Source organism: Zea mays, chromosome 7 (assembly GCF_902167145.1).
Source record: "Zea mays cultivar B73 chromosome 7, Zm-B73-REFERENCE-NAM-5.0, whole genome shotgun sequence".
In the NCBI taxonomy this organism is placed as follows: domain Eukaryota; kingdom Viridiplantae; phylum Streptophyta; class Magnoliopsida; order Poales; family Poaceae; genus Zea; species Zea mays.
In genome coordinates this window covers 137,962,054-138,034,142 of record NC_050102.1, presented here as the reverse complement: position 1 = coordinate 138,034,142, position 72,089 = coordinate 137,962,054, and the positions used below count along the sequence as shown (strand labels likewise).

The window sequence follows — 72,089 nt, the reverse complement described above, 5'->3', positions numbered from 1 at the left end:
CTCGGACTCGGGCTCGGCCCCGAAAGACGACGAACTCCGCCTCGCCCGACCTAGGGTTCGGACTCGGGCTCGGCCCCGGAAGACGACGAACTCCGCCTCGCCCGACCCAGAGCTCGGACTCGGGCTCGGCCCCGGAAGACGACGAACTCCGCCTCGCCCGACCCAGGGCTCGGACTTGGCCTCGGCCCCGAAAGACGACGAACTCCGCCTCGCCCGACCCAGGGCTCGGACTCGGCCTCGGCCCCGGAAGACGACGAACTCCACCTCGCCCGACCCAGGGCTCGGACTCGACCTCGGCCTCAGCCGACGGTCTCCGTCTCGCCCGACCCAAGGGCTCGGACTCGACCTCGACCTCGGAAGACAGACTCGACCTCGACCTCGGAGGAGCCTCCGCCTCGCCCAACCCAGGGCTCGAACCGACCACGTCACAGGAGGGGCCATCATTACCCTACCCCTAGCTAGCTCAGGCTACGGGGAACAAGACCGGCGTCCCATCTGGCTCGCCCTGGTAAACAAGTAATGATGGCGCCCCGCATGCTCCATGACGACGGCGGCTCTCAGCCCTCTTACGGAAGCAAGGAGACGTCAGCAAGGACTCGACAGCCCTGACAACTGTCCTTCCGCTAGGCTCCAGCGCTCCTCCGATGGCCACGACATCACACGAACAGGGTGCCAAAACCTCTCCGGCTGCCACGACGGCATGTACTTAGGGCACTAGCTCCTCTTTGCTAGACACGTTAGCACACTGCTACATCTCCCAATTGTACACCTGGACCCCCTGCTTACGCCTATAAAAGGAAGGTCTAGGGCCCTCTTACAGAGGGTTGGCCACGCGGGGAAGGACGGGACGGCGCGCATAAGCCTCTCGCTCTCTCCCACGCGGACGCTTGTAACCCCCTACTGCAAGCGCACCCGACCTAGGCGCGGGACAAACACGAAGGCCACGGGTTTCCCCTTTTACGCCTGTCTCCCTCTGGCTTTTTCCCCCCTTCGCGCTCTGTCTCGCGCCGACCCATCTGGGCTGGGGCACGCGGCGACAATTTACTCGTCGGTCCAGGGACCCCCCGGGGTCGAAACGCCGACAATATTGTTCTAAATCATACGAGAGAGATGATTATATACTATATTTATGTTATAGCGAAGCAAGTAAAATAGTGTGTTATAAGTTTGACGGCGTTTCGGACCCCGGGGGACCCTCAACCGAGCTGACCAGTGAATTTTGTCGCTGCGTGCCCCTGCCCAGATGGGTTGGCGCAAAATGGAACACAAGAGGGAAACACAACTCGTGTTATCTCGCACCAGGGGGTGCTTGTAGTAGGGGTTACAAGTGTTCGCGAGAGAGAGAGTGAGCCTGTTCGTTTGCTCGTCCCTCCGCGCGACCCCCTCGCGGGAAGGCCCTGGACCTCCCTTTTATAGATGCAAGGAGAGGGTCCAGGTGTACAACGGGGGGTGTAGCTATACGCTAACGTGTCTGGCAGAGAAGTGCCTGAGCCCTGTGTACATGCCAATGTGGCTGTCGGAGAGGTGCTAGAGCCCTGCGTACGCGATAACGTGGCCGTCGGAGAAGTGCTTGAGCCATGCGTACACGATAACGTGGCTGTCGGAGAAGTGTATGAGCCCTGTAGAAGCACAGCTTGCGGTGCTGCTGGGATCCTGCTGACGTCTCCTTGCTTCCGTAGGGGGCTGAGAACCACCGTCGTCATGGACGCACGCGGGGAACCATCATTACCTGTTACCGGGGCGAGCCAGATGGGACGCCGGTCTTGTTCCCTCGTAGCCTAAGCTAGCTAGGGGTAGGGTAATGATGTACCCCCTATGGCGCGGTCGGTCCGAGCCCAAGGTCGAGCGAGACGGAGACTTCTCCTGAGGCCGAGGCCAGGGTCGGGCGAGGACGCGATTCCTCCCGAGGCCGAGGCCGAGGCTGAGGCCGAGTCTTGGGGTCGGGCGAGGCGGAGACCTCCTCCCGAGGTCGAGGCCTAAGGTCGGGCGAGGCGGAGCTTCCTGTTGCGCCCGAGGCTGAACTCGGCTGTTGCCAGCCTTACCCAGGTGGCTGGCACAGCAGTCGGAGCGGGGTGAGCGACACTGTTTTCATGTCAGATCGGTCAGTGACAGGGCGAAGTGACTGCGGTCACTTCGACCTTGTCGACTGAGGTGCGCGTGTCAGGGTAAGGTGTCAGGCGATCCTCGCATTGAATGCGCCTGCGATACGGTCGGTTGGTGAGGCGATTTGGCCAAGGTTGCTTCTCGACGAAGCATGCCCGAGCTAGGCCTCGGGCGAGCCGAGGGTGCGCCCACTGCCTGAGGAGGCCCTCGGGCGAGGCATGAATTCATCCGAGACTACTGTTCACGCCCGAGGCCGGGCTCGGGCGAGGCGAGATTGTGTCCCTTGGTAGACGAGGCCTTGACCTAAACTGTGCCCATCAGTCTTTGCAGTTTGTGCTGAGGGTGCTTACCAGCCGTGTTTAGGAGTGTTGGGGGTACCCCTAATTACGGTACCTGACAGTAGCCCCCGAGCCTCGAAGGGAGTGTTGGTACTCGCTTGGAGGCTTTGCCGCATTTTTTGCGAGGGAACCAGCCTTTCTCGGTTATACTTTGTTTCGGTGGGTGCGCGCGAGCGCACCCGCCGGGTGTAGCCCCTGAGGCCTCGGAGGAGTGGTTTGACTCCTCTGAGGTCTTAATGTTTTTCGTGATGCCTCGGCCGGTCTTGTTGTTCCCTTATGCGGCCTAGCCGTAGCCCGGGTGCATGGTCAGGTTCCGAGTTTTTAGGCTGGTTTGTTGACGCTGTCAACAGTTTGGCCGTAGCCGGGTTGCGAGAGCAGCCCCCGAGCCTCTGCACGGAGCGAGAGGACGATCAAGGACCGTCTCGACTTTTGTTATACGCCCCTTTGTCGCCTTTCCGCAAGGAGGAAGGGGGGAAGCGCCATGTTGCCCTCGGAGGGCGACGAACATGGTGTTTCCGGTGAGTTGCTAACAGGTGATCCGAGTGGACGCCCGTGCCCCGTTCGATAAGCGTCGGCTAGTGGCCCAGAGGCGCGCTCCAAAAGTACCTGCAGGTGATTTGCCGGACTCGGACCCATTCGATAGGGTCCGAGGGCTCGATGCCTCCCTCCGGTGGGATTCCGTTACAAAATCGCTCCTGCTAGTCTCGGAAATGTCCTAGGGTACCTCGGGAGCGTAGCCCGAGCCTCGGCCATGTTGTAAGGAAAATGGACCCCGGGCCATTTGGCTAAGTAAGTTTTGGTGTTTGATGATTAACACAATCTGTGGACTAACAAGTTTCCTAGTGTTTATGTTTGTAGTTCACAGGATGCAAGAACTACTTGGACTAAGGAATTGAGGAAAGCAACACCTCAAAAAGAAGACATTAAGAAGATCAAGAAAAGTCCAAGAAAGGAGGCGTGTGCTGCCTGCGGACTGTCTGTGCGTGGAGCACCGGACTGTCCGGTGGCACACCGGACTGTCCGGTGCCCACACACCAGACTGTCCGGTGCACCTGAGAACTGCAGCCCAACGGCTAGTTCCAGGTGGCACCTGGAGCCTGCGGCGCCAACGGTCACCTGCTCTGACAGGAGTCGGACAGGCAACGGCTAGGCGCACCGGACAGGCTACAGTGCGCTGTCCGGTGCACCACCGGACTGTCCGGTGCACACCGGACTGTCCGGTGTGCCGCAGAGAGCAGCAGCTTTTCTCCAACGGCTACAATTGTGTTGGGGGCTATAAATACACCCCCAACCGGCCATTCTCAAGTGTGGGAGCCCAAGCAACATACCAAGCAATATTGTAGACATTCCCAAGTGCTCTTACACCCAAGTGCTTAATAGAATCACTCGGTGATTAGCGTAGGTGCTTTGCGAAGCGCTTAAGTTAGTTAGACCGCTCTAGCACTTGCTCTAGGTGAACCCTAGTTAGTTGAGTGAGTTTAGACAAACCACACAACCCCTCGGCTCTTGCGTGAGTCGTTGTAATTGTACCGAGTGGGGCGAGAGTCTTGCGAGACCGTGACAACCGTGTTTGTGTCACGGCCGCCACCGTGTACAGAGGGAACGAGGCCCGCGGCGTTTCGGCCGGAAGCTCGATAGTGGAGACGGCGGGGAGCGTCCGAGAGGAGCCGGAAGCGGAGCACCACTTGCGTGTGGAGAAGGCCCGTGGCTCTCTACGGAGTTACTTGACCGAAGGTGCTTGGCCCTCGCGTGGGCTTCCCTTTGCGTAGGGGCACCAACGAGGATTAGTCGGAACCTTGCGTGGTTCCGGATACCTCGGTAAAAATACCGGCGTCTTCCACGAGAGTTTGCATCTCTACTTTGCTCTTTAATATTCCGCATTTATATTAAGCATTTAAGTTTCAATCTTGTATTCATTCTTATATAGTGTAGATTGAAACTTAGCCTTTGCGGTAGAGATAGCAACACTTAGACAAAACCTAGTTTGCACATTTTAGTTTGTTTATTTGCATAGGTTTTGCTCTAGGGATTTAATTGTGGCCTAGTTTAGTGAAAGTTTTAGAAGTCCTAATTCACCCCCCTCTTAGGCGTCACGCGTTTCCTACAAGTGGTATCGGAGCCTGGTTTGGCTCATTTGAAACGTTTTTAGCTTCACCGCTAAAAGAGCCGACGCTTTTTAGAGGAAGGGATGGATACCCATAGGCCACCACACTTCGACGGCACTAACTTCCCATATTATAGTGCTAGAATGGCTTGCTACCTAGAGGCCGTTGATCTAGGTGTTTGGAGAGTCACTCGTGACGGGATGAAACCCCTCAAGAATCCCGAGAAACCAACCACGAGTGAGGAAAAAGAAATTCACTTAAATGCTAGAGCCAAAAATTGCTTGTATGAATCTCTTAGCATGGATATTTTCAATCAAGTATTTACCTTGAAAACTGCTAATGAGATTTGGCTAAAATTGCATGAGCTCCATGACGGCACATCCAATGTCCGTGAGCAAAAACATTGCCTAGTCTTAAATGAGTATAATTCTTTTGCTATGAAAGATGATGAGCTTGTTAGAGACATGTATTCTCGTTTGAATCTAATTATCAATGAGCTCAATTCTATCGGCATTAATAAGCTAGGTGATGCGGACATTGTGAGGAAGATTATCTCCCTACTACCACAACGAAGATATGGGAGCATCATCACTATCCTTCACAACATGGAGGACTTGAGTAACATGACCCCAACCATTGTAATTGGAAAAATCGCGGCTTTTGAGATGTCGCGAAAAATGTGTCGGGGAGAGGAGCCAACTTCCTCAAGGCCATATGCTTTTGCATGTGATGAAAGGAAGGGAAAAAAGAAGGCTCCCACTCCAAGTTCCTCAAGTGAAGAAGAGGAAGAAGAAGAAATTGATGATGATGAAGATAATCAACCATGCACATCATCCTCCGAGGACGAAGAAACAATCCGACATGTCGGAAAAGTAATGGGGATGATCCGCAAGATTAATCTAATGGGTGTGCCCCTGCAGGTCGAAGATCTTCTCTTTAACATTGACAGGAAAAAGCAAAGGAAGAGAGGATGCTTCGCATGTGGGGAGAAGGGCCACTTCAGGGACAACTGTCCAACTATGGCCGAACCCAAAAAGGAGAGGAGCAAAGGCAAGGCACTAACAAGTGTTAGAACTTGGGATGACTCTTCAAGTGAAGATGAACCTCCAAGGACGCGCAGCCACCGATCCTCATCACGCTCATCACGGTCATCACACAAATGCCTTATGGCAAGAGGTAACAAAAGCATTCCTTCCTCTAGTGATGAAAGTAGTAGTGATGAAGGTGAGGGAAAGCCTTCTCTAGATGAGCTTGCGGAAGCCGTAGAATTTTTCCAGGATGTTTGCACTAAGCAAAAAGCTCAACTTAAAACTTTGAAAAATAAGTTGATTAGCTCTCAAAATGATTACAGAGGTTTGCTAGAAAAATTTGAAACTTTTGCAAACTTAAATAGTGAGCTATCAACTAAAATTGAGCTATTAGAATCTAGTGCTCCATCCACTGCTACCGATGATAGCCTTATTAAAAAGAATGAAAAACTTAAGGCTAAGTTAGTTAGCTCCCAAGAAGCTATTGAAAATTTGCTAGAAAAAATGGAAATTCTTAGTATACACAATAATGAGCTAATTACTAAGCTAGAAAACATTGGTAGCACCCCAGCAGCATCTTTAATTGAAGTGCCTGAAATGTTTATGAAAGATGCTTCTACTTCCTGCTTTGATTTAATTAATGATTCTAACCCCTGCAACCAAGTCGTTGTTGAGAACATTGTTGTAGAGACATGTTCGGATGAGGTTGCAAAGGAAAATGAACAATTAAAGCAAGAAGTGGCTCGCCTTGGCAAGGCTTTGTATGACAAGAAAGGCAAAGCCAAACAAATCCGACCTCCACAGGATAACACCACTGAGGGAGTGAACAAGCCTGTAGAGGGAGAAACTGTGATTTGTAGGCTATGCCACATGGAAGGCCACAAGTCTTTCCAATGCAAGGCGATGACCGGGGATAAACAAAGGCAAAAGCTCAAGCAAAAGCCATCAAGCAAAATCTCCAACACCTACATCAAAAAGGTGGATAAAAAGACTGCTACACCGTACTTAATCAAAAAGAAGACGAATGGAAAGGTGATAGCAATCAAGGCCAACAAGCAAGCCAACAAAGGAAAGGGGGTCAAACGCATCTGGGTGCCAAAGGAAATAATTTCAACCATGAAAAGCACCAAGAAGGTTTGGATCCCAAGAGGGAAGTGAGTGGACCAAAGGTCGTCGGGAAATTTGGAGACTTGGCAAAGATGGGATGTATATCAGGGGATACATCATAATGGATAGAGTTTATTGCCAAGTGGATTAGTAAAAGACTTTGGACCCAAATTTCCCCACCCATGACTGAGGTAACTAGATTTATTGTATTTACTATTCTTAGATATGCGTATCTATTTTCTTGGATCTAGCTCTACCTTTCATGCCTAGTATTACATTTGATGTTTACTTTTATGTATGCATACTAGGTAAATCATATGGTAGGATTGCTTGCTTTCAATTTATATCCTAAGCAAACCTACACGGCTTAAAACGTTTATTTAAGCACGGCACATAGCTTCTACGTCACTTCATAGTAAATGATACATCATTTGATAATTATGAATTCTAGTAGTGGTAAAACACTCATATCCTACATTTGGTATCATTTAACTTATATGTGCCAAAGCTCGGATTATGGATAACCTGCCCCTCTTGATATCAAATCAAAGTGCATGTCTCCTACAAGTATTCAAAAAACTTGTATGCACATCTTTTGGGGGAGATTACTCTATAATCTAAGACTTTGAGACTAACACTCCTTTCAAGTCTATTTTCTTGTGACAGTCTCATTGTAAGGAAAATGAAGTCCCCGGAGAAAGACAACAATCTTCCACTGCATATCTCCAAGAACTGTAATTTTACATCATTTTCACGTCTTCTCCGACATTTGGTTAGACTACGGTTTCATATCTTATACTTCCTTGTTGCTAAATGCATAAGTGGTTCAATCATATTTTGTTACCTATGCATAAGGGAAGTCAGTCTATTCAAATCATGACTTGCACCTCTAATTTTCACATGCTTTTTCCTAAGTAGATGATCTCTGTCAGGGGGAGTATTTCTTCGTCTCTAAAAAGGGGGAGAAATTTCTTTCTAAAAGAGAACACTCATTTAGGGGGAGTTTTCATATGTTTTTCTTCAAGAGTTTCAATTCCTTGAGGGCAAGTTTTATTTACTTCCTACACGCTTTTAATGTCTTCCTTTTCGGTGGTTGATGCCAAAGGGGGAGAATTTTAGGGACCAAAGCAATGAAAAATGTATCAAACACCAAACACCACCAATTTAAAATTTTCAAATTTTGCAAGTGCCTTGTCAAGTGGTTTTGGTTATTTGGTCCAAAATAGGAAGTAAGTGAATTATGGAGTTAGGGGGAGGCTTAAGTCCATAATATCACATTAAGGGGACAATCATGCATCCTAGCAAGTAGATTGCATTTTTATATTCAAATACTTGTATTATTTGCTTGCTTTGGTTGTGTTGTCATCAATCACCAAAAAGGGGGAGATTGTAAGGAAAATGGACCCCGGGCCATTTGGCTAAGTAAGTTTTGGTGTTTGATGATTAACACAATCTGTGGACTAACAAGTTTCCTAGTGTTTATGTTTGTAGTTCACAGGATGCAAGAACTACTTGGACTAAGGAATTGAGGAAAGCAACACCTCAAAAAGAAGACATTAAGAAGATCAAGAAAAGTCCAAGAAAGGAGGCGTGTGCTGCCTGCGGACTGTCTGTGCGTGGAGCACCGGACTGTCCGGTGGCACACCGGACTGTCCGGTGCCCACACACCAGACTGTCCGGTGCACCTGAGAACTGCAGCCCAACGGCTAGTTCCAGGTGGCACCTGGAGCCTGCGGCGCCAACGGTCACCTGCTCTGACAGGAGTCGGACAGGCAACGGCTAGGCGCACCGGACAGGCTACAGTGCGCTGTCCGGTGCACCACCGGACTGTCCGGTGTGCCGCAGAGAGCAGCAGCTTTTCTCCAACGGCTACAATTGTGTTGGGGGCTATAAATACACCCCCAACCGGCCATTCTCAAGTGTGGGAGCCCAAGCAACATACCAAGCAATATTGTAGACATTCCCAAGTGCTCTTACACCCAAGTGCTTAATAGAATCACTCGGTGATTAGCGTAGGTGCTTTGCGAAGCGCTTAAGTTAGTTAGACCGCTCTAGCACTTGCTCTAGGTGAACCCTAGTTAGTTGAGTGAGTTTAGACAAACCACACAACCCCTCGGCTCTTGCGTGAGTCGTTGTAATTGTACCGAGTGGGGCGAGAGTCTTGCGAGACCGTGACAACCGTGTTTGTGTCACGGCCGCCACCGTGTACAGAGGGAACGAGGCCCGCGGCGTTTCGGCCGGAAGCTCGATAGTGGAGACGGCGGGGAGTGTCCGAGAGGAGCCGGAAGCGGAGCACCACTTGCGTGTGGAGAAGGCCCGTGGCTCTCTACGGAGTTACTTGACCGAAGGTGCTTGGCCCTCGCGTGGGCTTCCCTTTGCGTAGGGGCACCAACGAGGATTAGTCGGAACCTTGCGTGGTTCCGGATACCTCGGTAAAAATACCGGCGTCTTCCACGAGAGTTTGCATCTCTACTTTGCTCTTTAATATTCCGCATTTATATTAAGCATTTAAGTTTCAATCTTGTATTCATTCTTATATAGTGTAGATTGAAACTTAGCCTTTGCAGTAGAGATAGCAACACTTAGACAAAACCTAGTTTGCACATTTTAGTTTGTTTATTTGCATAGGTTTTGCTCTAGGGATTTAATTGTGGCCTAGTTTAGTGAAAGTTTTAGAAGTCCTAATTCACCCCCCCTCTTAGGCGTCACCCGTTTCCTACACATGTAACGGACATACCCAGAGTCATCCCTCACTCTGCGTGCTCTGGGGCGGCTGTCGAACCCTTCCGAGGGGCCAGCCTTCGAACCCCTGATCAGTAAAGGGCGTGGAGCCCGAGTGCTCTGGGGCAGCTGTCGAACCCTTCCGAGGGGCCAGCCTTCGAACCCCTGATCAGTAGGAGGGCTCGGGGGCCCGTTTCCTTCGCTAAGAAGGGTCCTTTCTCGAAATACCCCCTTTCTCGATCCCTGTGGTAAGAGAGAGAGAGAGGGAAAGAGAAAGGAAATGAATTTAAATAAGGCGGCGCACCTTTTTGACGCGGTCATCATGGCGGAGGTGAAGCGATGCCCGCTTCACCTGCCAAAGGTGTCGCTTGCCCTGCCGAGGAGTTAATGCGACGGGACGGGCGATTCGCGGGGCGATCGTTGCGCGTGCTCGAGTCGTTCGAGGAATGGAACACGGACGCGTCGTATTCATGCCGTGGGAGAGGGCTCTCCTGCCGCTTCAGGAGGGGACGCGAGCCTGCAGGAGATTGGACCGACGTGATCGTTGCACTCCATTGGCACTGTTGGGTCACGCGCAGGGCTGCCTCGAGTCGCGGCACTAGTTCCGCAGTCGAGAAGATGCGGCTTTGGCGCGAGTGGCGGTGCGGTTTCCTTGCACGCAGTAACCGTCGCGTCGGTTGCATGACGTGTGGGCCCGGGCCTCCATGCTGGTCCACCGGATACGACGAAGCCGAAAGGGTGCACAACCGTGGTGCGGTTGCACGCCTCCTGCATGGCGGTCCGCCCTTTCGCCCGTTGGTTTCGGCGAGGATGGGGGAACGCTTATAACCACGGGGCGGTTACCTACTTCGCGTGCAGCAGTTTGGCTTCTTCTATTTCCGGTCCGCTCGCATGACATGTGGGACCCAGCCCCCGCGTCGGAGGGTGGGAACCCTGGAGCTCGTCGGTGGAGACTTTGCTCGCGTCGCTTGGGGATGCGAGTGGGGAGAGCCGCCTTTAAAAAGGGATCGATCCCCTGGGCAGTGGACACGCCTCCGCACTCCCCTCATGCATTGCTCCCTTCCACCTTCCGATCCCCTGGATGGGGAGCACCTGTATTGCCTTCGTCTTGCTGCTGTTGGAGGAGCGCGACCCCGCGGGGGTTGGCGCTCTTCAGACATCGCTCGGCTTCAAGGATTTTCATCATGCAGCCCGGCTGCAGTCCCTCACCAATGGTCATCCGTAGGGATGATCACCATCCTTGTGGTGGGGAGAAGCAAGCTGGGCTGCGGCCTCTGCCCCACCCTCAGCTTCAAGGATGTTCATCATCCGGGCTGGGGAGGGGGCGCACCGAGTTGGGGCCTGCCTCTGCGTGGGCTGGCGACCCGCTTCTTCCTCCGGCGTTCGGGGAGAAGGGCATCCTCCAGCTCTGCGGAGGAGGCGTCCTCCAGCCATGCGGGGGAAGGCAAACTGCTGCTGCCAGGACATGGTGCAGCTGTCCGTCTTCCACCCGGGCGATGGTGGCCGGCTGCACCGGGGGGTCGCACAACACGTCGTACGCCGCGAGGGCGGTACTCGTGTTCTGGGACGGTCCCGTTCTCGTTCTTGTGGCGAGAGCGGGAGTGAGGACATGCCGGTGCACTTTGGGGCGGCTACCGCTCGCTGGTGCGATGTTGGTGGGCAGGTGGCCGCTGTCGTCGGTGCTGAGGTGGTGGTCGCCATAGGTGAGGCTACCTCTGCCGAAGCGGTTGCTTCCGCCAATGAGACCATCCGTGCCACCTGCGCTCCGGACCTCCGGCTCTTTGGCTTTAATGGCTGGTTCTCGTCCCCCGTGAGGGGACGTGAACGAGGGCCTTTCAGCAGCAGCGTTTGCCTTGCCCTGAGGCCATCGCTGCAGCTGTCTTGCCGCCCGAGACAGAGGTCGTTGTCGCGCTGTTGGTGCGGTGGTCGCCGGTGATCCACCTGGAGTTTGTTATCCCGCAGGCCCTCTGGTGTGGAGGTTGTTCATAACCGCGGGAGTGTAACCGGAGTCCCGTTTGTAATGGTACCCTGAGTATGGGTGTTTGTTCATTGTGGCCGCTGAGGCCTGAAGATTTGGGCATTTGAGCGTAATGTCGTGTTTCTTACTTGTTTCGAGCACTAAGACTCGCCTGTCGGCTAGCTGAACCACTTAACCGAGCGTAAGTTGCCTTGCGCGGAAGGTGACGAGTGAGGTATCCGTATCCCAGAGGCGTAGGAGTCCCTCGGCTCGGTCGGCCTTGCCGCTTAAGGCTTCTCTTGCTTAGTTTTAGAGCCTTTGGCCGCTCTACGATGAGCTAAAGCCGGAGGCAGCGATGTCGGCGTGGATAGAGGTGAAGTCGGCTCGAAAAGAGGCTTCGTCGGCCCGGGAGCATGTGGCTTCCCAGGCCGAGGAGGTGCAGCAGCGGCGGCTGGAGCTTGGTCAGGTCGTCCGCGAGCGGGACCAACCCCGGAGTCACGCTGCCGAGGCCATGAGCCGGGCTGAGGTCCTCCGGGGACAGCTGGCTGAGGCTACGGAGTGGCCAGTCGAGGCATCCGCTCGGGCCAGAACTCTTGTGGAGAACCTGGCCGTGAGGGCCCAAACGCGGTTCCGGCGTCCTCCTTCGAGGTGGAGATCCTTCCGCCCTTGTTGCTGTCTGAGGCCGGGCCAGATTCCGCCGAGGGTGCTGCTCCTCCCCCTGCCGATGTCTGAACCTGCAGGAACAGTTTGTCTGAAGCATGCGTATGTTTTTCGCGGCCGCTGAGGCCTAAACATATTAACGCCGGATTATAAAGATGCGTTTTCTTTCCTCTCGTTTCGTGTGTTAGGACTTGTTTGGTAGCAGAATCCCTCGTCCGAGCGTGAGTTACTTTTCGCGGAAGGTGATGAGTGAGGTATCCGTATCCCGGAGGCGTAGGAGTCCCTCGGCTCGATCGGCCTTGCCGCTTACGTGTACTCTCGTCGTTTTTAGGGTTCTGCTATCGAAGTAGTCGAAACGGCACGAAAGTCGTTCTGGCAGAAAAGTTTTCAAGCTTTAGGACTTGTTCGGTAGCAGAATCGCCTATCCGAGCGTGAGTTACTTTTCGCGGAAGGTGATGAGTGAGGTATCCGTATCCCAGAGGCGTAGGAGTCCCTCGGCTCGGTCGGCCTTGCCGCTTACGTGCACTCTCGTTGTTTTTAGGACCCCACTATCGAAGCAGTCGAAAAGCACGAAAGACGTTCTGGCAAAAGACTTTTCTGAGGAAAATTTTGACGCAGAGGGGGTTCCCCCCTTCTAGCCCCCGAGGGAGGGTCGGGCTTTGCCGAGGCAAGGCTGATCCTTCCTTGACGGTTAGACTTTATTTATGTATGTAAAGAAAGCAAGGTATATGAACGACTTGAAACATCTTAAGGGTAGAAGCGATGTAGCTGTTGGATGTTCCAAGCGTTGTTGTAGACCTCCCCTTGATCGTTGGCTAGCTTGTATGTTCCGGGCTTCAAAATCTTGGCGATGATGAACGACCCTTCCCAGGGAAGAGTAAGCTTGTGGCGCCCTCGGGCGTCTTGTCGCAGCCGAAGTACCAAGTCTCCCACCTGGAAGCCTTGGGGCCGAACCCTTCGGGCGTGGAAGCGTCTCAGAGACTGCTGATACCGCGCTGAGTGTAGTAAGGCCACATCCCAAGCATCTTCCAGCTGGTCCAATGAATCTTCTCGGCTGGTCTGGTTGCTTCGGTCATCGTACGCCTTTGTCCTCGGGGAACCATATTCTAAGTCTATGGTAAGATAGCCTCGGCCCCATAGACTAGAAAGAACGACGAGAAACCCGTGGCTCGGCTTGGCGTCGTCCTCAGACTCCAGACCACCGCGGGTAACTCTTTCATCCATCGCTTGCCAAACTTGTTGAGGTCGTTGTAGATCCTCGGTTTTAGTCCCTACAAAATCATACCGTTGGCACGCTCCACCTGCCCATTCGTCATGGGGTGAGCTACGACGGCCCAGTCCACATGGATGTGGTGGTCCTCGCAGAAGTCCAGGAACTTCTTCCCAGTGAACTGCGTGCCATTGTCGGTGATGATGGAGTTCGGGACCCAAAGCGATGGATGATGTTTGTGAAGAACGCCACCGCCTGCTCGGACCTGATGCTGGTTAAGGGTCGGACGTCGATCCACTTGGAGAATTTGTCGATGGCGACCAGCAGGTGCGAGAAGCCCCCGGGTGCCTTCTGCAAGGGACCGACGAGGTCCAGACCCCACACGGCAAACGGCCAGGTGATGGGTATTGTCTGTAGAGCCTGAGCAGGCAGGTGCGTCTGTCTTGCGTAGAATTAAAACCCTTGGCAGGAGAGTACAATCCTAGTGGCGTCGACCACCGCGGTCGGCCAGTAGAAACCTTGTCGGGAGGCGTTTCCGACGAGGGCTCGAGGTGCTGCATGGTGACTGCAAGCCTCCGAGTGTATCTCTTGCAACAGCTCTTGTCCTTCGGCGACAGATATGCATCGTTTGAGAATGCCCGAGGGGCTGCGGTGCTAGAGCTCCTTTTCATCACCCAGTAAGACGAACGACTTGGCGTGCCGAGCCAGTCACCGAACTTAGGCCTTGTCGAGGGGTAGCTCTCCTCGGTGGAGATATTGTAGGTACGGGGTCTGCCAGTTCGGGTTTGGCGTGACCCCATTCCGCTCCCCCTCGACGCGCAGGGCCTCACCCTCGGCGGCCGAGGGTACCTCGGGCTGGGCCGAGGCCTCCTCGGGCTCGGGCGTGTCGTCGATCTTGACAGAGGGTTGATGTATGTCTCTGCAGAAGACGTTCGGGGGAACCGTCGTCCACCCCGAGGCTATTTTAGCCAGCTCATCCGCAGTCTCGTTGTACCGTTGAGCGATGTGGTTGAGCTCCATCCCGTAGAACTTGTCTTCCAGGCGCCGAACTTCGTCGCAATAGGCCTCTATCTTCCGGTCGCGGCAGTGGGAGTTCTTCATGACTTGGTCAATGACAAGCTGCGAGTTGCCACGAGCGTCGAGGCGCCGAACCCCTAGCTCGACGGTGATGCGCAGCCCGTTAACCAAAGCCTTGTACTCGGCCACGTTGTTTGATGCCGGAAAATGGAGGCGCGGCACGTAGCGCACATGTTTCCCGTGGGGTGAGATGAAGAGCAGGCCCACACCTGCTCCTGTTTTCATCAGCGACCCATCGAAGTGCATGGTCCAAAGTTTAGGTTGGATCGAAGCTGTTGGTAATTGGGTGTCGACCCATTCAGCCAGGAAGTCCGCCAAGGCTTGAGATTTTATGGCCTTCCGAGGAGCGAATGAAATTGTCTCGCCCATGAGTTCCACCGCCCACTTTGCTATCCTACCCGAGGCCTCTCGGCACTGGATGATCTCCCCTAGGGGGAAGGATGACACCACAGTCACTGGATGAGACTCGAAGTAGTGTCGCAATTTTCGCCGCGTCAGAATTACTGCGTACAGTAGCTTCTGGATTTGTGGGTAGCGGATCTTGGTCTCGGATAACACCTCGCTGATGAAGTAGACTGGCCTCTGGACGAGCAGTGCATGCCCTTCTTCTCGTCTCTCGACTACGATCGCGACGCTGACCACCTGAGTGGTTGCGGCTATGTAGATCAAGAGGGCTTCTCCCGCAGCGGGGGGCACCAAGATGGGCGCGTTTGTAAGGAGCGCCTTTAAATTTCCGAGGGCTTCCTCGGCCTCGGGGGTCCAAGTGAAGCGCTCAGCCTTCCTTAAGAGGCGGTACAAGGGTAGGCCTTTTTCGCTGAGGCGCGAGATGAAGCGGCTCAGAGCCGCAAGGCATCCCATGACCCTTTGTAGTCCTTTCAAATCTTTGATAGGCCCCATGTTGGTGATGGCCGCGATTTTCTCTGGGTTGGCCTCGATGCCCCGCTCGGAGATGATGAACCCCAGGAGCATGCCTCGGGGAACTCCGAAGACACACTTCTCGGGATTGAGTTTCACGCCTTTCGCTCTCAGACACTTGAATGTCGTTTCAAGGTCGGAGAGGAGGTCGGAGGCTTTCCTCGTCTTGACAACGATGTCATCGACGTAAGCCTCGACCGTTCGGCCGATGTGCTCTCCGAACACGTGGTTCATGCACCTTTGGTATGTTGCACCTGCATTCCTCAAGCCAAATGGCATGGTAGTATAATAGTACTTGCCAAAAGGTGTGATGAAAGAAGTCGCGAGCTGGTCGGACTCTTTCATCTTGATTTGGTGATAACCTGAATAGGCGTCGAGGAATGACAGGGTTTCGCACCCAGCAGTGGAGTCCACAATTTGATCGATGCAAGGCAGAGGGTAGGGAACCTTCGGACATGCTTTGTTTAGACTAGTGTAGTCTACGCACATCCTCCACTTCCCACCTTTTTCTTTACAAGCACAGGGTTAGCTAACCATTCGGGATGGAATACCTCTTTGATGAACCCTGCAGCCATCAGCTTGTGGATCTCCTCGTCTATGGCTCTGTGCTTTTCTTCGTCGAAATGGCGCAGAGGCTGCTTCACGGGTCGGGCACCGGCTCGATTATCCAGTGAGTGCTCGACGACATCCCTCGGTATGCCGGGCATGTCCGAGGGACTCCACGCAAAAACTTCAGCGTTTGCACGGAGAAAGTCGACGAGCACTGCTTCCTATTTGGGGTCGAGCTCAGAGCCGATCCGGACTTGCTTGCAGGCGTCGTTGCTGGGGTCGAGGGCGACGGACTTAACCGCCTCAGCCGGTTCGAAGTTGCCGGTGTGGCGCTTCACATCAGGCACCTCCTTGGAGAGGCACTCCAGGTCGGCGATGAGGGCCTCAGACTTGGCGAGGGCCTCAGCGTACTCCACGCACGCCACGTCGCATTCGTACGCGTGTCAGTACGTGGATCCGACGGTGATGACCCCGTTGGGGCCTGACATCTTGAGCTTGAGGTACGTGTAGTTGGGGACGACCATAAACTTGGCGTAGCACGGTCTCCCCAGCACCACGTGGTAGGTCCCTCGGAACCCGACCACCTCGAACATGAGGGTTTCCCTGCGGAAGTTGGAGGGAGTTCCGAAGCAGATGGGCAAATCGAGTTGTCCAAGGGGCAGGACGCGCTTTCCGAGGACGATCCCATGAAAGGGCGCCGCTCCGGCCCGGATCGTGGACAGATCGATCCCCAAGAGCCCGAGGGTCTCGGCGTAGATGATGTTGAGGCTGCTGCCTCTGTCCATGAGGACCTTGGTGAGCCTGGCGTTGCCGATGACAGGGTCGACAACAAGCGGGTACCTTCCTGGGCTCGGCACGTAGTCGGGGTGGTCGCCTTAGTCAAAGGTGATGGGCTTGTCAGACCAGTCTAGGTAGACTGGCACCACCACCTTCACCGAGCAGACCTCCCGATGCTCCTGCTTGTGGTGCCGAGCTGAGGCGTTCACCACTTGCCCACCGTAGATCATGAAGCAGCCGTGGACCTTGGGGAACTCCTCTGCCTTATTGCCCTCCTTCTTGTTGCCTTGGTCCTTGCCACCTTCCGCCGGGGGCCCAGCCTTATGGAAGTAGCGCCGAAGCATGACGCATTCCTCAAGGGTGTGCTTGACGGGACCCTGGTGATAGGGGCACGACTCCTTGAGCATCTTGTCGAACAGGTTGGCCCCTTCGGGAGGCTTCCGGGGGTTCCTGTGCTCGGCAGCAGCGACAAGATCCACGTCAGTGGCATCGCGCTTTGCTTGCGCCTTCTTCTTGGCCTTCTTCTTTGTGCTCCGCTGGGCGGATGCCTCGGGGACGTCTTCCTGCTGCCTTCCCTGAGGCTGCTTGTCCTTCCGGAAGATGGCTTCGACCGCCTCCTGACCAGAGGCGAACTTGGTGGCGATGTCCATCAATTCGCTCGCCTTGGTGGGAGTCTTGCGCCCCAGTTTGCTCACCAGGTCTCGGCACGTGGTGCCGGCGAGGAACGCGTCGATGACATCCGAGTCGGTGATGTTAGGCAGCTCAGTGCGTTGCTTTGAAAATCGTCGGATGTATTCTCGCAGGGATTCCCCTGGCTGCTGGCGGCAACTTCGGAGATCCCAGGAGTTCCCAGGGCGCACGTACGTACCTTGGAAGTTTCCAGCGAAGGCCTTGACCAGGTCGTCCCAGTTGGAGATCTGCGCAGGTGGCAGATGCTCCAGCCAGGCCCGGGCAGCGTCAGAGAGGAATAGGGGGAGGTTGCAGATGATGAGGTTGTCGTCGTCCGTCCCTCCTAGCTGGCATGTCAGCTGGTAGTCCGCAAGCCACAACTCCGGCCTTGTCTCCCCCGAGTACTTGGTGATGGTAGTCGGGGCCCGGAACCGAGCCGGGAACGGCGCCCGTCGTATGGCCCGACTGAAGGCTTGCAGACCTGGTGGTTCGGGCGAGGGACTCCGATCCTCCTCACTGTCGTAGCGTCCTCCGCGCCTGGGGTGGTAGCCTCGTCGCACCCTCTCGTCGAGGCAGGCTCGACGGTTGCGATGGTGTGGCTCATCGCCGAGGTGACCCAGGGCTGCAGGCGTCCCATCCCACGTGCGCCCGGTGTGGACCGAGGCCTCCCGCATGAGTCGGGAAGTCGTTGCGCGATGCTCCGGGGGGCACCCTTGCCTTCGGGGGGCAGAGATTTGGGCCCGCCGGACTGCAGCATCCTCCACGAGATTCTTGAGTTCTCCCTGGATACGCCGCCCCTCGGTGGTGGATGGCTCCGGCATTGCTCGGAGCAGTATTGTCGTTGCAGCTAGATTCTGGCCGACCCCGCTAGAGGCCAGAGACAGCCTTGCCCTGGCATCGTCAACGATACGGCGTTGGACGTCCCAAGCCCGATGACGTGCTTCTCTGGCGAGTGTTCGGCCTGCCCACTCCTGCTCGATGTTTTGCCAGAGCTGCACAAGTTGCCCTACTTCCTCGTCGAGCTTGGCCTGTATCTCGCGGATTTGCTCGAGCTGTGTGTCCTGACCCCCCGCAGGGACTGGGACCACAGCTAGCTCCCGCGGGATGTCAACGCGAGAAGTAGGCACAGGGGGATCGTCATCCTCCGGCATACCAAGGTGGTTGCCTTCGTCGTGATCCCCCAAATCGACGTGGAAACATTCGCGACTTGGGCCACAATCCTCGTCGCCAAGGCTGTGGCCATCATTAGAGCAACCGGAGAGGCAGTAGTCACATGCGGTCATGAAGTCTCGCATGGCACTAAGATCATGGAGCCCGGAGAAATCCCAACCAGAGTCAGGGTCGTCTTCTTCCTCGGAACCCGGGGGGCCCATAGGTTGAGACAGCCGTCAGTCGGTCCCAGGATGACCACATATGGTACCCCGGAAGGTTAGGGTATGCCTTTACGAAAATGCTCACCGAAGCGGGGTCTCTTGGTGGATCGAAGCTGAATCTAAAAGGCACAGGGTGGAAAACGGACGGTACCTCTTGGTCGATGGACGGTGGGGAAAGCGCGTCGGGGACAGACTACACCGTTATCTCAGGTACGAGGCTAACGCCCAGCAAGTCCTTCACGAGAGTGCTGGCGTCATCAGTCCGCTTGGGGTTGGCACGTTGCGGGGAAACGACATCCGTCGTTGTCTCAGGTGCGAGGACAACGCCCGACATGTTCCCCGCTGGGGTGCCGGTGTCGTCGACTCGCTCGACAGCCGACGAGGTGCCGCCTCCTGCCTGGCCACGGTTGCCCCGTCTCCTCCTCCCGCGGCAAGGAGGGTGGCAGGGCAAACCCGGATGCTGCTCTTCCGCCACGGGAGGAAGACGTCGTTGAGTTCGCCGCAACCGGGCGAGCTGACGACCGTCGTTGTTGCTGTCGCGCTGCGGGGGGAGGAGTACCATGTTGTGGCTGCCGTCGAGGGACATGAACTAGAGACTCCCGAAGCGGAGCACCGTCTCGGGCTGAAGAGGTTGCTGAAGACTACCCATTTGGAACTCAACGAGAAGTTGTTCGTTAACACGCAGTAGGCCCTTACCTGGCGCGCCAACTGTCGACGTTTCGGACCCCGGGGGACCCTCAACTGGGCCGACCAGTGAATTTTGTCGCTGTGTGCCCCTGCCCAGATGGGTTGGCGCAAGATGGAACACAAGAGGGAAACACGGCTCGTGTTATCTCGCACCAGGTGGTGCTCGTAGTAGGGGTTACAAGCGTTCGCGCGCGCGCGCGAGAGAGAGAGAGAGAGAGAGTGAGCCTGTTCGTTTGCTCGTCCCTCCGCCCGACCCCCCCCCCCCCCCCCGCGGGAAGGCCCTGGACCTCCCTTTTATAGATGCAAGGAGAGGGTCCAGGTGTACAACGGGGGGTGTAGCTATGCGCTAACGTGTCTGGCAGAGAAGTGCCTGAGCCCTGTGTACATGCCAACGTGGCTGTCGGAGAGGTGCTAGATCCCTGCGTACGCGATAACGTGGCCGTCGGAGAAGTGCTTGAGCCATGCGTACGCGATAACGTGGTCGTCGGAAAAGTGTCTGAGCCCTGTAGAAGCACAGCTGGCGGTGCTGCTGGGATCCTGCTGACGTCTCCTTGCTTCCGTAGGGGGCTGAGAACCACCATCGTCATGGACGCACGCGGGGAACCATCATTACCTGTTACCGGGGCGAGCTAGATGGGACGCCGGTCTTGTTCCCTCGTAGCCTGAGCTAGCTAGGGGTAGGGTAATGATGTACCCCCTGTGGCGCGGTCGGTCCGAGCCCAAGGTCGGGCGAGGCGGAGACTTCTCCTAAGGCCGAGGCCGGGGTCGAGCGAGGACGCGATTCCTCCCGAGGCCTAAGGTCGAGCGAGGCGGAGCTTCCTGTTGCGCCCGAGGCTAAACTCGGCTGTTGCCAGCCTTACCCGGGTGGCTGGCACAGCAGTCGGAGCGGGGTGAGCGACACTGTTTTCCTGTCAGATCGGTCAGTGACAGGGCGAAGTGATTGCGGTCACTTCGACCTTGCCGACTGAGGCGCGCGTGTTAGGATAAGGTGTCAGGCGATCCTCGCATTGAATGCGCCTGCGATACGGTCGGTTGGTGAGGAGATTTGGCCAAGGTTGCTTCTCGATGAAGCCTGCCCGAGCTGGGCCTCGGGCGAGCCGAGGGTGCGCCCACCGCCTGAGGAGGCCCTCGGGCGAGGCGTGAATTCGTCCGGGACTACTGTTCCCACCCGAGGCCGGGCTCGGGCGAGGCGAGATTGCGTCCCTTGGTAGATGAGGCCTTGACCTGAACCGTGCCCATCAGTCTTTGCAGTTTGTGCTGAGGGTGCTTACCAGCCGTGTTTAGGAGTGTTGGGGGTACCCCTAATTATGGTACCCGACAAAGTTGTACATTGTAAAAATAGCATGTAAATTTATAGAATCAATTTACATCTTTCACCTCATTTATTTGAGATAGGGTTATATGATAACTTTGGAAAGTGGTGGAATGTCACATTTAAAAAAATAGCTTATTCTAATAGTAAGATTCTAATTCCTCAAAATGAAAGGAAACAAACGAGGCCTAAGAAAAACTGCACTATTGCAGCACCGAGCGGAGGCGAGAGTAGAGGTGAAAGTTGGGACGTACGACCCAAATTCATGGTTTCAGGCTAACTTTTTTCTATCAGTATGGTACTAAATAATTTCGGACATGGCCGTATCATGCTTAGATACTAAAAGATAATGTTGGACTTGACTCGAACCACGGCGGACCGATCGTGTCGTGCTCGCTCAAGCACGACACCGACCAAAAACTTATCTCTCTAAATTTATATATATAGATATAGATATAGTATTTAGAGCCCTGGGCTCTCTCTAACTAATGGAAGCCCCAACCAGAAACCGACCAGGTGCGCTGACCAGCGCGCATGCTGTTTTGGCTGACTGTACTACCTAGTTACGTCAATTATAACTACGCGTTATGCTCAATCTTGTTACGATTTACATTCTTTTGGTGTGCGCATGTTTTGCGGCATCCGGGCCCACGAAAAGATCGTGTCCCCGCAATCTGGGCAGCTTACGCCTATCGGGCCCACGAATCAAGGAACCGAGCACTCATTTTTTCAGCTCATCTCTCCCGTAACTCTCGCGGCGGCCGAACCCTAGCCAAATCCGCCGCCGTATGCTGCTTCTCCTCCGCGCCCGTCGAACCCTAGACTAATCGCCGCCGTGAGCTTCTTGTCCACCGCGCCCGCCAAATACACAGAGATTCTCCCCCCGTCGTTCCACCGCCGTCGCATTCTCCTTCACCACCGCAGAGACCCGGACTCGCCTTCTCCGCCGCATACACGCCGTGGCCTTGTTCTTCGTCTCCGGGAAGGGACCCGGAATCGGGGAGGCGGTTGTGCCGCCCCTTCGTTCTTCTACTCCGCAGAGACCGAGACCTCGATCTTCTCCACCGCGGCGGCCGAACGCCGAGTCCCCTACGCCGTCGCAAGCTCCGTCCCCAACGTCGAGTCCCCTACGCATTTGACACAGCCGCGCGTCGCCTTGGGTTGTCCCCTGCAGAGGTGTCTTGAATTCAGCCGCCCTCCAGGCCCATCCACACTCCGGTAAGTCATCAACCTTTAACTCTTACAATCTGAATCGTAAATAGATTTCACCTTATTATTTTGCCAATTGCTTGATTTATCAAAAACCAATTCATTATAAATTTATAGTTAAACGGAGACACAAATGTACACTATGCAATATCTCACACGTTTATGCAGTTTACAATACTCTGTTTATGCTGCTTTGTTGACATAAGTATGATACATACATCAATATGTTATGCCATAAACATCTTGTTGTTCAATTTGGGTCAGCACACACGAAATAACCAGGTTATACATTAATTGGATGTCGCATATGAGCAGATTTTTTTGATCCATTTAGTCTCACACGTTTATGCAATTTACAATACTGTGTTATGCTGCTTTGTTGATAGAATTATGCAATTTACAATTTAGTAGTGATGTTGCATGATTTGTTGGGATCTAATGGAATGCATGGTCATGAACTGAACTGAATTGACTTGCGCTTATCTTTTTTTTTGATCCTTCACGTATTTTATGTATATGTGTTGTTTCATTAGGCAGGAACATCAGACATGAAGAACGTAGACCGACCTCCTTCTAATCCAAAACGGATTATAATCCAGTCTACTCAAGAGTGCTTCAGCGTTGACATACCCCGTGTTCCGGCGGAGACTGTTAGACCCGAAACAAGGCAGGCTGCTGATGAGGATGATGACTTTATGCCATTATCCAAGAAGCGTAACTTGGACGACAGTCCTGGGAAAGTCTTGAAGAAGGTAGTCACAAAGCAGAGGAAAGTAGTGCCCCCCCCGACAGGTTAGAGATTTATGGTCTATGGCAATATATCATTTTATGCGTGAAATCATGTTGTGTTGATGTTTGAGTTAAACATTGAGTTGCGATTATGCAGATGTAAATGTTTACGATATTCATTGTATACTTTTTTCAGCAGAGGCTTAACGTGAGATGCAACCCCCAAGATGTATTAGTAAGCATCCAGATATTAAATGACAGACAGCGCCAAACAATTGCACGGAGGGGATTTTCCAGTATTCTTGATATGAGACTGGACGCACTCGGCAGTAGATCACATTTAGCTTGCTGATGGAAAAGCTCGACCACAATGACATGACAATTCGAGCCGGCCCAGGGAAGGAGTTGAAAATTACAAAGGATACAGTGCACCTAATTTTGGGGTTACCGAATGCTGGTGGAGGAACTGCATTGGGCATCGATGAAGCTGTTGCTGCCAACAATTTAAGAGCTGAACTTGGTTTATCGAAAGAAGATTTTGGGGTTACAGCTCTTCAAGATCGTCTGAGGAAAGGGTCTGACGATGATTTAAGCATCAAATCCTTTTTCTTGATATTGTTCAATATGTTGTTGTTCCCTACTGCCAGCTGGGGAATAACCAACCATGAGGTTCTTTTAACCGAGGAGATGGATCATTTCCACCAGATGGACTGGTGCCAGCTTATTTTCAATGATTTATGCCAAGCTGCCAAGAAGTGGCATACTAGGAGCGTTACGAACGTTTCTACAACCATCTATGGATGTTCCATCGTCATTCTTGTAAGCATATCCTTTTTTGTCTGTTATATGTACCCATAATCTTGTATGCAAAATCTATATACATGTAGATTATGCTTTTGTTATGTCTCATAATGACTCATGTTATAATTTTTGCAGCTGTATTATTTGGATCATCTTCATGACTCAGCGGCACCCCAGAACAAACGTGGAACACCACGAATCAAATATTTTGATAGGAATATTATTCAAGCCCTGACAAGAGCTGACAAGGGCAAGATACACAAAGGAGAAGAAGCATTTGGACATTGTTCGGTATTTTTTATGTGTCAATCAATTTTTTACATGCATATGATAACGTTCACATACCTTTATGCCCGTTTGTAAGCATATTTGTGATGCTTTTTTGCATTGTCCATTAAACATATGAATCTCATTTTTCAATTTAATATGTTTGTATAAGTTTTACTCCATCTTTCACGCCTTTTTTTAGTTCCGAAGCTCCACAGAGACCTGCTACACAGCTGTACCACCCGTTGAAGCACAATTCAAGGCATGATTCTATTTATATATTTTTTTGTCATAGAATTTCAACATAATATTCAGTGATATGCTATATATTTACTTAATAATTTTCAATTTACAACAGCATAAGACCAGGACAAACACTTTTGATGTACCTCGTCCTGGCCCATCTGGACAGCACTCAATTCACATCGAACTCCCGCTCATCAGGGATTTGATATCAAGCAAGCTGAATCAGCTTCCATCCCGCCACCGCCTGGGTTTCATAGAGAAGTTGTCACATTTTGATACGGAGGTTGGTAAGGCGTGTTCAGTTATTAAACAGACTCTTCAGCCGATTGTTGAGAAACAATACAATCTATCTAATGTTTTTGGTGAGTTAATTGATGAGGTCCTCCGTGCTGAGGCGGGGGACAACGAAGATGGTTATGATGTGCAGAAAACAACTTCAAAATCAGATGATATTCTTCCCCAGACAGCTGGTTAGTCAGTTTAATGTCTTTACGTCAATATAAAAAAGTTATGCAATCATTTGTCGATATCGTTTTGATGCCATTATTTTAAACAATGTTTTTTTGTTTACATGACACGTACAGAAGGATGTACGTGTCCGGCCCCCAACTGTACCCGATATGTCTACTCCAGTTTCCCAGCAGGATACGCAGTTTACAGACACACAGGTACATGAATTACTGTTAAGGCAACAACATATTCGTGTACTATTAGAAAGTTGCCCCGATGAAGCTGATATTGATCCACTGGTTCATACAAATATAACGAAACAGAACAAAACACCTACAACCACAGTGGTAATGTTTTTCTTATTAATTGTATTTTTCATTCTAGGGTTGTATTCACCGTTTTCTTTAAATAGCATATAACCATTACAATTTTTTCAGGGTAAACATGGTGACGGTGGCAAGAACATGCCGACCAATACAAACGTCACTCCTAAAGCAACACCACATATGGATCTTGACGCACCGATATTTGATGCGACTCCGCAAATCAAGGTATGAGTAAACCCCCTCGTGGTTTTTCTATATTATTATTAGCAGTTTACTAAATTTGTAATCCATTTATACCATGATTGTTAGTCTACTGGCGGCGTACAACAAGCGGCAGAAACAGACTTGCCCGACAGTGGTCCATGCTTTGATCAGACTCATCTAAACATGCCAGCTCAGTAATTTACATTTTCTTTGTAGTTGTCAAAACTATTCACAGATTTTGTACAGTCATGCTTCACAGTCTAACTAGGTTATGCTTCATACAAATCAGTGTTATGCATATTTGCACATACATGTATGCTAAGTAGATGTGCATTCAGTTTTTACATAACTGTTAGCTGCTTATGATAAATTACACATACATTTATGCAGTTTGCAAGCATATTTATGACTCTTGATTTGTATCAGTAATATCAGCTCATTAATTTTATGCCAGTTTATGACACTTGATTCCACATACGTTTATTCCACTTTATATCAGCTCAGTAATTTTCATTTTCTTTATAGTTGTCAAAATTGTTCACAGATTTTTATGTATATTTTCATATATATTTTTAGGTTTATGTTGAAACCGATCCAGCTACAAACACTCCACAGGTTGGTCAGGCTTCTCTTGATTCGGAGATGCAAACTGTGTTAGCTCTACGCGAATATTTGTGTGGTCTGCAATCTGACACCAGCAGGTATGAAGTACATACTAAATCAAAATCTGTTTATATGCTGGTAGTTTTACGCGACCTCTCTAATTGATATAAAAAATTCCCCAAGACCATAATAGATTATGGTGAATATTCAGCGACATGTTCTGATATATATGAATCTTTTGCCGATGGGAAGTGTCTCGACAATGTATTCATGCAGTGTTTCATCCAATGTGTTATTGATTATGCAAAAAATCAGCAGACTTCCATGAGTTCGAACAGTTTGATTCTTGATGTTAATGTTGGGGTAAATTATCGTAACTTACATACACCATATTCATATACAAATTAGATGAACCCAAGTATACTCACTCCATTTATATCGTTTATTGCAGTCACTACTCAACTTTGAGGAACAGGAACGACACAGTCGCAACCCTCAACCTTTTGATGAATCTGTACTCCACACACTTCTAGACAATTCATTGCCTGAGACAGATGAATTGGACCAATGCAAAGCGGTAACAATCGTATTTCATAATCCAAACATAATTTCTTTTAAATGGAACATATCACATTGTTATGCTTTTGTAATTTACACTGTTCATTTTATGCTTTTTTTACACGGTCAGATCATGGTCCCCATGGTAAGCAGGGGGCATTGGACATTGTATGTTGTCAATAAGGTCAAGAAGTGCATTCATATTTTAGATTCCAACCCATATGGGCCAACACTTGGTGGAACTACATGGAAGGACTATCATTTTGCACATTTGGGCTCAGGTGGCAGAAAGTTACCATGGGCTAAGGTTATTATGAGTAGATTAAACAAAGCAATACAACATGTACGGCCCAGGACATACTTTCCCAAATTTGGTAACTTCACAATTGACTTGTGCCCAAATTGTCCTAACATGGCAGCAGGATCCAATGACTGTGGGTTTTATGTTATGAGTTACATTCTATTTTATCAATGCGACGAAGGATCTTTGCGGTCAGACATAGAAGCAATACATACAAATTTACCAGTTAATTCTATAGTTGGCACAAAGCAACATATGGAACAGAGGTATAACTAACTCAATGTTTTTGTATTTCAGGGCAACACTAGTGAGATACGGTCTCTTGCGCTGCATTATATCGCATTCCACCCGAAGAACAAAGCATTATCGCTGCTCGAAGACATCCAAAGATTCAAGGTCTAAAGGATGTAGTTTAGTTTGGACATGTAATAAATTTTGTATACAATGGTTCCCTAAACTTCAGATCATTCATGTGTGTATAATATGGGCAAAGACCGTAGACGTTTCTTAGTTTATGTCAATGACAACTTTGGGGATCAACTAACCTCTAAACTGGAATATTGTACCAAATGTGTTTGATAGTAATGTGTGTTTCTTGCATTTGATTCTGCCAGATTCCTGTACAATATTGTTCTGTCAATAACCTCGAAGTATGCCTGTTTTGTCCGAAGTTTATGATATAATTATTGCGGGTCTTATGCATGTTTGCCCATACACTTATGATACAATAGTCATCATTCTATGCCCATACATTATTCTAGTTTTGTCTCAAGTGTATGATACAATTATCAGCGTTATATACTGGAAACAGGCTCATTTTTTGTACAGTCATGGTTCATAGTCTAACCATCTTATGCATTACACAACGCAGTGTTATGCATTTTTTCACATACATGTATGCTAAGTCTATGTACACTCAGTTTGCTGCAGACCTGTTAATAGCTTATGACAAATTACACATACGTTTATGCCAGTTTGCAAGTATATTTATGATACTTTCTGGAATTTATCAAATAAACACAGGAACCACATTTACATAAGGAAATATTTGTATCTTATGGTCTTCTACTCTCTACCAGATGAATCATCATCTCCGACATCCACCGTTCGTTTTTTCGACGTTGACGTCTCATTCCATTGTGGGGCTGCAGCTATGATTTTGTTCCTTGAACCAGGAGGCCGTCCTCGCTTACGTCCAGATAGGTTAGCCAATCGAACCCTATTATCCTCGACAGTTAAACACGTACGGCTGTTGTGACCATCAGCTATGCCACATTTCTGGCACTTCCTGCTCATCTTCTTAGCTCCTTTCGCACCCAATTTTAAAACTTGTTGCTCACTACTTTTGATTGTTCTTCCCTTAGGCTTGGCCTTATCTGGTCTTGCTAAGTTTACACCTTCCATATGAAATTCTAGTTTCTACAAAACAAAGATATTAAGTCAGTTTTTATATTCACGTATGTCATCATATATTGTAGCAATGTTATTACCTTTCTAGCTTCCACATCCGTAGAACTACTATCAACTAGCTGAATGTCAGTGTTATGTTCCAATTTTAATATCGGCATATTACATTGATCATCCTTAGTATTGCATTCATTTGTATTAGACCCCATTAATATTTCCTGTGAAATAAAGCAAAGTCCAGTGAAGACACAAATGTTATAGAGCAGCATATGTAATACATTATAAAGATTTGTTCCATACCTCGTTCCCATCATCTAATTTGCGTAAGTTGTCTATAGCCATTTCATCTATTTCATACGCTTCGACCTATATCATCATTACAAACATGGATCATTATCGACAAGTAATTATGCAAAATTCATAACAACATGATGGGCGTACCTGGATGTCATCGCAAGCACTTGTGCCACAACTCTCACCAGTACCTATATCAGGCTCCACACGCATCAATAACCCTAATAATTCGTCCATCATCTCTAGGGCTTTATCATTCCCAGCTTTAGACAGACTCGCATGGTGTACTACTTCCATTACTTTTTTAAGCAACATCTTCTGTCTATATGATCTAGTTTCTCCATCTTTTCCTTTCAAATTCCTATCGTCTCTTGAAAAAGCCACATCTTGATGCGCGGAGTATGTGTATCGTTGCAAAATATACTCACTCGGGATCCTTTCAATTTGTAGATGCATGAAAGCGCGTACAAGATGAACACAAAATAAACCTATAATTGATTAAACATACATTATGTCATATATTAATCACAAACAGCTATGTATTCGTAATAATTTAGAATTTTATATAGAAATAATCGTTTAGTATAACATACCTGTATGCTCCCAATGCTTGCACTCACATGAATACTTTCCGGCATCCACATCAGCCCTTATTTTGAATTGGTGTTGACCCCAAACAATTTTATTTGATCTTGTAGTATGTTTCACCACCCAATCATGTTCATCACCCTCTGTATCACGGTCTATTCGGTATGCAGTTGCATATTTTACTGTCTCCTGGAACCTTGTTATCACAGCTCTAGTGTATGCCCCTGCAACTCTTATTTCAAACATATACAATGTAGTTGTATCCTTTTGACCCTGCAAATTACATAATATAGTATTAATACCGTTTTGTTTTTAATAGCATAAAACATATGTTTATTATTTTTTTCACTTACCATGCATCCTAGTGCCTCTTTGGCCTCTTTCATCTTCCTACTATGCAGGAGCTTCATCATTTGCTTTGCAAATTGATGAAGCGGTGTGTTTGCATCCACGTGGGCACTCTTCACCAACTTGTTCATGCTCTCGCTTCGTTGTGTAGAGACCATAAGACCACAATAGTCTCCTTTGAAAAATGCAGGTACCCAATCTTTGTGTATTTCAAATAATCTGGCAAGGGTGTTGTTCTCGTGTAGCTAGAAATCATCTAGCATCATTTGCCAGGCAGCCTCGAACTCCATTTCATTCAATGGATGATGTATTATAGATTGGAACCTTGTTTTGAAATCCATCTCCTCAAATCTTGCATACAATTCATTCAAGTGGGGCATATACCTGTTTTGCACATGCCACAAACACAATCGATGTATTGTGTTTGGGAATACTCTGCCTAGTGCGATTGGCATAGCAGGGTCTTGATCTGAAATAGATAAATTTACATAACATTATGCAAGCCAATATGATATCATATAGTACGTGCCATAATAATTACGAGCCATTTATTACAACATACCTGTCAACATCACTCGTGGTCCGTCACATCCCATGCATGTTTTGAACGTATTGAAGACCCACTCGAATGTATCAACTGTCTCGTCTCCTAGTAAAGCAAACCCAAATATTGTGCACTGTAGGTGGTGGTTCGAGCCAACAAACATGCCTAATGGCTTATCGTACATATTAGTCTTATGTGTAGTATCAAATGTAACTGCATCACCAAAATCAATGTACTCGGCTTGCTGGCTAGCATGGGACCAAAATATGCTTAAAATTTTCCCTCCTTTGTCCAGTTGAAAGTCTGAAAAAAATTGTGGATTATCTTTCTTGCATAATGAAAAAAAATAACAGCTTTGACACATCATTTGCATTTCTTTCCCTTTGCCATGCTTTTTTCCTGTCAAAAAATGTAATGATTATGCACTATATCTAACTCAACACATTACGATTGTTTCTGTAATATAAAATACAATTATTGTCAATGCATAATACACTTACAGGTTACTCATGTCCTGCACGGTTATTGGAACGTTTTCTGGGCCACCATGCATTTCTGTAACAAAATCCATAATGCAATGTTGTGGAATCCTGCTTTCTTGCATCGCACTAAGGAACTCCATATATTCACGATCATGTGTTTTGTTGCATTGCAATTGCCCTTTTTCTGTATCTTTCTTCAAAAATTCATGATTATGCTCATAGTTTACCAGATCAATCTGAACGGAAATAACATTCTCTTTAGCATCATCGTAGATTTTTTTAAGTTTCATCCCAGCCTTGCACTGTGTTCGTTTCGAACATGTGTTACGTATCCTTGGATTTCCAGCTACCCTTTCAGTATTCTTTCCTTCCATTGAACAGTTCAACCATTTACAATTCTTCCGCTCCCTATATTTCTTCAACGGAAATCCAACCTCGTATGCATATTGACTATAAAAATTATACGCCTCGTCCACGTTACTAAATGTCATACCGACTTTAGGTATCAATCTTATATCAATATTGCCCGGCTGCGCACAGAAATTTAACATTTACTATTCAATAGCGTCTAAATTTAACATGGTATATGTACAACATTACAAAGAAGTATGTAAGAGAATAAGAGTATCATATTTGGGAGAACTTACATGGCTTTGAAGAATATGAGGTGTGTCCTGTTCATGCGGCCCAATATGTCTCATGGGGATGTGCTTCTCTGCGCCGACCACATCTGTCGTTTTTGTTTGCTCATCGATATGTCCAGGTGCCCTCAATGCTGCCGGGGGAGTAACGGAGACACCCTCTGTGTATGGGGCGATCGCAGACGCTACAAGATTCATGTCCATTGAAACAGACGTACCTGCTGGCGTATTTACAGATGCTACAGGTGGCATGTCATCGCCAGCTCCGGTGCTGGACATTTTTCTCGCCGTCAGCCGTACCTCTAACTTCCGTCGCCGCTAAACGCCGCCAATACCTGAGATAAAGACGTGGACGAGCGAACGTGGACGAGCTAACCTTGTATTTGTTTCCTCCCGTAACTGCGCCTTTATTTACGCGCACGTCTTTCCTTATCTCAAACCGGTGGGAGATTTTTAAATGTTGCATGGTTTACGCTATCATGTCTCACAGCGTTATGCAATCGTAAACCGGCATGCACATGCAAATATTCGTTCCGTGATTCGTGGCAGAAACTTTTCCATTTATGCATGAGTTATGCACATTTCCACATACCTTTACGCGTGCGTATATCGGTTGCAGCGTCTCAGTCGGGATACGTTGCTATCCTATGCATGGCTGACGCAAGCTGGCGTCCATTGGGCCGAACGCGACCCGATCGGCCTCTTGGCTGGGGCTTCGTCCACTAACGGAAGCCCAGGGCTTCCATTACCTCTTCCCTATATATATATATATATACACTAGTTGAGTACCTGTGCGTTGCAACGGAAACATATAATACCAGTATACTATGATAACTTATATATAAAATGTGTGTTATATTGTTATGAGAAAATGTTTCATAATCAATTTGTGATCCTATCCATGCATAAATTTTGTTATTTTAATCTAGTTGTTTCACCACTACATTGCAACCATCAGTATCATGCAGACTTCGATATATGCCACGATCTGTATGGTCTCATCATTGGAGAGCATGTTCCATACAGGTCGAAAGAAATTTCCTCGTACATCGTTAGTCATCAGACACGCACCACCATACGCTCTTGCTTAAACAAAAAGGTAAGTGTGTGTGTTTGCGAAGAGAATTAAAGGCAGGCCGGCACAAAAGCTACTCTGACGGTGGCGAGGATGACGAACTGGTCACTGTTGTCGATCCTCCTCTGTGTCACCTCCGGCGCCAAGATGACGCCACAATCCTCGATATAGTAGTCGTCGAACGCGCGCGACATAACGAGTACCGATGACTCTTGGTTGGGCTGCCAAACAAAGTGCACCCTAGGCTCATCAGCGAGGTAGTACCTCTGGTCGTTGCATCACCGGATGCGCTACTCCACTACATACATCATGTTCGAGGACACTCACACAACGTCAGCAACGTCCATCGTCCCAGCGCACAAGAATTCATGTCCGGTCAGTAGCGACTTACGTGGCAGGTTGGGCTTCAGGTGGACGATGAGCTGGACGGCGTGATGACGTCGTCGTCGGATGCGGTGTCCTGAACAACCCGAGAGTCGTCGACGTTGGCGACAACCATGAGGCCCCCCTGCTTAACGATAGACAGCGCGATGCAACTACTCTGGACCGCGTCCAAGTGGCGGCTTCGCGGGAGCTTGTCGTACACAGCGGTGCATGCGACCACGCAGGACTGCTTCTAGAGGTCGAACTGACAGTCGCCAAGCTTTTTCTCGTCATCGATGAGCGACGCTAACGCGAGTGCATCCTGCTTATGGTGTTTGTTCGGGTTTAAAGTAAGAAACATGGATTCATGCTTGGCGTTGGTTTATGAAAATGACTCACAAGTCTGATCAATGGAAAAAATATTATGAAGAAAAAATGCCACGCATGCAAAAAAAGGAAATTTAAGTATAATACATTATTCAAACAAAAGAAATTGCATGGAAAGCTCTTTTTTAAATAATATTATCTCCACCCAAAAATATAATTCAAGAATTTCGGTGATACTTATCTACTACTACGCATTGTGCAAGGGTACCAAGTGAGCTTGGTGAGAGATGTAGTAGATGTGTTTTCTGTCATACATGTAGACATAAACACAGATGTGGTGTAGCGGTAGCTACTCTTGGCCTTTGCTTGAGAGGTCGAACAAAGAATGAGAATGACAGAACAGGAAGACTATTCTTGCAGCCTTAATAAGTAGTATATATATAATATTTATAATTTCGCTATAGACTGAAAAATCAATATTTTTATAACTTTTGTGAAGAGATAAAAAAACCTTAAAGTATGAAATAACCATTTATACGATAGTTTTTTAATTTGTGACTTACCTCGTGTTGTGTCAGCCTAAACACAGTCTATCTAATATTGTTGTGTTGTGTCGCCTATCGTGTCTAAAATTAAGACACACGGACCAACCATTTAGACCGTACCGGCTCGATCTATTTTCCTTCGTACCAGAGTTTTTTTTTCCGTGTCGTATCATGTCGGTGAGTCGGTCCCAATAGCCTGCCCCAAATTTTTAAGTCTAGACGAGAGGCAAAGGCAACAAGGTAACGGGTTCAACGAATGCGCTGCGCTGACCGCTGCTGTGCATCGAGCAGCCGAACTAGCGAAACCTCTCGACGCATCGACGAGGAACAACACAGCACGCCAACCACCAGCAATAATCTATCGACGTAATAATAATCAAAAATAAGGGGTGGCGATCACGGACCAGGGGAAACCAAGTCAGCGGCAATCGGCCGGCGCCGGTAAGGGCCGCGATGGCAACCGCGCGGAGAAAAGACGAGCGGTTGGCCGGCCGGCCAATGGCGCCTCGACTTCTCGAGTGGAGGATAGGAGAGGAGTAATGCGGGTTGGCATGCGTCTCCACTCATCCACTGCGGCCGGACCGTGTGGCGTCCGCGACAGCGACGCCGTGCCGATTTTTTTTTTATTTTAGCCCTTAAACAGAAGTAAAATCATGTTTAGACCTAAAAAAATTTTAAATGCAGTTTTGGACCCTTAGCTCGGCGCCATAGCCTGTGGCGCCGAGCTAACACAGCTCGGCGCCACCGGCTGTGGCGCCGAGCTTCGTGACGTGGCACTCCCGCGTGGCACCTAGCTCGGAGCCATAGATCTTGGCGCCGAGCTAGGAAAAATCCGCAAACAGCCTTCTCTCTGCGCGTTTCTTGTCTTCTCTGCTCATTCCAAATCAAGCCGCCGCCGCCTGCCGTCCACAAATCACGCCATCGCCGCCGTCCACAAATCACGCCGCCGCCGCCTGCCCTCGGGTCTGTCTGCGGGTCGCGGCCGCCGCCTGCCCCAGCTCCGGCTGGCCGCCGCACGGCCGCCCCGGCCCAGGACCTCTTCTGCCGCCGCGAGCTCCGCCCTCGAGCTCCGCCGACCGCCCCGCCGCGCTCCGCCCGAGCTCCGCCCGAGCTCCGCCGACCAGTCTCCGCCGCCGGGAGTCCGGCCACCGCCCGCTCCGGCCCCGGTACCTCTCGCCCCCACTGCCGACCAGTTTTTTTTTTAATTTCTTATTTTGTAAACTAGTAGTAATTAGTTAGGTATCCACTTATTTATTGTTTAGTAATTAGTTAGATATTTTGTTGTTAGTGTTTATTAAAATAGTTAGCTAGTTTGTTGCGTAGTATATTGTTAGTGTTTAGTAAATTCTTAGTGATTATATAGTTACCATTTTGTTTAGCGCATTGATATTACATGTTTTCTGTGTTGGCAACCATCGTATTGTCGTTTATTCGCAGGTTCTATAAACATCACTTTACAGGGGAGGTGCTGCCAAATTTTTTACTGACAATTGGTTTTTTTGTACGTAGGTGTTCGACCGACTTGACCTTCTCCACCGTTAGCTGGAGTCGTACGCGTTCTCAGGTATACATAGTTTTCGTACATTATTTATAGATTATGTAATTTCGTTTGATGTGTTTATTTAATATTTACTGTATAGTTATTAGTTAATATATATTTATTACTTAGTAAGTTAGTAGGCTTAAGTATGTATCCATTATTGAGTTAGTAATCCATTTTTGAAATAGATGGACAGCCTAGTAACACTATACCATGGAGGAAGGGTGGAGATAGATGCTTATGGGAGTGTTACTTTTGATGGTATGAAGATCGTGACCATGTTGTTCGTTGAAAGACCAACTTTTGACCAGCTTTTGGCTCGAGCTTGTGAGGAGATTAGTTGCGACATAAACGACCCTAGAATATCAATTCAGGGTTTGTTGTCCCATATTACATATGGAACAGTTGTCCGACGGTTGATCTCCATTACCTCAGAAGATGATTGGGTGATATATTTAAGAATTGTGAAGACGATGGTTCCACCATGTTTGGATGTGGTTGTTCAAAAGTTACCTGTTAGTCATTGCGAAGGTCCAGTCGGGTTATCTCCACAAATGCCAAATGCATCTCGTATTGAAGCTCCTTTGGTAGAGCTTCATGAAGAAGTCGTTGTTGTGCCCGATGCTCAATCGGGTCCGCACGAGTATGGGATTTCTCGTCCTATTCCCGGCGTTTGTGGGGCTTCTAATGCGGTGGTACCCCCCCAAGAGATCCCATTGACCCAGGATCCAGTTCACGATCATCCTAGTAAGTGTCTTCGACACATTGTTCGTATCCATCATTATTTCGTTTGATTAGACTTTTTAATGTGGTTTTTCTTGCTCCGACCCGATGCAGGATCTCCACATATCGATAATGCTGATGTTCAGATTGATGTGCCTGTGTCATATAATATGGACAACATATGCGGGGCATCCAATAGTGTTGATGTTCAGATTGAGGATGAGGAGGAGCCATATGAGGCTGCACGGGCCGTAGATTCTGATGATGACCGTCCGGTTCAAGAAATGACCGAGCAAGAAATTGAACTCATAAGACGTTTGTGTCCGGAGCGAGACCCTGCAGTACATGAATTTAGCAGTTTAAGTCATTCCACCCGTGCGTATGCTGAAGGACGTGACGATGAACTGCTAGAGGCTCCGGATAACGCCGACAGCATTGAGATTAAGGTTGGCTTACTTTTCAAGGATCTGCCTACACTGAGACGATGGCTACAGGAATATTCTGTGAACCGGAAGAGGCCGTTCAAGGTGAGACATTCGTATGCACATCGTCGTTACACTGTTGTGTGCGAGGTGCCAGAATGTAATTGGAGGGTATGTGCCCGAAGGCAGAAGGACACCGGAAAGTTTAAGATCACCAAAATTGTAGGTCCACACACTTGTGCCCAGACAGAGCTGAGCTCTAAGCATCGTCAGTTGACATCTACCCTGATTGCGAAAAGGATATTGGGGATATTGAAGGGTCAGCCAAACTTGAAGGTGAAGTCAATTATGACCATGACTTCGGAGCTGTTTGGTTACAGGATCAAATATGGGAAAGCATGGAGGGCAAAGCAGCGAGCATGGAAGATGATATACGGGGATTGGGAGGAGGGTTATGAGAAGTTACCAGCATTGTTCAATGCAATGAAAGCAAAAAACCCAGGCATGCATTACGAGTACATCCCCAAACCTAATGAATGGAGGAACGGCAAAGAGATATTTTTTCGTGCTTTTTGGTGTTTCTCGTAGTGCGTAGAGGCCTTCAGGCATTGTCGTCCCGTGCTCTCTATTGATGGTACTTTTCTGCTTGGGAAGTATAAGGGCACATTGTTGGTTGCCATATCATGCGACGCAGACAACTCACTGGTTCCTTTGGCATTTGCTTTGGTGGAGAGGGAGAACAGAGATAGTTGGTCTTGGTTCTTGCGGCTTGTACGCATCCATGTCGTAGGCCCTAGACGCGAGGTTGGTGTCATATCTGACAGACACCAAGGTATTCTTAATGCAGTGCAAGAGCAGATTCCTGGCTACGCACCCATGCACCACAGATGGTGCACTCGACATCTAGCAGAAAATCTTCTTCGAAAGGATCATAGCAAGGCTAACTTCCCCCTTTTTGAGGAGGTATGTCGTCAGTTGGAGGTTTCGTTTTTCGAGGATAAGTTGAAGGAACTAAAAGATGCAACAAATGCTAAAGGTAAGAACTGGATTGCTGGATTGCTGAGGGAACCACAGAAATGGACAAGGGCCTACGACGAAGGTGGCTGGCGGTTCGAGTTTCAGACTAGCAACATGGCCGAGTCATTTAACAGTGTGCTCAAGGGTATACGGGGCATGCCAGTCAATGCTATAGTAACATTCACTTTTTATAGGCTTGTGGCTTGGTTTAATGATAGACACGCGCAGGCCAAGGCAATGCAGACCCGAGGGCAGAGATGGGCACCTAAACCAACATCACACCTTAATAATGCAAAGGAACGTGCCCATAGACATGAGGTACAATGCTTTGATGAGGAGCTGGGTAAATACGAGGTAACAACACTAGGCGGCATAACTTCCGACGGTGAGGTGCGACCTTCGAGGACACATGTCGTGTTACTTGATGCATTCTGGTGCGGATGTGGTAAACCTAGACAATACCATTTTCCATGTTCTCATTATGTTGCGGCCGCACGTCATCGTAACTTTGCATTTGAGAGCAGAATACCTTCTGAGTTCAGTGTAGAGAGCTTAGTACGTACCTGGAGCCCTCGTTTTGAGCCATTTCTCGTGGACCCAGAGCAGAATGAATGCGGAAAATGCGGTAGACTTGGCCACAACTCACGTACATGCATTTGGACACTTAGTCAGGTGTGATATATTTTTTTATACGCAACTTTGTACATGCGGTAGACTTGTCGATGTTTTTGTTACACTTTGTACACAACTTATATTCTAATATGTTGATATCTTAATTTGCAGGATGGCGCAGTTCCACTTGCTGGACCCTCACTACGACGAGCACCACAGGGGCCGTCTCACCGCAGAGGGAGAGGTAATATTTTGTTTGTTATATTTGCGACCTATATTTGAATTAATATATGCGACATATATTTGACTAATGAAAATTCTTTTGATTGCTAGGTGTTGCCCGTTCTGCGGGTCCGGACCCATGACCGGTTTCTGGAGGAGATGAGGTACGATGAGAGGTACACTCCTCTCCTACAGAGGGCTGGCTTGGACGTCTTATCGTACCAGGTCCGCCGTGGGCTGCCCACTTTCAACCCAGCGGCGTTGACGGCTCTGGTCGACAGGTAAAGACTTCTCTAGTTGTTTAATATTTACAATTATCAAATCTTCAATTCTTCAGTCTGAATCACAATCTATGAGTAACTCATCTTCGGAGTCATCCGTCGCGCAATCCTCAACAACAACCTCATTCCACTTGCTGCATTGTCCTGCATCACACTTGTCACCAGTTCTTTTGTAATAATTGGCTTCTGCTTCATCTGCAGCTTGGGAGAATAGCTCATCCTCAGCCTCAGCCTCATCAGACTTCTTCTTGTAATAAGCTGCCTCTACCTCTGCGGCGGCCTGTGACATAAACTCATCCTCTTCCTCTTGAGCACGTAATCCTGCCTCAGCTAGTGCGATGAGCTCACTCAACCTTGACGTGTCGTCCTCCTCTTCTTCATGTAATCCTGCCTCTGCGAGGGCGATAAGCTCACTCAATATAGATGTGTCGTCGTCCTCCTCCTCCATCGTTGCCATTTTATCCTGAACATATCTCGCATGCGCCTCATCGGCCAAATAGTTTACGCCGCTTCCAATCTCTGCAAATATAATGAGAAAATTAAGTTAGCAAAGTCAGGATAAATAAATTGTACTAACATAATTATAATATCATTTATCTCACTTACTTCCCTTGAGGCGATCAGCAAGATTATCCAACATCTGTTTCTCGGCTTGAGCCGCTTCCCATTCCCTTACATCCTGTGCTCTCTTCTCATCTGCCGCCTTCAACCTCCTATACTCTGCACGCTTCGGGCTATCATAAAAGGCAGATTTTGCTTCCCTACGCATGTCGCGTATGCGATCGTTAATGTACGAATCGACGAGCCGAGATCCACAACGCATCTTCTGTCCCATTATTCTCTTGGACTCTATTGTGCGCATCACCTCTCCTTTGTCGTCGTAACTCTCCCAACTGCATTTCCTCGTCTCCTACAAAAAAAATAGTAAGTACCGCTATAACATTACATCTGGTGCAAAAAAAAATACCAACCTCATCGTAATCGACCATATGTCCACAAAAATATCCAACACCAAGCTCCGAAGGAACTAATCCATACTTAGCTTCAATACCACATTTGCAGAGTACTGGATCAAATTTGACCTCTTCTGCCGCCCACCCCATGTATCTCTTTTCCTTTACCTCTGGCTCTGGCCAATGGGACAAAGGACCATACAACCACTCTTTGAAACGACACTTACGCCACCCGTATGGCTGCAGGAGAAAAAATTAGTAATTTATTGTAAATAAAAACTAGTTTATACATTTAGCGTATCAATGGGCTCACATAATCTATGTTCGGACAACAGAACTGCTTGTCATAGTCTTCGTCGATGACAGCACGGTCTCCACAATCGCATCGAGGCGGTGAGTCCATCCGTCTTTCTGTTGCTACCTCCTTCTCCGCATCCGTCATTGGTGGAGGATTCGGGGGAGGAGGTACCCAACGCTTAAAACGCTCATGACTGGTCTTTCCACTCAACCAATTAACGAAAAGAAGATATCGAGGGTCAAATTTATCAGGACCATCGATCCACTGGAAAAAGAAACACTTCTGATGTCCCTAAAATAATGGAAAGATGCACTATTACATATCTACAAAATAATGAATGCGAACAAAATTAAGTGACAAGTCATAAGCTACGTACGTCCAAAGTGCCACAAAGGTAGTAGCAGCGAGCAGCCGTGTCTGGATGTTGTGATTGATGTACCCAAGCCAGTCTGCCACAGTCACAGTTAGGCACGGGGAGTTCAGGAGGAACAGGAGCATCCTTACTAGATACGTCCAGATATAACTCCCGAGGACGACCTCTCTTCTGCCACAACGCCTCTCGGTATATGTCTTTCATCTAATAAACGATTATAATTATCACTTGTACCTATTATGCTTTATAATAAGTTTACAAAAACTAATAATCGAAATAATAATATAATAGGTGTATACAAATTATTAAACTAACAACCTAATATACAAAACGAATCAGTTGGAAATCATACCTTGGTCTACGAAGTGAACCAACTCAAATCTTTGAATCCAGGAAATTTTGACGAAGTTTGGAAATGGGATGAAATGAGCTGCTCTCGGCCAGCCGCGCGGGCGTTTTTATAGGAATTCGTAGCTCGGCGCCAAGATCTGTGGCGCCGAGCTACGAGGGCGCGCCGCCGCCACGTCAGAGCCAGGTCAGCCCTGGACGCAGCTAGCCGTTGCGGCCACGTCATAGCTCGGCGCCATAGGCTGTGGCGCCGAGCTAAGGGTCCAAAACTGCATTTAAAATTTTTTTAGTCTAAACGAGATTTTACTTCTGTTGAAAGGCTAAAATACAAAAAAAATTCGGCGACGCCGTGGCACGCTGGCCAGCCGGCCCGGGAGATGACTATTGTGCCGACCGCGGCGCGATAATGCGACGGTTCCATTATGGAGATTGGCATGTGGGCCAGACGGGAAAAAAAAAGAGGACTTGATTGCTTCAGTGCTTCTCATTCTCCGCGAGCAAAAAGTTTAAGCGGAGGAAATACGGGGGGTCGGCAGATATGATTAGGAGCCTGAACGATCGAGCAAATTGGAGGGACCAGCGATGTAGTATAATAGTCTTGCACAAAAGCTGCGTGTGACAGATAGATACATACACCCAACCCAACCCCATGTGTTCATCGTTTTGGGCCCTCAACCACCGCCGCTGCACCACCACCATTATCATTACACTATTCTTCGTCCACCTCCTCTCCTCCCACCTCCGTAGGAAAATTATATATATATATATATATAAAAGGAGATTAAAAATCAAACACGTCCAAGAACAGCATAGTAGTAACACCGAAGACCTCTCTGATTTCGCATGCCTTTCCCCCCTTCCGCCCTTGGAATCTTCGTTTTCCCTCTCTGCAATTCCTTCCTCCGCCCGCCGGTCGAATCAGAACCTAACGATCTTGGCCGCGCGCACCACCGGGTTCTCCCGGGCGATGGCGTCCCGGGCGGCGCCCCTGTAGTCGTAGCGGCAGCCGTGGCGGTCCGAGTACCGGTGCGCGCCGCAGAACAGGTCGCCGCAGCGGCACCGGAACCCCGTCAGCCCCACGCGCTTCCGGCAGCTGGAGCACCGGTTGGCAGAAGTCCTGGCCGAGGCCTCCACAGGCTGGCCCGCGGCCGCGGCCGGAGGCGCCAGCTGCAGCGCCGCGTCCAGGAGCGCCGGCCTCGGCTGCGGCACCGCGGCGGCCGGCGCGGAAGCTGAGGGAGAGGAGGTAGGGGACGGCTGCGAAGACGACGACGACGACCTCGACGCCGAGAAGCAGCTCTGGCACAGGTTCTGCGTGGCCGGGTTGCCCGGGAAGCCGCAGTTGTTGGCGCAGAGCGCGATCTCCGGCGCCCGCAGCTCCGTGGGCTCCTCCTTCTTGTCGCGCTGCGCCATGCTCGTGTCGTGCGCCTGGCCAAAGGAACCCCGAACGACCGTGCGGTCTCTCTCTCTCTCTCTGTGTATGCGCGCGCGCGGTGGGGCGGTCCGGGCCGGAGCTTGCTTTTCGGAGGGAGGGTGGGAGAGGAGAGGCAGGGAGATTGTGGACTGGAAGGCGGGCACAGGCTGTCTGTGATCCGCGGGGAGGGTGGGCGAGCGAGGAATGGACGAGAGGCGCCCGTGGTTTTATCGGGGAAAAGTGGGAAGACGGACGGGGACGCGTCCCCTTCCGCGGACGCGCAGCGGCAAAGGCAGCAGCAGTGACCCGCCCGCCCGGCGTGTTATTTCCGGCCTCGGCCTCGTTGTCGTTGGCGCGCGCCCGGGTGATGACGCTGCCCCTCTGCCTCGCGCTCCTGCCTCCCGGTTTCGGCTGGCCACCTGTCGCGACCTAGGCCGCGGGGCTCGCACCCTGGCGCAGACGGCAAAGGAATGTGAATAACATGGCACGCTGTGCATAGAGATGGCAACGGAGCGGGTTTCCATAATCATTCCCTCGACGAAAAAAACAAGAGAAAATTCCTGGTATGCCATCAGATTTTACACTCATCCCTTGTGTGCCACTGAGTGGCATATAGGTATATTTTTTGGTGTCTATGACATGTGGGGCCAGTGGCATACAAGGAATGAGTATATTTTCCAGTGGTATACAGGGAATTGGCCCAAAAAACAATTCCTGTGGAGATCCCAACAAACGATTGTGGGGATATTTTTTCCTATCCTCATTTCCCGCGACGATAAATCACAGTTGGAGATTCACGTCCCCGCGTAAATTATAATTAGATAGTACTACATTTATTAGTTATAAATATAAAACATTATCACTTATACACATTATTAGATGTAAAAATCATTATGTGTACATTAAAACGATAATATTTGTATAATGGGTAATCTCTTGACAAGATAATTATTAATTTTTATTGTCAACATCGTCACATGTAAGTTTAACGAGTTTCTAAAAAAACGGGGATGAGAAATCTTCGTCCACGTTTACCTATCAGAGAATTTTTTTTTCACCGTTTACATCCAAGTTGCGAAGAAACTTACTCGTCCCATCCGCTAAGGTTCTGTTCAGTTTTACTTCCAACTCTCATCCATGTGGATTGGATGAGATTTGGTAGTAGGGACCTGATCGATTTCCTGCTGGGATTTTCTTTAGCGGTTATTTCTACGCAACATGGGTAGGACTAGAAAAAAAGTTAGTAGAGATATCGCACGCGCACGGCTGGATGCCGAGGGGTAGGAAGGATGGACCCTCTGGGTGCGCTAGGTTTTCTATACAGGACGCGGTCGCACGGACTGGTCGTGTGCTGGTTGTTCCGTCCCAGCCGTGCGCGGGCGGGCGGGCGGGTTGGGTTTGGTCTGGTACCGGGGCAAGTAAGTAGCCGCCCGGGCTGACCGAGGCCGGCGCGGACGCGCTGCCGAGGGATACGATACGGCATAAAACCAAGCATCGGTCGGCGAGCGCGCGCGCACCGCCGACTCCCCTCGGGATCGGCGTACGATGGACGGCCGCAGGTGCTTGGAACTTGGAAACCGTCGTCGTCGTCCGCGTCTCCCATCTACCGCACGAACGTTCAGCTTGATCCTCCCCGTCGGTCAATGAGTGGAACTAAGCCGAGCTCACCGCGAATGGCGTCGCTTTCGGACGCTGAGCTGTCTGGATTATCATGCCCATTACTTTATTTTTTTATATTCCAGCCCCCGCATGTCCATGTCCATGTCCATGTCACCGTCTACATACTACTGTACCCCTCAGTCTAGCACTAGCTGGAAGATGGTAGATGAGACGGAGAATACTTAAACCGAATGGGCGACCTCTTCTCTGGCCAGATTTGCATGTCGACATGGGGAACGCGTGGCCGTGCCCAGGCCCGCACCATGTTCTTTTTTTTTTTTTGGCCGCCGCGCCCGCGCATGAGGCCAGCACGGAGGACGGACGCCTCACAGCGTCTGTCTGTACCCAAATTTTCCTCGACCGGGAAATTACGGTTCAGCGCGGACAAGGCGGGGTCACGTTCCACCGTATCGACGCTAACAAGGTGGCGGGGCGCCCGGGGACGAACAGGCGCGTACGAACGCGATCCTTCCATCGATCGGGATAAGCAAGCAGATGCTCTCTCTCTCTCGCCGGCCGGCGAAAGGACGCCACGACAAACGACTTTGCTTTCCCCCCAGCTCGCGTCGCTGCCTGCAGCGGCACCCGAAACTGGCAACTCCCCCAACCATGCGGTGCCCCAATTATTACGCGAGCGAGGCGTGGCTGCAATCGACTAATCGATCGGAGCACGCGCTGGGACACCCCAGCTAACCACGGAGATTAGCTAACCACGGAGATTGGAGGACGGCTGGTCGTGATCACCATCGCACGGTGAACGGCGCGCGCTGCCGACATCGGATCCGTCGGGCGGCGGCCTAGTGCTGCAGGGGCCAGCTGCAGTGCGCACCAGAAAACGCATGGCCCGCCGCCCGCCGGGGCCGCTCCGTGGCTCCACAGGGTGGAGACTGGAGAATGGAGATCGAGCAGTGGAGCTTATGTGTATGAATGTTGAGTTGATCTATAAGGGCATGTATAATCTAGAGCTTATGAAAAATAAAAATCATTCGAATCTGAATTCGAATCAGTATCCATATCCAACTTTTATATTTATCTTTTGAAGAGGATTAGGACCAACTTGAAGTCAATTTTTATGAATCTAAAAATAAGAATATAGATTTGCATAGCCGGCTTTATATCTTATTTATTCACAATCAAGAAACGAAGGCAAAATTTAATACCTGAATAAATTATTGGATCTATAACTTTTTTTTGTTTTGTTGAAGAGCTAGATTCTATAAGTCTAATGCTGACAGAAGAGCAGCAGCTGGATAGCTAGTTGGATAGAACTGCTTTTTTCTCTCTGGGGCGTCTCTATCGGCGAAACGATCCTCAGCTCAGCTGGGAGGATGAGAACCAAGAACGGCATATCCTGCGAGATATTATCTCGATTGGTAGCACTATGGGGCACATCGCCAACTTGTGCAGATGAGGGAAAAGCTTTTGCCACACTGGATAGCAGATAGCTATTCTCGATATCTGGATTCACGATTGAACCAGGCTCACGGCGACAGGTACTCCTGCCTTTTTTTTTGGCACACAGGACGCTCGATATGTACATGCTGTTTTTAGACAAAAGTGTTACTAGGATACAGTGATCAGGCTGAGAGAATGGGCACACGAAATAGACTTCAGGTAAGGGCAACAGTTCAGATTTTTCGGACCTTTTTAGAACGCGGGATTTACTGAGTTATGTGTTTTTATTATGTGAGTTTCTTTTACAATTTCAGGTGAGGGCACTGGGCACCAGTTCAGATTTTTCGAACTATTTTCACCTTTTTTTTATTTGACGTGGAGCATTCACAATCACACATCACACAAGGCCCAAGCCTCTGCACACAGACAGCAAAGCACCGTGATGCATCAGCAATTTTCGGCACTGGCACAAACACCACGCTCTCTTGGTCGCCGTTCCAACTTGTACCTCAGCTGGCGAGCGAGTCCTGCTCCGCCGCAAGGTCCTCGCAGATGCGCTCCACGACCTCCTTCCCCCTGCCCGCGTTCTGCGCGAACCTCTCCGCGCAGCGCCGCTCCACGAGCTCGGCCACCTTGGCCGCCACGGCCGCCAGCGGCGCGCAGCAGCGGATGGTCGTCTCCTGCCGGAACAGGGTCCACTCGTCGGGCCGCGCCGGGTGGGGCTCGTAGCTGCACCGCTCCCGCACGTCGACGAGCCCCCGGAGCGTGGCGTTACGGGAGGCCACCCGCATGTCGCGCGCGGGCGCGTCCACGTCCGTGCGCTCGACGCAGAGCACCACCACGTCGCCGCCCGCTCCCGCCACGGCGGCGCGGATAGGGAACGGGAGCGGCGGCGTCCGCCCCGCGATGGCGCGCACGGCGCGCAGCCGGCCCGACCGCGCGTCCACGTCGCGGGACAGCGTGTGGACGTCCAGGATGTGGGAGAGCGCCCCGGAGGCGGCGCGCGCGGCCGGGTCCGTGAACTTGCGCATCGCCGCGGCGGTCACCCGGTGCCAGGGGTGGCGGTACACGTGCTCCTCCGTGTAGGATACCACCATGGTAGCGACTAGCGAGAGCGGTGGGGGCGGAGCCGTGGCCTGTCGGGGTGGATGGAAGCGAGGACCTTGGAGCCACAAAGCGTCAGCGTGGGCTGTCGGGAGCCACAGAGCGTCAGCCGTGGCCTCACTCGCCAAGCTCGTTAACCGTGTTTTGCTGTCGAGCCCGCCTCGGGCCACATGGTTTCATTTCATTCGGCCACGGCAATCTCAACTAGATGTCTTCTGTACTACTCAAGTGATAGACATCACAGGTAATTTGTCGTCTGATACCGGTACAAGGTTTTATTGGCACAGCACATATGCACCCCACGGATGGAGGGAGTAGCCGTCGTCGTAGGAGACGTGCAACCGGCGTCGGCACGGCCGGCGGCGCGTCCTCCTCGCGCTCCTGCAGTAGCTCCAGCGCTTCTTCCATTTAGCGTGGCCTGTGTTGGGCCGCCTCCCCTAGTCGTTCCAGCGGTACACAATGATCCCGCTCTTGTCGCTCCACTCGCCGTCGATGCCCTGGTGCGGCGACGACGACGAGAACAGCCCGATCTCGCCTGCGATGCACGCGGAAGGTTCAGGCTATCCGCACTTATGGAACCCTAAATTTCTACTCTAAAAGGAATATTCTATCCTCGTCAGCGAGATTCTCTACTCTATCCCACAATCTTTCGCAGTCATATTTACCTTAAATCTCTACCCTATACAACTACCACATATTCTATTATTTATTTTCACATCTCTCCTAACCGGTCTCTCACAACGTCTCTCTTGGGTCTCACCTCCGGTCCCACCTCTGTCATCCAGTCGCACGGCAGCGAACGCTGCAGATAGAGTTCTTCTCAGCCGACTATATTTTACAGCTATCTTTCCAGTCACTCGCTGCAGCACCATTTGAACTCTATAGCCTACGGTATTCTTTACCGTTCCTTTTCAAGTACGTGACTGCGGGCAGCCTTACACGCAAGACGCGACGCAAGCTCAGTTTTTTTTTTTGACACACACAAGCTCAGATTCCCGGCCTCAGAACCGGGAAGCATCTATGGGTTTGTATGGGCCTCCATCTACATTATTCGTGGGTCGACATGTGGGCCTATAAGATTAAGTATAAAGCCCAAACAAACAGCTACGAGGGGACCGCTCGCTCTCCGTAGGCTGCTGGAGATGAGAGGATAATATTTGACGTTAGTTTCAATTGAGCCCGCAGCATATCGATGATATGGAAAACGTCATCTGGGCCCATGGCCCTGTTATTCTAGATTGAGCCGAAAACAAAGCCCAAATTAGAGCCCAACAAGATCCAAAAATGGCGAAGCTCAATGTGGTACTGGTAGGGCTGGGCATTCGGTCTATTAGGGTAATTCGGTTTGGTCTATTCGGGTTTGTGAAATTTCGGGTTCTGAAAAATGAGAACCGAAATTTCCAAAAATATTTTAGGAACCGAACCCGAATAGACTCACAATTTCGGTTCGGTCTATTCGGTCCACCGAATAGACCCAAATTGTAGAGAGACTAGTATATTTTGTTAAAATATAGACAATGAATAATTAATTGAAAGTACTATTACTACAACAAGTGACTATTAAAATTAGCATACAAAGATATATATATACTATCGTTTAGATGATATCATTATTTCTAGCTAATAAGTTCATAAATCATATAATAATACCATCACATATTAAGAGCTTTTTTATATTTCGGGTTATTAGGTCTATTCGGGTTTTATAAGTTAGGAACCGAACCCGAAGCCATAACCCGAAATATAGCACATATAGGAACCGAACCCGAACCCGAAAACCCGAATAGACCAATAATTCGGTCTATTCGGGTTCGGTTCAGGTTCGGGTTCGGTTTTCGGTTTTAAAATGCCCACCCCTAGGTACTGGTGCTACCTGACGTTGACTGCCGGCGATTTGCCCCCCGTTTCATTTGGCATCGGGAACCAAAAATTAATATTATCTGAATATCGCCTAGCGAAAATTAAGGTAAAACGGGTTGATATCCATGTGTTGGTAGACGGCGGTCTTCTCGAGATCCTTCTAAGACAACAAAGTTACTAGTCATTAGTTCGTATCCCACGATATTTCTTAGATTCTTCAGACAAGACTAATTATACAGTAGACATTTTTTTGACGAAGGGGCGAAGCCCCCAATTTCATTAAGAAATAGAAAAGTTTGTAACAACGACACCCACGCGAACCAACAATCCAAAATAATCGAACAAGGTCAGATCTCTATCTAGACTCCTAACACTATCAAACTAGATCAGTGGAGGGTCTAGGATAGCAGATAAAGTTTGACCTACGACTAGCATCATAAGACTTTCTTATTTACAACCATGACATGACAGACAGGCGCAACAAAAGATACTGAACCAAGACGACCATCAAAAGAAAGGATAGCTCCAGCACCATAATTCAAGTTTCAATTTATGATCATCCAGAAATTCGCCTGTCTATCGGGCACCACCCAAATGCCCGACCAAACATTTTACTTGTTGTCTTTCGAATTAGCTTGCTTCCTTGGAACACCATTTTTTGCTCCTCCTTTCTCTGTCGAATAGCCAAGGAATCCAGCCAGAAGCAGCAAAGAAAAATGATGTTAGAGGGATCAAGCATAGTTTTATTCCCAAAGCACCAATCATTTCTAGTGCGCTAAATTGCCCAGAACATAGCTTCACAGCCAAACAAAACCAGATTAGCAATCTTGTCTTTTGGTCTACATAACCAGTTGTCATAAAGGTTGCTAATACTACTCGAAATCATCCTCAGATTCAAGGCCACTTGAATTACTCTCCACATATATCTCGCAATGGGACAATGAAAGAATAAATGATCAATGGATTCATCCACGCCACAAAAGCAACATTCCAAAGAACCATTCCAGTTCCTTTTCTTCAGATTGTCTTTAGTAAGAATTTTATTTCTCACCACCAACCACACGAAAATCTTGATTTTTTGTGGCAACTTGGATTTCCACAAGAACTTATATGGAATCGAAACTTGATCTTTCATTTTCTTTTTGTAAACAGAATTAACAGAAAAGCCTTTTCTCCCCAGACTCCACATAATTTTGTCCTCCTGATCAGACAAGAACACATGATTGCAACAACTCATCATCTCATCCATTAGAACCCTCAGATTACCAACAATCCTTCCACTAAATGTAAGAACCTCAAAATTAGAAGCCAAGACATCATTAACCGTAATGTCTTTGTCATAAGCCAAGTCAAATAAAACAGGAAACTGAACAGACAGGGGCAGATTTCCTATCCAGATACTCTTCCAAAAGCTAGTCTTCAAACCATTTCCCACCACATATTTGCAAAATTTGTAAAAATTATCACGCAGACTCAGTATTTTTTACAGAAGTGTGAATCACCTTGTCTTTGCTTGATCGAAATAAGGGGTTTTCCTTTAATATATTTACTGGCAATAATTTTTTTTCCATAAGCCATTTGAAGTTTCAATATTCCAAAGCCATTTAGTCAGTAAGGAATCATTCATAAAATCAAGATTCAGAACACCCAAACCTCCTTGACTTTTAGGAGAGCACACAGACAACCAATCAACTAAATGAAATTTTTTGGACTGGCGTCCCCATTGCCAAAGAAGACGCCTCCTAAGAATATCAACCTTTCTGATAACTGACTTAGGGGCAGGATAAATCGAAAGCATGTATAACGGAACATTGGATAAGCAGTTGTTTAAAAGAGTTAGCCTACCATCTAAACTCAAAAATCTACCCTGTCACCCAGCGAGCCTTTTTTCCAATTTTTCAATCATGGGAACCCAGAGACTTTTATTTATCTTCTTATTATCAATTGGCACACCAAGATATTTCATAGGGAGACAACCAATAGGACAGGTGAAGATATCAGAATACAAATAGTCAATTTCCTTAGCTTTTGCAAAACACAAAATTTCACTTTTGTGAAAGTTTATTTTCAACCCGACATGCTTTCAAACAAACACAAAATGAATTTAAGATTTCTGGCACCTTCTAAACAATCTTGGATAAGGAAAATGGTATCATCAGCATATTGTAGGCAGCAACATCCGTTTTGGATGATATGAGGAATAAAACCCTAAATCAGACCCTCAACTTGAGCTTTATGAATCATGCACGCCAAGCCATCAGCAACCAAATTGAACAAAAGGGGAGAAAAAGGATCCCCTTGTCTAACCCCTTTATGAGTGGTGAAGTAAGGCCCTAACGTATCATTAGTTTTAATGGCTACTTTGCCACCTCGCACAATTCTCATTACCCAATCACACCAAGTACTCCCAAAACCTTTTTTCCATCATGGTATAGAGGAAATGCCAATTCACTTTGTCATAGGCTTTTTCAAAATCAATTTTAAGGACCACACCGCTTTGATTTTTCCTCTTAACCTCATGAAGAATTTCATTAAGGGATACGACCCCATCCATAATGTATCTGTTTTTAATGAAGTCGTATTGTGAGTCACTTATCACCTTTGTGATACAACTCGCCAGCCTGTTATTCAAAACTTTGGTGATAATTTTATAACACACATTCAAAAGACAAATAGGTTTGAAGTTCTTCATGTCAACCGCATTATCAACCTTTGGTAACAAAGTAACCATCCCATAATTCAGTCTTTCAATATCAAGATTTCCAACATAAAAATCCTTGAATAAGTTCCAAACGTCCATTTGAATCAAATCCTAAAAGTTTTGAAAGAATTCCACAGGAAAACCATCCAGACCAGGAGCACTATTATGTTTCATCTCGAAAACCACTTTTTTAATCTCATTAATGGTAAAAGGAGCCGTTAGAAATGATCTGTCAGTGTCAGACAACTGCTTCATATTGAGATTAGAAATATTAATACTACATTGGACAGAAGGGACAAAAAGATCTTTATAATAAGAAGACGCAATCTTATTGATACCTTCAGAATCATTCACAGAAACACCGTCATGACACAGAAAGGGGATTTTAACACGTCGCTTTCGACCTTTCGCTATAAGGTGAAAGAATTTAGTATTTTCATCACCCTCGTTGATGAATTTCTCTCTCGCAGTTTGTTTTTTTTGCAACTTTCTTCTTCCATGTTTTTTTTTCAAATTCCACTCCAAATCGAGTTTTTCGATTCTTTCAACATCCGAAATGCCCATAACTTCGCATTTTTATCTAAAATGTCAATTTTATTCATCATCTCTTTTTTTAATTTCAAATATCTACCTTCAACATTAATATTCCAACCTTTCAACAATTTCTTGAGACGCTTTGTTATTCTTTCCAAATCTCAATACTCTTTTTACCTCTAACAGGCAGAGCCCAATTTCTTTCAACTATATTCCTAAAATCAGGTCTAAGCCTCCAACACAACTCATATCTAAAATCTCTCACAGTAGAGGGAGTAAAATCAGTTTTGAGACATAAAGGCACATGATCAGAAAAAGATCTACTAAGACCAGAAACATTCACATTATTAAAATGTAGATCCCACTCCGGGCTAACAAGAAATATGTCCAACTTTTCATAAGTGGGGGGATTTCTATTATTAGACCAGGTAAAAAGCCTACCACTAAGCTCCAATTCAATCAGATCATGTACATCAATAATAGAGTTAAATAAGGAACTCCACTTATTGGTGCCACCATGTTTGTTTTTATCTGATTCTTTTCTAAGAATGTTAAAGTCGCCACCAATCAACATTGGATGAGAGCATTTAGAGCAAATAGTGGATAACTCACTCAGGAATTTCTGTTTTTGATCATTTTGAGCAGCCCCATAAACATTAATAAAATTCCAAATAAATCCTGATTCATTTTGAATCACCAGAATACGAATCATAAATTCTCCCAATTCTTTCTCTCTAACATCAAAGATGTCAGCATCAAACCCTACCAGTAAGCCTCCAGACCAACCATTAGGGGGAGACCAGACCCAAACAAAATTTCTGTTACCACCAATGAAGTCCAACCAAGAGTCATCAAAGTTTTTCTTGTTGGTTTCTTGCAAACCAATAAAATCAATTCTCTCTCTCCTAATAATATCTCGAAGGAACTCACTTTTCACTTCTTTACCCAGACCCTGACAGTTTCAAATTAAACCTATAATTCTGAACAATTTTGGGTATGCCCCTCATTCTGACCTCTCCACTTAATAGGAATGTTCCTATTATTGGGAGATTTACTATCCTTTTTTCTTCCTCACAGTTTTTTTCCTGTGACGAATTTTACGACCTTTTCTGAGAACCATAACATCATCAAGATCAGTCAAAGCATTATCCACACTTTCATTATGGCTATTATTATCCATATCAGAATCAAGAATGTCTGCCTTGGAATTATCAACATTAAACTTAACAGATTGAACAACCAATTTTTTTTCTAGAAAGCTCTAAGGATTTAATCAGGTTTAAATTTTCCACAACATCATTAAAAGAAGAACCTAATTCAACCCCTATTTTATGCGCAACATCCATAAGAACAACATTATCAATATTAAGAACAGAAAATGGATTGTATGACGTACCTTTGTTAATGAATGCATCTTTAGCCATTGCTCTTGCTGCTGCCTTATCTGCAATCTTCATTTCATCATTAGACTCCAACCTGCTGCTCCTCCTAACTCCTTCTGCAAGCTCCCCTTCCATGGATCCTCCTTTCTTAACTCCAACATTCTTACCAACATCTTCAGAAACAGAAACATTTGTATTCATTTTTCTTTTCTCTTGAGGAGGAAAAGGAATAAGTTCTTCATCCTTGATGAATTCCTCCAGATCTTGGGAATCCAACAAATCATCCTCACTTTCATTGTAATCATCATCTTCATTACCCTGACTGTCAAGGTATCCTTTGGCTCCTTCAGAGCTTTTCCCAATCTTCATACTATCAGAATGTTCAGACTGAGACCTAGCTACATTAACATGAACTGAAGAAACCTTTAAGGGAGATTTTCCCGTATCATCCATGCCAGATTCATCATCACCACTTTTGGCTTTTTTAACAGATTTCTCAAAAGAGAGGTCACTAAAGCCTTGTCTATCAACAGAAGCCCTCTTGCCCAGATTTATAGATTCATCATTCCACCCTTCGTCAGTAATATTATCAATTTTAAAGAAGATGTCATACAGAAAAGGTTTGACACCAACTTCAATGATAGGGGGAATCATGGCCACACTCTTAACATGAACTTTAAATCTTACAATATCTTTAGAGTCTAAAGATAAAATGTCCAATTCCTCCACAACCCCAATTGTAGAGCCCAATTCACAGATAGCCTGGTAATTCTAAAGTTCTTCAGGCACATTTTCAGCCACAATCCAAACAAAGTAGAGTTTGGATTTTGGCTTAGCCTGAGAACTCCAAGAAGATACATAGTTTTTTTCACCAGACAATTTCATCTTCAGTTCAGGGAAATTAATCATCTCATCAAGCCTCTCTTGAGAAAGAAATTGCATCAGGAAACCAGAGTGACACTTGGTGGCTTTCCAAGTACGGCCCCAGGGGAAATGAAAACCGAAATCCTTCTCAAGATCCTCAGCCGAGATCAAACCCTCAACAATTTTAACCAAACCTATAAAACTGCGCTTCGGTTTATTCGACAGCGGTTTGGAGAAATGGGAAGAGTAAAACCCTAATCCATCCGCCGCCATCCCAACAATAGGCATGCAAGGCTTGTTTTGTTTGGGGAGAACGCACCGAGCGGTATTATGTGTTTCCTTGCGACAGATCTCGCACCACAAAGATTTGAAGCACTCCCTAGCATGATGCCCATCCATACCGCATTTTTGACAGAAAACCCTACGCACCATTTCATTCTCTAACTTCAGAATGGGGAGGAGGGGTTTTTAGAATACCTGTCTGCCCGCCATCGCCGAAAGAAGAGGTAGGGATGTCATCCTTGTTCTCGGGCTTTCCAGTCCCCGGCTTCAAGCGCCAGCTAAGACTCCGGTTCTTTCACCAGGATTGGGACCCCTGAGAAGCTTCTTTCGGTCCCCAACGGTCCCAGTTAGGGTTACAATTCTTCAGATCCATCCGGAGCGGAGCGGCAGAGCGACCCGGGAGGGGCCACTCCTCGGCGATCACAGGCGGACGAAACGGACAAGAAAACCAACCTCCTCAGAAGCTAGAACGCGATGAACACGGGAGAGACCAGAGCCGAGAGAGACGCGACGTGAAATGGGGGAAAGAATGTGATCCAACGAAGTCGGGCGGAAACCCTAGCCGCTTACCTGAAGACAACCCTCCACCGTGCGCCGACTCATCGTACACTACGCCCTGGGCCGTGACCGAAGGCGAAACTCCAGAAACCCGAACTGTGCGGGGGGGACGCGGGGAAGACGGTCCATGGACCACGGGCGATGTGGCACGGGCCGAGGGTGAACAGGAAGAAGACGCCTCTGGATACCACCCATGCCCTTTCTTTTTTTCCTCCTCATCTCCCCTAGAATGCTCGCTCCATAGCCTATATAACATACCACTCTTTTTGATTATGCAGTAGACATAGATATCATAAAGACACATAGACTCACCTTATGTGACGTATGCCACCTACCCGTAGAAGTCTAACCCTAAATTAAAAATATGGCATCCTTGAATCCCATAGAAAATATGGGCACCCATATCAAATCTAGAACTTAAACCAAGGAGAGCACACACAACCAGAACTAATCTAATGAGTCGAACTTGGATCAATTTGTAATTAAACGGTGCTTAACCTTCCTTAGAACTTAACTTCCATGGTTTAATTTACTCTAGTCCTTTTCCAGCTATGGGCAATAAAAATATGAATTAAATACATGAATAATAATGTCTAGCTTATCAAGGAATGTTATTTACGTTCACGAACTTTTAAAATATAAGGGCAATTGTGATTATACGCTTGTCTGATCTTGCAATTGCGATGTTGAAATTTTCGGGGGTAACTGTGATTATACCCTTTCTCTCACCTTGTGTTGGTGGGAAAAATCCTCCGGCCGGGTGGCAGAATGCACCCGCCCTAATCCTAAGATGAGGAGGGGACCTAAGCGCTTGCCTGATTGGTGAATTTTTGATGAACACAAGAACACTTGAGGGTTTATAGTGGTTCAGGTCGCTGGAGCGTAATACCCTACATCCACTGTCTATAAGTTGTATTGACCGTGTCCCTTGTAACGTTGTGTCCCCTCCCTTTTATAGTTTAAGGGAGGTACATACAAGGATGCTGAGCTCCGACATGCGGGCCTAGGAGCATAATGGAAGGAATACATTATGTGAATAATTAATGCTGACAACACACAAAGATCTTTGCTGGACGTTGTGTTGCTTCTCCGACTGGCTACTGCCACGTCTTGCCGTGTCCGCAGGTGGGTGATGGCTTGTTGCAGTAGAATACGGAGTATCCTGGTACGCCTGTTACGCGTAGAGGCGTATAGGCGAAGCCGTTCAGATTCCCTCCGCCTTAGTAACACATGAGTAATCAGCGGGAGTCATGATGACTGCAGTCCATGCAGCATTGATAGGCAGTGATCCTTTTCTTGGAAACGCGCGAGTAATGGTGAGTAATTGTCCTTGCTATGGTAACGTGTGAGTAACAGCATGGCCCACGCAGCGTGGACTGGGCACGCCGCCTGTCACTGGAATGCATAGGCGCACTTCTTATCCGTAATGAATGCAAAGACGCGCGTAGCCCAGAGGCTTCATGCCAGGTTCCTCTCGTTGGCTTACGCCGCGCATAGTAGGTGTAATACCCAAAATTTTAAATCATAAGAGGTAATGACCTTGTGTGTATTGACTATACGTGCTATCACATGTGAATAAACATCATCCAAAAAGGGATTAAATAACCAAAGACACCTAGACAAATCATGCATCATGCCGAGTTTTATTTGATTGCGTATTTGTAAATAATAAAATAAATGTTTCATTAACAATGTATTAATGGATCCATAGAATTTAACCTCTAATTGGAAAACAAATCTCTAAAGAAAAGTGGAGAGGGAGAAGAGAGGTACTATAGAGAAAATATATAAAATAAATATCATAAAAGTGATACTAGTATATTCAGATTATGTGTTAGTTTGAAATAATAAATCCACAGTGAATTGGAATTCAAAATTTGGAATTCAAAAGAATTATAAATAAAAGAAAACAGAAAATAAAAACAAAAGAAAAAGGGAAGGAAAGCTCAACTGGGCTCTAGACCCCATTTTCGGCCCACCAACACTTTACCTCTGCGCGGCCCATGCCTCCGCCTCAGCTGCGCTCACGTACCCGACAGGGGGGACCCACTTGGCTGTCGCTCCCTTGCGCCCGCGCCTTGCTCTCCCACTGACTCGCGGGACACCCTTGTCAGGAGCTGCGTCCTCCACCGGACGACGGATTGGCGGTCGCGGCTTCCGCGGAGCTCGGAGCATCTGCGCCAATCGTGGAGTTCGTTGCGGGCGCCTTGGACCGTTTCTCCGTGACTCTAAAGTAGTAGACCTAGGACCGGTTCCTCCTATCCCTCGTAGCCTAGCCTCATTGCTGTTGAACCGAGGGGAGGTCGAGTCACGACGGTCTCGCAGCCACCTGTGCGATTCATCGCGGTTTTTGTCGCTCGGATCTCTGCGGGTGTCCGCGTGGGTCTACCAGAAGCTGGGTAAGCGGCTCGGGTCTTCGGAGGGTTGAGATTGGGGCCGGGGAAGTCCGCCAATTGCTCGCCGGAGGGAGTGCTTCACCACCGCGCCGTACTTCCTCGTGGTCGGACTCCTCCGTCGCTTGACCGTCGGTGAGTACTACCGCATCGCCTCCATTGCTATCTGCTCCACGCGTAGCGCCGTTCTAGGGGTCGGATTATTGCGCTAAATCAATGGATCGTTGCTCGCCGGTGGGATCGCCGCCGTGGTTGGCCACGGCGCCGCCGTGTTGAGCTGGTTGGGGAAGACGTCGCTCGGGCCGTAGATCAGACGACGGAGGGCTGTGATTAGACGCTAGGGTACCGGTTTGGGGAATTGATCCTGACCGTAGGATCTGATCGGATAGGTCAGGCTAGATTCGGAATAATTAAATCCACACCTTTGGCGGGTGATCCAATGGTTCTCGTAACACACCTGTTCGTCGCAGGTGGGTTCTAATCTTAGCCGTCGCGCGAGATCCAACGGTCTGTAAACCGCCATACCCCTTCGCGGGTACGCATTTTCATATGAGCCTCTGACTAAAATAGAAATAGAACCCGCAGTCCAACTCGGGATTAAACTGAGTCTGTGGAAAACTTACGCACCAGCCCTGCGCTTTCCTGTAATTGACGCCCAGTCTATAAGGTTAGAAAATCAATTAAAAGTAAATATAAATTGATTTTAATGCATAAATAAATGCCAGAATTTGTTTAATTCATATAAAATTCATATGAACTCCAAATTGGTCCAATTCCATATCCTAATTTTTTGTAATATTATTGTATATCCATTTGTGCCTCTGTTTTGGCATGAAAGACACATTAAAATTATTATTTTACTTAATCTTGTATTAAATACATAAAACTTTCAGAAATTCATATCTTAAAATCTATAACTCCAAATTCAATGATTCCAGTTCCTATGATCTTATTTTAGTGTCTAGATTATTACTATGTATTTTATTTACATGTTTGGTTTGATGTTAATTTTTGCTATACTATGTATGTATTGTATTGATGCGAGTAGACGAGCAAGCTACCGAGGATTCCGAGGTTCAGCTGGTAGAGGCTGCTGAGCAGGAGCTCGTTGAAGGCAAGTTATGCCCTTGATCACTTCTTTTACCTATTCATGTTCTTATTAATCATAATGATCTGCATAGGTTAATTTTGATGGGACCCAATAGGATACCCTAGATTTTGACTACCTTTATACATTGTTTCACCACTGGTTTTACTACTAAACTTTTGGGTAGTACATGCTATTGCTTTATGTGGCTTTGGGTATAGAGATATTCATTACTCATTTTTATACTTGTTATTATCTGTTCATTATTTTTTGTTCATGATAAGATCATTATGTTAATGGGAACATGGAGAACCACCCGGGAAAACAGTGCTGCCACAAGGGTTTAATGGGACGCCCTTGGCTGATTAACTAGGAAAGCTAGTGGAGGGCTACCTTACCCGAAAGGGGCAAGGGCAGTAGGGGAGTGGTCAGTGTAGGGAGGTCCTTGGGTTGATTTTGCTGCGATGGCGGTCAGGCGAGGGATTCCTGCACTGGAGCTTCCTATAAACTGTAGCGGGTAGTCTGAAGCTAGTGGAACTTTGTAAAGGCCTCGTAGTGGTACCCTGCCTCGCTTCCTTGGTAGAGGTGTATGGAGTCTGATCAACTCCGTGGCAAATGGGTAACACGACTTGTGGGTAAAGATGCGCAACCTCTGCAGAGTGTAAAACTGGTATACTAGCCGTGCTCACGGTCATGAGCGGCTCGGACACTCACATGATTAACTTATGGAACCTAAACTTAATTTGTCATTTCATTGCATCTGGGATTATTTTACTATTACTTTTATTTATTATTTCTAAGGTTTGGTATTTACTTACACTTAGTAATTGCTAATAAAATTTTGACCAACTTATAAAAGCAATGCTCAGCTTCAGCCTTTATTTCATTGATCAGCCTTACACTTCATGAACTCCCACCTTTGGTGAGCTCATGCCACATTATTCCCCACAACTTGTTGAGCGATGAACATGTGTGAGCTCACTCTTGCTGTCTCACACCCCCCCACAGGAGAAGAACAGGTGGTCGAAGAGGAGCCGCCTATCTCTGAGACTTTCGACTTGATCTAGGTGGCGTCTCCCAGTCAGCTTTCTGGCACCAAGGATGGATGTTAGATCCTGTTATATTTATATTTTATTTTGTAAGACTTCCGCTATGTAATAAATACTCTGATTATTGTGACATTTATCTCTATACACTCTGTGATTATATATGTTGTCTTCTTTGGCGCATGTATGAGATGCGTCCGGCTTTGTTCCTTAAAACTGAGTGTGACAGAAGTGGTATCAGAGGAAATGTTGACTGTAGGACGAAACCTAGATAGAAATGGATAAACCCTTACCTACTTACCTTACTTTGATTCATTCTCCACTTATCTTATCTTGATCCTGTCTCACCTTCTACTGTTCTACTCTGACCATTCTTACCTTCTCTACTCTGAGACAAGATGGATTTCACACATTGGAATCCTACATTTATGACCTTCTTAGGAGATAGGATATCTAAGACAAAATTTAAAACTATTTTCTCTATTTTAAAATGTTGGTTGATTGTTCTGATGATAAATGCCTGATTTGCTTCTTTGATTGAGTGAATTATTATAGATGGACATCTTAACATGTACCACCATAGGATATTGAGTTAGCTTTAGTAGGTAAAACATTAATCTGCTTAGCTAATAAATTCCCCAAAGTAACATGATTCGTAATTACCTGCCTTGCCTACTATTCTCTCTTACCTATGTTTCTAACCCAGATGGGCTACCCCTATAGTGTTAGAAGAGAGCACTATAGACGTGATCCTTGGTATGTCATGGTTAAGAAAGGCAAAGACAGTTTATACACAGTGCTAAAAGAACCATAGAACTCACCAGTTCCAAAGGAGAACGATTTGAAGTTGGAATTGCAGTAACTACCGCCACCAGACTAGCGACATTCTTAGTAGATGGGAAGTTAGTTGGTGACAACATCTGTGTGGTTAAGGAATTTTCCGGATGTCTTTCCAGAGGAGTTACCAGGGATGCCACCATATAGGGAAGTTGAGTTTGTCGAAGATCTCTTACCTAGGACTACTCTTACTTCCAAACGGCCATACGAGATGTCTGTAGAAGAGTTAAAAGAACTTAAGAAACAGTTAACAGAGTTGCAAGAGGTTGGGTACATTCGTCCGAGTTCTTCACCTTGGGGAGCACTGATACTGTTTATACAGAAGAAGGATGGATCACAGCGGATGTGTGTGGATTATAGATCACTTAATGATGTGAGAGCACCTAGAGGGGGGGGTGAATAGGTGATCCTGAAACTTAATCCACAACACTTGATTAGGAGTTAGCACAATTAAGCCAAGTGGCTAGAGAGGAGAACTTACACAACACGATGACCACAAAGAGATCAACACAGAGATGGCACAGTGGTTTATCCCGTGGTTCGGCCAAGTCCAACACTTGCCTACTCCACGTTGTGGCATCCCAACGGACGAGGGTTGCAATCAACCCCTCTCAAGCGGTCCAAAGACCCACTTGAATACCACGATGTTTTGCTTTGTTTACTATATCCTGTTTGCGAGGAATCTCCACAACTTGGAGCCTCTCGCCCTTACACTTGATGTTCACAAAGAAGCACGGAGTAAGGGAGGGATGAGCAATGCACACAAGACACGAAATCAGAGTACCAACACGCACACAAGTCACAACAAGAGCTCACAACACAACCCAGCGAGTTCACAACTCAAATGGAGCTCTAGTTGCTATCACAAAGAATCAAATGCGCGGAATCAAAGTCTTGGTGCTTAGGAATGCTTAGAGAATGCTTGGTGTCCTCCTCCATGTGCCTAGGGTCCCTTTTATAGCCCCAAGGCAGCTAGGAGCCGTTGAGAGCATTTCAAGAAGGCAATTCTTGCCTTCTGTCGCCTGGCGCACCGGACAGTCCGGTGCACCACCAGACACTGTCCGGTGCAGATCTCTTTCCTTATTTGGCGAAGCCGACCATTGCAGTCTTGGAGCCGTTGGCGCACCGGACACTGTCCGGTGCACACCGGACAGTCCGGTGCCTCATCCGACCGTTGGCACTTGCCACGCGTCGCGCGCGGATTCCGCGGCCGACTGTTGGCTCACCGGACAGTCCGGTGCACCATCGGACAGTCCGGTGAATTTTAGTCGTACGCCGCCGACGAAGTCCCGAGAGCAGCTAGTTGACGGATGCCAGCCTGGCGCACCGGACACTGTCCGGTGCACTCAGACTGAGCAGACTCTTGGCTGCTTCGAGCCACTCTCTTTGAATTGCATTTTCTCTGATTCTAACACATAGACAAACATGTTAGTACACAAAAACCAATGTACTAAGTCTAGAATCATACCTTTGTAATGATTTGCACCTTATCCATCATTTGACATAGTTTATCGCTTAAGCACTTGTGTTGGACACTAAATCACCAAAATACTTAGAAATGGCCCAAGGGCACATTTCCCTTTCAATCTCCCCCTTTTTGGGGATTCATGCCAACATAACATAAAGCAACTAAAAGAAGTGCAACATCAATTCAAATGAGAACACAAATTTGTTTTGAATCAAATTTGGCATATATGGATCATTCTTTGCCACCACTTGATTTGTTTTTGCAAATCAACCTCAATTTCCTATCTCTAAATCAAACACACTTGTTGAGACATAAGAGAGTTGTTCTAATAGAAATTGATCAAAGATTCAAAAACTCCCCCTTTTTCCCATAATCAAGCCTTCTCCCCTCAAGAGACCAATTTTTGACAAAAAGATCCAATAAGAGTATTTTGACAAAACAAAAAGCTCTATTCTACTTTTTTTAAAAATTCTCAGGTAGTAGCTGATCTATTTATTGCTTTGGCCTTATTTTCTCCCCCTTTGGCATCAAGCACCAAAATGGGATCAATCTTGGCCCTTTAACCCCATTGTCTCACCAAAATCTTCAACTAAGAGTAAAAAAGACAATAAGAGTATAGAGATGAACTTGGAGTAAGTTACTCTTTCATCGGAGTGCAGTGGAAGTCTTGCATGGTCCAAGTCCACCTTTTCCCTTTCAAACCTTCTTTGAGACTCCTTTGTTGAGGTCGGTGTGTCCGTCGGTTCCCATTGGAGTCTTTGCGGGCTTGGTGTCCTTCATCCCAAACCGTTTGATCAAGTCTTGTGTGTACTTCATTTGGGAGATGAAGGTCCCATCCTTGAGTTGCTTCACTTGGAACCCAAGGAAATAGCTTAGCTCGCCCATCATCGACATCTCAAACTTTTGAGTCATCACCCTGCTAAACTCTTCACAAGACTTTTGGTTAGTAGAACCAAATATTATGTCATCGACATAAATTTGGCACACAAAAAGATCACCATCACAAGTCTTAGTAAAAAGAGTTGGATCGGCTTTCCCAACCTTGAAAGCATTAGCAATTAAAAAGTCTCTTAGGCATTCATACCATGCTCTTGGGGCTTGCTTAAGTCCATAGAGCGCCTTAGAGAGCTTACACACATGGTCGGGGTACCGTTCATCCTCAAAGCCAGGGGGTTGCTCCACGTACACCTCCTCCTTGATTGGCCCGTTGAGGAAAGCGCTCTTCACATCCATTTGGAACAACCTGAAAGAATGGTGAGTAGCATAGGCTAACAATATGCGAATTGACTCTAGCCTAGCCACAAGAGCAAAAGTCTCCTCAAAGTCCAAACCTGCGACTTGGGCATAACCTTTTGCCACAAGTCTAGCCTTATTCCTTGTCACCACCCCGTGCTCGTCTTGTTTGTTGCGGAACACCCACTTGGTTCCCACAACATTTTGCTTGGGACGAGGCACCAGTGTCTAAACTTCATTTCTCTTAAAGTTGTTGAGCTCCTCCTGCATGGCCAACACCCAGTCCGGATCTAGCAAGGCCTCTTCTACCCTGAAAGGCTCAATAGAAGAGACAAAAGACTAATGCTCACAAAAATTAACTAATCTAGAGCGAGTAGTTACTCCCTTGCTAATATCACCCAAAATTTGGTCGACGGGATGATTCCTTTGAATCGTCGCTCGAACTTGGGTTGGAGGTGCCGGTTGTGCTTCTTCCTCTATCACATGAACATCTTGTGCTCCCCCTTGATCACATGCCTCTTCTTGATGAACCTGTTCATCGTCTTGAGTTGGGGGATGCACCATTGTTGAGGAAGAAGGTTGATCTTGCTCCTTTTGTTCCAGTGGCCTCACATCTCCAATCGCCATGGTGCGCATTGCGGCCGTTGGAATGTCTTCTTCATCTACATCATCAAGATCAACAACTTGCACTCTTGGAGAGCCATTAGTCTCATCAAATACAACGTCGCTAGAGACTTCAACCAAACCCGATGATTTGTTGAAGACCCTATACGCCTTTGTATTTGAATCATAACCTAACAAAAACCCTTCTACCGCTTTGGGAGCAAATTTGGAATTCCTACCCTTCTTCACTAGAATGTAGCATTTACTTCCAAAAACTTGGAAATACGAAACATTGGGTTTGTTACCGGTTAGAAGCTCATACGAAGTCTTCTTGAGGAGGCGATGAAGATAGACCCGGTTGATGGCGTGGCAAGCCGTGTTCACGGCTTCCGACCAAAAGCGCTCGGGGGTCTTGAACTCTCCAAGCATCGTCCTCGCCATGTCTATAAGTGTCCTGTTCTTCCTCTCTACCACACCATTTTGCTGTGGTGTGTAGGGAGCGGAGATCTCGTGCTTGATTCCTTCCTCCTCAAGATACTCCTCCACTTGAAAGTTCTTGAACTCGGACCCATTGTCGCTCCTTATCTTCTTCACCTTGAGCTCAAACTCGTTTTGAGCTCTCCTTAGGAAGCGCTTGAGGGTCCCTTGGGTTTTAGATTTATCCTGCAAAAAGAATACCCAAGTGAAGTGGGAAAAATCATCAACTATAACAAGACCATACTTACTTCCTCCTATGCTTAGATAGGCGACGGGTCCGAAGAGGTCCATATGAAGTAACTCCAGGGGTCTTGATGTTGTCATCACATTTTTGGCATGATGAGAGCTTCCCACCTGTTTCCCTGCTTGACAAGCTGCACATGGTCTATCTTTTTCGAAAGTAACATTAGTTAGACCTATCACGTGTTCTCCCTTTAGAAGCTTGTGAAGGTTCTTCATCCCCACATGTGCTAAGCGGCGATGCCACAGCCAGCCCATGCTGGTCTTAGCAATTAAGCATGCATCTAGACTGACCTCCTCTTTTGCAAAATCAACTAAATAGAGTTTGCCGTCTAATACACCCTTAAAAGCTAATGAACCTTCACTTCTTCTAAAGACAGACACATCTACATTTGTGAATAGACAATTATATCCCATATTACATAATTGACTTACGGATAACAAATTATATCCAAGCGACTCTACTATTAGAAATAGAGTGCTCATTTGAGATTGCAATCTTGCCTAAGCCTTTAACCTTGCCTTGATTCCCGTCACCGAATATGATTGAATCTTGGGAATCTTTATTCTTGACGTAGGAGGTGAACATCTTCTTCTCCCCCGTCATGTGGTTTGTGCATCCGCTGTCGATAATCCAGCTTGATCCCCCGGATGCATAAACCTGCAAGGCAAATTTAGGCTTGGGTCTTAGGTACCCAACTCTTGTTGGGTCCTACAAGGTTAGTGACAATATCCTTAGGGATCCAAATGCAAGTTTTATCTCCCTTGCATTTTGCCCCTAGTTTCCTAGCAATCACTTTCCTATCCTTTCTACAAATCACAAATGAAGCATTGCAAGCATGATAAATTGTAGAAGGTTCATTTATTATTTTCCTAGAAACATGAACAACATTTCTTCTAGGCATGTGATTAATAACATTTCTCCTAGCTAAATTTCTATCATGCATAATAGAAGAACTAGAAGCAACCATGGCATGAGAATCAAAAGCATCATAACTTCTATAAACATTTCTAGAATGTCTCCTATCATGATACATGAAGGCATGGTTCTTTTGAGCACTACTAGCCATAGGGGCCTTCCCTTTCTCCTTGGCGGAGATGGAAACCTTATAGCTTGTTAAGTTCTTGACTTCCCTCTTGAAGCCAAGACCATCCTTAATTGAGGGGTGTCTACCAATCGTGTAGGCATCCCTTGCAAATTTTAGCTTGTCAAATTCACTCTTGCTAGTCTTAAGTTGGGCATTAAGACTAGCCACTTCATCATTTAATTTAGAAATGCAAACTAGGTGTTCACTACAAGCATCAACATTAAAATCTTTGCACCTATTGCAAATCATAACATGTTCTACACAAGAGTTAGATTTATTTGCTACTTCTAGTTTAGCATTTAAATCATCATTAACACCTTTTAAAGTAGAAATGGTTTCATGACAAGTAGATAGTTCACAAGAAAGCATTTCATTCCTTTTAACTTCTAGAGCAAGAGAATTTTGTGCACTAACAAATTTATCATGCTCTTCATATAAAAGGTCCTCTTGTTTTTCTAGTAATCTATTCTTATCATTCAAAGCATCAATCAATTCATTAATCTTATCAATCTTAGTTCTATCTAAGCCCTTGAATAAGCATGAATAGTCTATTTCATCATCATCACTAGACTCATCCTCGCTTGAAGAAGCATAAGTAGTATTGTTTTGAGTACATACCTTCTTCTCCTTTGTCATGAGGCATGTGTGATGTTCGTTGGGGAAGAGGGATGACTTGTTGAAGGCGGTGGCGGCGAGTCCTTCGTTGTCGGAGTCGGACGAGGAGCAATCCGAATCCCACTCCTTTCCAAGATGTGCCTCGCCCTTTGCCTTCTTGTAGTTCTTCTTTTCCCACTTTCCACTCTTCTTTTCCTGATCACTATCATTATCGGGACAATTAGCGATAAAATGACCAATCTTACCACATTTGAAGCAGGAGTGCTTCCCCTTCGTTTTGTTCTTGTTGGGGTGCTCCTTGCGACCCTTTAGCGCCGTCTTGAACCGCTTGATGATAAGGGTCATTTCTTCCTCATTAAGCACGGCCGCCTCAACTTGCGCCACCTTGCTAGGTAGTGCCTCCTTGCTCCATGTCGCTTTGAGAGCAACGGTTTGAGGCTCGTGGATTGGGCCATTCAATGCATCATCCACGTATCTTGCCTCCTTGATCATCATCCGCCCGCTTACAAATTTCCCAAAAATTTCTTCGGGCGACATCTTGGTGTACCTAGGATTTTCATGAATATTGTTTACCAGATGTGGATCAAGTACAGTAAAGGACCTTAGCATTAGGCGAACAACGTCGTGGTCCGTCCATCGCGTGCTTCCATAGCTCCTTATTTTGTTGACGAGGGTCTTGAGCCTGTTGTACGTTTGGGTTGGCTCCTCCCCCCTTATCATCGCGAATCTCCCGAGTTCGCCCTCCACCAACTCCATCTTTGTGAGCATGGTGACGTCGTTCCCCTCATGTGAGATCTTGAGGGTGTCCCAGATCTGCTTAGCATTGTCCAAGCCGCTCACCTTATGGTACTCGTCCCTACACAATGAGGCTAACAACACAGTAGTAGCTTGTGCATTTTTATGAATCTGTTCATTGATAAACAAAGGACTATCCGAGCTATCAAATTTCATTCCACTCTCTACTATTTCCCATATACTAGGATGGAGAGAGAACAAGTGACTACACATTTTGTGACTCCAAAATCCATAGTCCTCTCCATCAAAATGAGGAGGTTTACCAAGTGGAATGGATAGTAAATGAGCATTGGTACTTTGAGGAATACGAGAATAATCAAAAGAGAAGTTTGAATTAACCGTCTTCTTTTTCTCATAGTCGTTGTCGTCGTCCTTTTGGGAAGAAGAGGATTCGTCGCTGTCGTAGTAGACTATCTCTTTGGTGCGCCTTGTTTTCTTCTTCCTCCCATCTTTTCTTTTGTGGCTCGAGCCCGAGTCAGTAGGCTTGTCCTCCTTTGGATCATTGACGAAGGACTCCTCCTTATCGTTGACCACCATCCCCTTGCCCTTAGGATCCATCTCTTCGGGCGATTAGTCCCTTTCTTGAAGAGAACGACTCTGATACCAATTGAGAGCACCTAGAGGGGGTGAATAGGTGATCCTGAAACTTAATCCACAACACTTGATTAGGAGTTAGCACAATTAAGCCAAGTGGCTAGAGAGGAGAACTTGCACAACACGATGACCACAAAGAGATCAACACAGAGATGGCACAGTGGTTTATCCCGTGGTTCGGCCAAGTCCAACACTTGCCTACTCCACGTTGTGGCGTCCCAACGGACGAGGATTGCAATCAACCCCTCTCAAGCGATCCAAAGACCCACTTGAATACCACGATGTTTTGCTTTGTTTACTATATCCTGTTTGCGAGGAATCTCCACAACTTGGAGCCTCTCGCCCTTACACTTGATGTTCACAAAGAAGCACGGAGTAAGGGAGGGATGAGCAACGCACACAAGACACAAAATCAGAGTACCAACACGCACACAAGTCACAACAAGAGCTCACAACACAACCCAGCGAGTTCACAACTCAAATGGAGCTCTAGTTGCTATCACAAAGAATCAAATGCGCGGAATCGAAATCTTGGTGCTTAGGATTGCTTAGAGAATGCTTGGTGTCATCCTCCATGCGCCTAGGGGTCCCTTTTATAGCCCCAAGGCAGCTAGGAGCCGTTGAGAGCATTTCAAGAAGGCAATTCTTGCCTTCTGTCGCCTGGCGCACCGGACAGTCCGGTGCACCACCGGACACTGTCCGGTGCGGATCTCTTTCCTTATTTGGCAAAGCCGACCGTTGCAGTCTTGGAGCCGTTAGCGCACCGGACACTGTCCGGTGCACACCGGACAGTCCGGTGCCTCATCCGACCGTTGGCACTTGCCACGCGTCGCGCGCGGATTCCGCGGCCGACCGTTGGCCCGGCCGACTGTTGGCTCACCGGACAGTCCGGTGAATTTTAGCTGTACGTCGCCGACGATGTCCCGAGAGCAGCTAGTTGACGGATGCCAGCCTGGCGCACCGGACACTGTCCGGTGCACCACCGGATAGTCCGGTGCACCCAGACTGAGCAGAATCTTGGCTGCTTCGAGCCACTCTTTTTCAATTGCATTTTCTCTGATTCTAACACATAGACAAACATGTTAGTACACAAAAACCAATGTACTAAGTCTAGAATTATACCTTTGTAATGATTTGCACCTTATCCATCATTTGACATAGTTTATCGCTAAAGCACTTGTGTTGGACACTAAATCACCAAAATACTTAGAAATGGCCCAAGGGCACATTTCCATTTCATGATGTTACTGTGAAGAACAAGTATCCATTACCCCGTATTGAGGATTTATTTGATCAGATGAGAGGTGCTAGGGTATTCTCGAAGATTGATCTCCGATCGGGATACCATCAAATGAAGATTAGACCATCGGATATCCCCAAGACGGCTTTCTCGACACGATATGGATTATAGGAGTTCACTATTATGCCGTTTGGATTAACTAATGCACCAGCTTATTTTATGAATGTGATGAATAAGGTGTTTATGGAGTATTTGGACAGATTCGTCGTGGTGTTCATCGATGATATTCTTATCCATTCTAAGAGTGAAAGAGATCATGAGGAACATCTGAGATTGGTGCTACAGAAGCTACGAGATAATCAACTCTACGCCAAGTTTAGCAAATGCGAGTTCTAGATTGACAAAGTGCCATTCCTTGGACATATCATTTCTAATGGAGGAATATCAGTGGATCCTGCTAAAATCAAGAAGATAGTGGCGTGGAGCATACCCACTACAGTTACTGAGGTCCGGAGTTTCTTGGGACTTGCAGGATATTATCGGAGATTTATTGAAGAATTCTCTAAGATTGCCAAGCCTATGACCTCGCTTCTGGAGAAAGGAAGAGAATTTAAGTGGGATGAGAAATACCAAGAAAGCTTTGATCAATTAAAGAAGAGATTGATGTCACCACCAGTGTTGGTTATGCCAGATCTATAGAAGGGATTTGACATTTATTGTGATGCATGTGGCCAAGGATTAGGATGTGAGCTCATGCAAGAAGAACATGTGATCGCCTATGCATCTCATTAGTTGCGGAAACATGATTTGAACTACCCCACTCATGATTTAGAACTAGCAGTCGTTGTGCACGCACTTAAGATATGGAGACATTACAGTATGGAAACTAAGTGCCAAGTATACACGGATCATAAGATTTTGAAGTATATATTCACTCAGAAGGATCTCAACCTTAGACAACGCTGTTGGTTGGAGCTTATTAAAGATTATGATTTGGAGATTCACTATCACCCAAGCAAGGCGAATTTGGTTATAGATGCCTTGAGTCGAAAGGAGCACATTCATTCAGCTATTGTTGCCTAGCTACCCGATGAGATTGTTGAGGATTTGAGGAGACTTAACCTAGGGATACTCATTGTAGGAGTTACTATTGATTTGGAACCTACCTTGGAGCAAGAAATTCATAAAGGCCAAGTGGGTGATGCTAAAATTCAAGAGATTAAGGATCTGATTACGGAAGGTAGAGTGCCAGAATTCACGGAGGATGAGCAAGGTACTATATGGTTCAAGGATCGGATATGTGTTCCGGAGATTGATAGCCTTCGTGAGACTATATTGAAGGAAGCCCATGATATATTCTGATTACTCTATACACTCTGGTAGCACTAAGATGTATCAGGATTTGAAGCAAAAGTACTGGTGGTATGGATTGAAAAGGGATGTTGCTACACACGTGGCTAAGTGTGATGTGTGTCAAAGAGTCAAGGCCAAACATCAAAGACCAGCTGGACTATTGCACCCATTGAAGGTACTCGAGTGGAAATGGGAAGAAATTGGTGTGGACTTCATTGTTGGACTACCCCGCACTCCAGCAGGATATGACTCTATTTGGGTAATTGTGGACAGATTGACAAAAGTGGCTCATTTCATACCAGTGAGGACTAATTACACGGGAGCCAAGCTAGCATTGTTATATATGGCTCAGATTGTGTGTCTACACGGTGTACCGAAGAAGATCGTTTCGGATAGGGGATCACTGTTTAACTCCAGAGTTTGGAAAAGTTTTCATGAGAATATGGATACGAAGTTGAATTTTAGTTCAGCCTACCATCCTCAGATTGATGGACAGGCTGAAAGGGCTAATCAAGTATTGGAGGACATGTTGAGAGCTTATGCCCTTTAGCATAGTAGTAGTTGGGACAAGAGCCTACCTTTTGCTGAGTTCTCATATAATAATAGTTACCAGGCCAGTCTGAAGATGTCACCGTTCGAGACTCTGTATGGCAGGAAATGCAGGACTCCTTTATATTGAATCAGACTAGGGGAAGACAGTTCTTTGGACCTGAACTTATTCAAGAGGTAGAAGAACAAGTCTGTATAATCAGGGAGAACTTGAGGGTAGCTCAGACCAGGCAAAAGAGCTACGCTGATAATAGAAGAAGAGCACTGGAGTTTGAGGAAGGTGATCATGTGTACCTCAAGGTGTCACCACTTCATGGAATGAGAAGATTCAAGGTTAACGGCAAATTGTCCCCTCGCTATATTGGACCGTTCTGAGTTTTTAGGCAAGTTGGAGAGATGGCCTATCAACTCGAGCTACCTGATAATCTATTTGATGTGCATAATGTATTTCATGTGTCTCAACTTAAGAAGTGTCTCTGTGTCCATGAGGAACAGATACCAATGGAAGCGCTCAGTGTCCAAGATGATCTGACTTATGCAAAATATCCTACCAAGATTCTTGATACTTTGACTCGAGTTACAAGAAATATGGTGATAAAGATGTGCATAGTACAATGGAGTCACCATGGAGAAGATGAAGCTACTTGGGAAAGAGAAGAAGAGCTTCACATAGATTTTCCCCATCTTTTCCCTAGATCTTCCTAAATCTCGGGGACGAGATTCTTTGTAAGGGGGTAGGATTTGTAATACCCAAAATTTTAAATCATAAGAAGAGGTAATGACCTTGTGTGTATTGACTATACGTGCTATCACATGTGAATAAACATCATCCAAAAAGGGATTAAATAACCAAAGACACCTAGACAAATCATGCATCATGCCGAGTTTTATTTGATTGCGCATTTGTAAATAATAAAATAAATGTTTCATTAACAATGTATTAATGGATCCATAGAATTTAACCTCTAATTGGAAAACAAATCTCTAAAGAAAAGTGGAGAGGGAGAAGAGAGGTACTATAGAGAAAATATATAAAATAAATATCATAAAAGTGATACTAGTATATTCAGATTATGTGTTAGTTTTAAATAATAAATCCACAGTGAATTGGAATTCAAAATTTGGAATTCAAAAGAATTATAAATAAAAGAAAACAGAAAATAAAAACAAAAGAAAAAGGGAAGGAAAGCTCAACTGGGCTCTAGACCCCATTTTCGGCCCACCAACACTTTACCTCTGCGCGGCCCATGCCTCCGCCTCCGCTGCGCGCTCACGTACCTGACAGGGGGGACCCACTTGGCTGTCGCTCCCTTGCGCCCGTGCCTTGCTCTCCCACTGACTCGCGGGACACCCTTGTCAGGAGCTGCGTCCTCCACCGGACGACGGATTGGCGACCGCGGCTTCCGCGGAGCTCGGAGCATCTGCGCCAATCGTGGAGTTCGTTGCGGGCGCCTTGGACCGTTTCTCCGTGACTCTAAAGTAGTAGACCTAGGACCGGTTCCTCCTATCCCTCGTAGCCCAGCCTCATTGCCGTTGAACCGAGGGGAGGTCGAGTCACGACGGTCTCGCCGCCACCTATGCGATTCATCGCGGTTTTCGTCGCTCGGATCTCTGCGGGTGTCCGCGTGGGTCTACCAGAAGCTGGGTAAGCAGCTCGGGTCTTCGGAGGGTTGAGATTGGGGCCGGGGAAGTCCGCCAATTGCTCGCCGGAGGGAATGCTTCACCACCGCGCCGTACTTCCTCGTGGTCGGACTCCTCCGTCGCTTGACCATCGGTGAGTACTACCGCATCGCCTCCATTGCTATCTACTCCACGCGTAGCGCCGTTCTAGGGGTCGGATTATTGCGCTAAATCAATGGATCGTTGCTCGCCGGTGGGATCGCCGCCGTGGTTGGCCACGTCGCCGCCGTGTTGAGCTGGTTGGGGAAGACGTCGCTCGGGCCGTAGATCAGACGACGGAGGGCTGTGATTAGACGCTAGGGTACCGGTTCGGGGAATTGATCCTGACCGTAGGATCTGATCGGACAGGTCAGGCTAGATTCGGAATAATTAAATCCACACCTTTGGCGGGTGATCCAATGGTTCTCGTAACACACCTGTTCATCGCGGGTGGGTTCTAATCTTAGCCGTCGCGCGAGATCCAACGGTCTGTAAACCGCCATATCCCTTCGCGGGTACGCATTTTCATATGAGCCTCTGACTAAAATAGAAATAGAACCCGCAGTCCAACTCGGGATTAAACTGAGTCTGTGGAAAACTTACGCGCCAGCCCTGCGCTTTCCTGTAATTGACGCCCAGTCTAGAAGGTTAGAAAATCAATTAAAAGTAAATAGAAATTGATTTTAATGCATAAATAAATGCCAGAATTTGTTTAATTCATATAAAATTCATATGAAGTCTAAATTGGTCCAATTCCAGTTCCTAATTTTTTGTAATATTATTGTATATCCATTTGTGCCTCTGTTTTGGCATGAAAGACACATTAAAATTATTATTTTACTTAATCTTGTATTAAATACATAAAACCTTCAGAAATTCATATCTTAAAATCTATAACTCCAAATTCAATGATTCCAGTTCCTATGATCTTATTTTAGTGTCTAGATTATTACTATGTATTTTATTTACATGTTTGGTTTGATGTTAATTTTTGCTATACTATGTATGTATTGTATTGACGCGAGTAGACGAGCAAGCTACCGAGGATTCCGAGGTTCAGCTGGTAGAGGCTGATGAGCAGGAGCTCGTTGAAGGCAAGTTGTGCCCTTGATCACTTCTTTTACCTATTCATGTTCTTATTAATCATAATGATCTGCATAAGTTAATTTTGATGGGACCCAATAGGATACCCTAGATTTTGACTACCTTTATACCTTGTTTCACCACTGGTTTTACTACTAAACTTTTGGGTAGTACATGCTATTGCTTTATGTGGCTTTGGGTATAGAGATATTCATTACTCATTTTTATACTTGTTATTATATGTTCATTATTTTCTGTTAATGATAAGATCATTATGTTAATGAGAACATGGAG

General features: G+C 47.3%; 2 protein-coding genes across 2 annotated transcripts; both read right to left on the bottom strand.

The window, feature by feature from the left end:
- Window positions 1-40,289: 40,289 nt before the first annotated feature.
- Window positions 40,290-41,295, bottom strand: LOC100127541 (uncharacterized). Its single transcript, NM_001112795.2, has one exon. The coding sequence runs from the start codon at window positions 41,093-41,095 to the stop codon at window positions 40,604-40,606; it is 492 nt and encodes a 163-aa protein (NP_001106266.1). The 5' UTR covers window positions 41,096-41,295; the 3' UTR covers window positions 40,290-40,603.
- Window positions 41,296-44,490: 3,195 nt separating this feature from the next.
- On the bottom strand, window positions 44,491-45,583 carry LOC100286332 (BCR/ABL-regulated protein). Its single transcript, NM_001159219.2, has one exon. It carries the CDS (start codon window positions 45,245-45,247, stop codon window positions 44,660-44,662), a length of 588 nt encoding a protein of 195 aa, NP_001152691.2. The 5' UTR covers window positions 45,248-45,583; the 3' UTR covers window positions 44,491-44,659.
- Window positions 45,584-72,089: the final 26,506 nt, after the last annotated feature.

Bases quoted from the DNA above. Each gene is read 5' to 3' on its own strand.
- LOC100127541 (NM_001112795.2), bottom strand. From the start codon at position 41,095: ATGGCGCAGCGCGACAAGAAGGAGGAGCCCACGGAGCTGCGGGCGCCG.
- LOC100286332 (NM_001159219.2), bottom strand. From the start codon at position 45,247: ATGGTGGTATCCTACACGGAGGAGCACGTGTACCGCCACCCCTGGCAC.